Source organism: Phoenix dactylifera, chromosome 12, assembly GCF_051530095.1.
Source record: "Phoenix dactylifera cultivar Ajwa chromosome 12, Ajwa_hap1_PhDact_Kaust_v1.1, whole genome shotgun sequence".
Classification (NCBI taxonomy): Eukaryota; Viridiplantae; Streptophyta; class Magnoliopsida; order Arecales; family Arecaceae; genus Phoenix; species Phoenix dactylifera.
The window spans coordinates 5,302,574-5,355,136 of NC_143201.1; the positions used below are offsets into that span (position 1 = coordinate 5,302,574).

Sequence of the window (52,563 nt, forward strand, 5' to 3'; positions counted from 1 at the left end):
CATTTCATCGGAAGAGCGTTCAGCTTAGCAGTTATATTAGTCATTTCATGGATATGCTCATTCATCCCACGAGTACCATCAAATTTAATGGAGAAAAGCTTAGCTATTAATGTCCCTGCCAGAGACTTATCATCGGATCGAAAATAGACTTCCACAATTTTCAATAATGCTTGAGCACTGTCACATTCAGGAAGCGTTGACTTAATATTGTTCGCTATGCTCATCCGCATAAACATAATGCTCAGTCTGTTCGATGTTTTTCAAGACTTATAGAAAGTCTTTTCTTTCGCACTGCTTGTATTAGTAATATCAGCTGGTTTCTCAGTTCAGAGAGCTAAATCAAGATCCAGAACACTAAGGTAAAACTGGACTTATTCATTCCACTTTGAGAAATTGGTTTCATTAAAGATTGAAAAAGAAGAACCTTACGAATGAAACGAAACAGAAATAGATACTGCAATAAGAAAACCGGCAATAAGAAAATGCTTCCAACATTAATACTTGTAATAAGAAAATGCTCACAACATTAATATTTTGAGTTAGCAATGATAATAATGAATAACATAAACAGTGTTACCATAGTACACTTTTAGATAGTAATTATGAAACACTAAATTACTATTATGGTGATTCCCAATTTACCTAGGAATAATTAATGATATAGATCCAAAATTCAAATAGGCTTGTCACCTTTGAACACCCAATACCTATTAAATCAAGGATACTCACTAATCATTCTAACTTAGTAAATCAATCATTCGAAAGTGGTGCACCTTTGGGCCAATCTATAATATCTCATGATTGAAAATTGTAAATCATAATTTGCAAAGTCATTATCTTAATAACTGGGATAAGGGTATTAAGTTTTTTGTTTTTTGACTTGATGTCCATTAAACATTCTAGTTGGGTCACTTTAGCAACTACCAAACTATGTCATAACATAGACATCAAATTAAAATAATGACATTGCATATAATTGACAATTTATAATATGACAATTAAAATGAGATTTATATTTCATATATATATAACATGATATGTAGTTGACATGCTCAATCAATAGTAATTGGTAATGACTTCATCAAAATAATTCTTTACCAATCTATATGATCACAATGTATGTCATATCAAACTATCAAGTATACTAATTTGTACCACATGTCTACGAAATCACAACTCTTTACATGGAAGGCTAAGCCACTGAAGTTTCCAGCTAAAACATTTAATTTGCATGGATACAAATAAGAAAGGTAACTAGAACCTTAATAGAAATAGATTAAGGTCCCAACTGAGCTGATCAAACCACTATTCATGATGCTCATGTGTTTAAGTATGAGGCTTCAAAAAGAGGTGGAGGGGCCAGTTGCTTTGTTCTCGCAGAAGCTACCCCCTTCTACTCCTCTCCCTTGCTGATGATTCTTAATCCTCCCCATTCGCTCTCTCTCTGTCTCTCCTTCTTGCTGTGTGTATATGTGTGTGTTTTGAAGAGGAGAAACAGAGATCTTAGGGTGATTTGGTGTAGTGTTCGTTCTTTGTGATGGTCGGATCTTTCTAGGCAACCCAGCTCTTTGGGTGATTTGCCTAGAAGAGTGTAGAGATGAGGAAGAAAGTGGGATCTCCCTCTCCCTCTATGCCATAATGACGGATCAAGGGTGGAAATAAAAGATATTAAAAAAAGTTTTTCCTCTAGCACCAAAAGGTTTTTCTTGGTTCTGGTATCTTATGTGATGGCTTATTCAAAATAAACCTTGATAACCATTTTGCTGAAACTCTTTTGACCTTGCATCGTAATGTTGGAATTAAATGAAACCTGATGAGTGAAAGATTTTCTAACTTGTGGCATAGATGATTGGGTCATATATCTAAAGAAAGGTTAGAGAGATTAGTGAAGGATAAGATTTTGCCGAACCTAGACTTTACCGATCTCGGTATGTAAGTGGATTGCATTAAGAAAAAGCAAACCAAGCATACAAAGAAAAATACCACAAGAAGTGAAGAACTTCTTGAAATTATCCATACATACATTTGTGGGCCTTTTGACTTTTCCATCGTTTGGTAGAGAGACGTATTTTATCACTTTTATTGATGATTTCTCATGTTATAGTTATGTGTATTTGTTGCATGAAAAATCTTAGGCAGTGGATGCCCTAGAGGTGTACATTATTAAGATTAAAAGGCAATTAGATAGAAAAGTAAAAATTGTTAGGTCTGATAGAGGTGGTGAATATTATGGTAGGCATGATGAAATAGGACAACATCCTGGCCCATTTGCTAAACTCTTAGAAAAGCATGGCATATGGGCTCAATACAGTATGTCGAAAACACCACAGCAAAATGGTGTAGCTGAAAGGCGTAATCGTACACTTATGGATATTGATTAGGAGTATGTTGAGTAATTTTCAGTTACCCATATCGTTTTGGATGGAAGCCCTTAAGACCGTTGTATACATATTAAACTAAATTCCTGGTAAGGCAGTTCCAAACACTCCTTTTTGAGTTGTGAATAGGAAGAAAACTGAGTTTAATATGTATACAGCGATCTTAAGGGCTTCCATCCACAACGATATGGATAACGAAAAATTACTCAACATACTCCTAACCACATCCATAAGTGTACGATTGCGCTTTTCAGCTACACTATTCTGCTGTGGCATTTTCGGCATAGTGTATTGAGCATGTATACTATGTTTTTCTAAGAGTTTAGCAAATGTTCCAGGATGTTGTCCTGTTTCATCATACCTACCATAATATTCACCACCTCTATCAGACCTGACAATTTTTACCTTTCTATCTAATGGACTTTCAACCTCAGTAATGTACATCTCTAGGGCATCTACTACCTGAGATTTTTCGTTAAAAGACAAATTAACAGGCTATGGAAAGCCGCAGAATGCCACGCAAACGGCTCTGTTTCAAAATTCAAAATCCAAAAAAAAATGAAAAAAGAGAGTGTTTGAAAACAACAAAATTCCTTAAATACGGCAAGAAACAAATCACCCCATTGTAACACGAAAACAATGGGGAATGAAATAACGAAGGCATTTATCTCATTCTAGATCCACAATAATGTCATATTAAAAATTCATAAACCTACTTTGATACCACATGTAAACATAATCCACAGGATCTGAATAATCATAAGTGTCTGAATTTATTTACTTGTCGTAAGTAATTGCATACCTGGATCCATTACTATGATCTGAAAAGATAAGGGAGTTACAATTTCTCTAGGAGTCAGTTACTATAACCATCCAGTAACCAACCATAATGGGTCATGTGGATCAAAAATCTAACATATGGAACTCCAAATCTTCTCACAGTTGTCATGATCACGAGCAAGATTCATAAGAATTGTTCCCAATATGATAAATCTGGATCAGTTGCTAGATTACTAAAATATTGATTTTATTTTTAATAATTAAAAATCAGTGAGTTGGTGAACTCTAACAATTTGCAACCTTTTTTGAAGATTTATGGTGGATTCCAAGCATCAATATTTTCAGTAGTAAACTGCAACCACCAGTTAATTCTTGCAATCTTCTAATTCTACTCTAGTTATCTTATTTGTTTCTAGGTAGTTTCTAGTTTAAGTTTTTGTTTTACTTCTATTATCTCACTCTAAAGCTCATGCTGCCACCTTCTAATTTGCATCAGCTATCGGATAGGGGGTGACCCTCCTGTATTAGCTCTAACCTTCCTAACCCTGATGAAGACGAGATTTATATCTCGATCTTTAATACAACTACCAAAAGACTCAGTTTCAACTCAAACTTAACCCTATTTATAGTTTTGATCTAAATTATAGCATGCCTCATCTAGGTTATTCCTAAACTAGGTTAAACTTTTAGGCTTGGTACCTGCTAAATAACTCAACTAATTTTTATCTTGCAAACTGATTATCCTCCTCCTGCAATCCAATTGCATTGCTCATCTTACATTATGTTCATCATCAATCATTAGCAGCCACCAATAGTCATTGGCAACCATGATGGTTGAATCACACTTTTTTTTCTCTATCTAGCCACTCACTCTCCACCCTCATCTTACTTCCGGAGTCCCATCCCTCACCTTCTTCACCTTGCACTGGCCACACCCTTCACCCATATCTCAATCCCCACCAGCTCAACCATTCCCAAACTCCCACGGGTGGCAATCTGCGGATCTAGTTTGGCTCAGGTTGACTTGAGATGGTATATCAAAGCCCATAGGGTCTGACCTGAATCCAAATGGGTTATGTCTGACCCAAATCCAAGTAGGTTAAGAATACCTAACCTGAACCTAGTCTGCAGTCAAGCTGCTGACCCACAACCAACTAGCTACCATATTTCACTTGGTACAAGCCCATCTAGTTCTGGGCTTCTTATCCTTTAAATAAGTTATTTTTTCCATAATTTTTAAGCTTAATCACATGATATAACAAGGCAAATAAAGTAACACTATAAATCACAAATCTCTAAACAAATATTACGTATCAATCCAAGTTTAAAACAAGCTAACATGATAATATAAGCCAGAAATCCATAACTAAATAGTACATCCAATCCAAATTTCAGAGCAGCAACAGTAGTCTCTATTTTGTTCTGAGTCATTGATCTTGTGGCTCACCCAATAAATCCACCACTTAAAAACATATATGTAAAAATTATATAGTATGCACATCACCAACTTGACGAGTCTAGGGACCTTGACCCGAACCTAACCCGACTCGCTGGTGGCTTGCCGGGTTAAGCGAGTCGGGCCTAGGATGGGTCAGTTGAGTAAATGAGTCAGGTCAAAAAATGCCACCCAGCCAACTTCCCCATCCTTAACTCTGCTACTTTGCTTGCACCCACCATGTTTGTGACCCCATGCTTATCCAACACAAATCCCATCTTATATCCTTCCTTAGACCCTAACCCAAACCTAAGCCCAAATGCCAGTATTGTCCTAAATTCAAAACAAAGCCTGACCTTGACTCTTAGTTGGCCCAAGTTGAGATGGGTTATCAAATTAGTTGCTGTCATATTTGGGACAAATTTTCAATGACGCAGTGGATTGTCAGGTTGCTCAACTAAATTTTCAGGTAAAACTTGGGTTAACCCTAATTCAACCTAAATTGGACTCATTTATTCGTATATTTGCCGAATGGGCATGAGCTAGTGATCATCACCGATAATAATGTATGCCAATATTTAGGTAATGTTTTATAATTTTGCAACCTATAAATTCAGAGGGTGGATGTGTAGCCAATAAAGCATTTTTGCCCAACACAAGTGTAGTTCAATTGGATGGGAGAGGGGATAATGCATGATGCTGCTACTTGGATTGCATATAAACTTCACTCAACAAAAAAAGGGCCCATACAATACATATGCTAAGAAGGAACATGATGATAAAATTGAAAAGTAACTAACTATAAGGATGATGGTGGGATTGAAAGTTCTAAATTGGAGAGGAGGAAGAAGCATAAATTGAGTATATTTCTTCTTGTTAATATCAAAAAGAAGCATAAATGATTTCGCCTTAGAATATTTATTAAAATTAAAATTTTTGAAATACAAAAAACACAAAAAATTATATTTATAGATTTTGTTATTTTCTGAATTAAAAATATTTCTCATTTTCAAACTATTAAATATAATTAGTTGTTGGATTATTATTATTATATTTGGCACATGAAATGCATGACGTTGCAATGGCATGCATCTCTTGCTATATAACGACATATTTGACCAGTGTATACCACTATTGAGCGTAACTGAAACTAGTTTTTTTCGTGAAAATATACTTGCGCTCCCCATTAAAAATAAAGGAATTTCTTAGACTTTATATGTCTTGATGAATCTTTACCATATCTTTCAAAAAATCATTATAAAAATTCCATGCACCACCCAACAAAATCTATTGATATTTATAAATTCCAAATTTGTATAAAATATATAAAAAACTTTAATTATAAAAAGCAGGCATAAACATCCATTTATTCTCAAATACACATTGTAACACCACCGATGGTAGCACGGTTGAAACGGAGCTAAGATTCCATCAGAGTGGCCCAGATTCAAAATGCGCAAGTGCCGATTAAATACGGAGACTGGATGCCTCCCGCCTGGTTTGCCTGGTGGAGTCGCTATCTGGTCCGCCGGTACTTATGTGATGTTGGTGTGACGTACTCACACGCGGAAGAGGTTGCTACGTTGATGGGATTTCTTCGTAGGTGGAGAGCATATGAGTAAAACTTGTCTACCCGTATCGAACATTCTCCAGCGGAAAGGGACCCAATGAGGGTTGCTATGCGGGTGAGATCCTCCTTACCCTCCTCTTTTTTTTTCGAAAGCTAAAAAAAAAAAAATACACATTGCAACTATATGTATCATCCATTCTTTTAGCTGAATTGTAACATTTATATTTTTTCATGGTGAACTTTTGCTGAGCTTCTTCACCTGCAAGGATGACTCCATAAATCATGATGGTTACAATACTGATTAACCTCAATCGGCTATTGGAGTAAAAATCTGATAGCAATCTATATCAAACACATCAAAATCTCCAAATTGTACTATTTTTTTATCCGAACTAGGTTCGAGGTAAGCTGTTCTCATCCCAACGGTCTTTTTACCAAAAAGTAAAAGAAAACAAGAATTCAACGGCTCAGATCAACTAGCTCACAGAACGTAGATATAGAAACCACGTGCCTAGCACGTGAAGAATTTAAGTCCTTTTAGATTTAAAAACAGCAGAAGCATCCAAATCCGTTTCTTTTTCTAAAAATCCGTCTTTCCTGACCAATTTAAACCCCAAACCACACCATCTTCACCGTCTTCTTTCTTCTTCGCTTCCTACATCTCTCTCGATTTCATCTCTCCTCGCCATAATAGCCCCGAAGCAAACCCTAGCCCTCACCCTCCCCTCTCCAAATCCCCCAATTCGCATCCAAAACCCTCTGAGAGAATCCAGTCAAGATCTCTCAAACCCTAGAAATCCCCCAACCCACCGAGAACCCTAACACTCAGATCATCATCATCATCACTTTCCATCCCGAAATTCCCCAATTTTTCCCCAAAAATCAATTCTTGCGGGCGATCCTTCCACCAATTTCACCCAAATCCGATCCAATTTTGCCGTTTCCGCTTTCCGATGGGCGCCGGTAGGGTTTGCAAGGGCGGCGCCTCCGCGAGGCCCTCCTCGTCGTCGTCTTCCTTCTCTTTGGCCCCTCAGCCGCCGTCCGAGACTGCCTCCACCTCCGTGACGGAGACGGTGAACGGGTCGCACCAGTTCAAGATCACGGGTTATTCGCTGTCCAAGGGCATGGGGATCGGCAAGTACATCGCGTCGGACACCTTTGCGGTGGGGGGATACGAGTGGGCCATCTACTTCTATCCGGACGGAAAGAGCGTGGAGGACGCGGCGGCGTACGTGTCGCTGTTCATCGCCCTGGCGAGCGAGGGGACCGACGTGCGGGCGCTCTTCGAGCTGACGTTGTTGGACCAGAGCGGGAAGGAGCAGCACAAGGTCCACAGCCACTTTGGGAGGACCCTCGAGGGCGGGCCCTACACCCTCAAGTACCGTGGTAGCATGTGGTGAGTTGAATTGTGGGGGGGTTTCCTTGTGTTTTCTTGATGTCCCTTGTATACATTTGGTTTGATGGATATGGTGCACACTGAATTGTGAATTGGATGTTTTCTTCTTTACGTTAGGATTATTGTGGGAGTTCTTTAAGATTTTATGTGACTTCATTGTTTTTTTTTGGTTATTGGGAAGAGGCTAGATGATTGCGATTTAATTGTGATTGGTTTGTCTCGGGGAGCTCTGCTTCACACAGTGAATGATTATTGTCTAGCTTCTTGTGTTCATTTCTTTGCTATGCATTCAGAGTAACGATTGACTTTTATGGGAGGTAGAGAATATATTTTTGAACCTAAGCATTGGAATGAAAGGTTGAGCTTCCCTTCTCGACGTTTTTAAATGTGTGGCACCCCCCCCCCCCCCCCTCTTCCGCCGCCGCCGCCGCCGCCGCCCGACGGCCCTTTTCTTTCTTTTTTTTAAAAAACTGAATGAGTTTAAGGGACTCTCTGCCTTATAGTTTGCTTTTTATTTCATCATTATGTGGCGTACCCCTCAACTAATCAACATCATTTTTGAGTATGTTATTTTGATGTTCCTTTTTCTAAATTAGGAGTTTCATTCCTGTTGGTTAAGGTTTCGATGGATGAAAGGTTATAAAAATCAGTGTCATTTAGTAGTTCCAAATTAAGACTTGAAGTTTAGGAATTTTTTCAATGATCTTCATTCTTCCATTGTGAATTAAATGAAAGTATCAATTGATGATGTTCTACTAATTAGAGTTTGATTATATCATATTATTTCTCTGCTATATAGTGATTATATTCATAACCGATGTTTAATAAGGCAAGACTATAAGTCAGGCAGAAATGATGGCATGGGTTATTAGGTGCTTTAAAGCATGATGTGCTGTAAGATGATTTTAGCAAAATCAGTTGAGAATCAGTGCCTTGGAGTGCATGCTGAAGACCAAATGCTGAGATGATTCCTGAAAGCTTGAGTAAGGCGATTATAGCATGATGTATGTGCTTTTGGAGTAAGCACTCTAAATATCTAAGCTGAATGTTTTTAAGGAGCTTTAGGTTAGGGCAGTTGATATGTATGATGCTTAGTGCTAAGATTGGATTCCTAGGTAAGATATTAGCGATCAGTTGTAAGATAGAGTTTTGTTGTGGAATTAAGGTTTCATGTTTGACAAACCTGATAATTAAACACAAATATTTGTTTAATATGTATGAAGCTATGTTATTAGGTCCATCTGATTTTGTGCCATCACCTAGAATGTTTGGTTCACATAGCAAAAATAATAAGACAGAAAAGAAAGTATTCAAATACTCATGTCCTTGTTTCAAATTTTAATCTGGTCTAAACTGGTACTATGGGTGTATTGGAAATAATAGAAATTTCTTTTTGTTCTTTTGTTTTCTTTTGCTCATCTGGTGAACTGTAAAAATGGGTTAAAGTGCAATACTCCAATTTTGAAGACGTCATTATCTAAATAATGTACATTACTGAGATTATTTAACATGTTTTTTTAAATTATAGCTCTCTCTATTTTATGGGAGATGAAAATTGTCTGAAAGTTTTTGAAAAATCATACTTGGTATGATGGTGTGTGAATTCTTTAGGATTTTGGCTAATACGTAGATTTTGAGTAAGGTAAGCGGTAAAGTTGTTAAATTAAATATATTTATATTATGGATAATTGCATTCTGAAACAAATAATTAATATGACACTATTTTGAATAGATATTCATATTATCCACAATGTTTCGCTTCCAAACAAAACTTTATAGCTTATCCAAATTCTACTGGAATGAGGGAATCTTGTGTGAAGATTCAGAAAACCAGTATGCCAGAATAAATGGGGCTCTTTCCTTACAAATCAAACATTGTTGGACATTTAGGGGATTGATAGCAATGAAACCTATATTTCTGATTGTAATCTGCTTGGTGTTACTGGACTTTATTGCATTTCTCATGGAATGCAAGTAAATGATTTTGGTTTCATATTTTTTAGTTGTCTAGGGCATTTGTTAGTAATTCTTGGGTTGTATTGGGTATGGGAACTTAAAAAGTTATTTCATTTTAAGCAACCTTAGGGGGCGTTTGGTAACCCCAACAGGATCACCATGGTGATCTAAGATCCTCGGTGATCTGAATACTGGGGTGATTTGATCCCCAATGATTTAAGATCAATGTGTTTGGTAGGCAATGGTCCAGTAATTAAAAGTCTTCGAGTATTCATGAGTAATTTGTTTGGTATGATATGGGGATCCAAGATCACCGACCACATAATACTACAAATACCCCTGATATATTTTAGATGGATTTTTTGTGTGTTTTTAACTCTCATGAATAAAAAATGCAAGTCAATATGCTAATTTCTATAATAGCACCATAATTTTGTCACATATTCTACTTTTAGTAGCTCTTATCATATATTTATTAATCATATAAAATATATTATAATAAAATATTAATATATCTATCAATATATTAATTGTTAATATTATTCTATAAAAATATATTTATTACTCCTATAAATTATTAATCTTAAAAAATATCTTATTTTTATTATAGAATTAATATTTTTATTTATAATTATAATAGATTTTTAATACTAATAATTATTTTGATTAGAAAAATAAGGTAAATAGAAATAATATATTAAATATTTTCATTATATAAATGTAAAATATAATAATATATTACTACTATAATTTAAAATTATCCTTCAATAATAATAGGATAATAATATGATTAGTAATATATTATAATATAATATATCATTAATATAATATATAATATCAATATAATGTTATATATATATAGTATTGACATAATATATTGATGGTATATTGAGGGGTATTTTTGTCTTTAATTTTCAATTCAGGATCACTGCTCTGGGGTGATCTTGGATTTCCGACCTCAAGGACGGGTATCCCATCACCGAGTTGGGCGGTGATGGGAGGAGTGGAGGTGATTTAGGATCACCGCCATGTAGGATCACCGTGGTGCAACCAAACGCGGTGATCTCATCACCTCCACTCACATCATCCTTGATCCTGGGACGATCATCCCATACCAAATGCTCCCTTATAGTACTCCATCATCAACCACTTGGAATTGGTAGTATGAGATTCTAGTTCCATATTTTCCAGTGATATTAGGATCTTAGGAATAATGCTTGGACTGAATTGGCTATTAGAACTTCAAAAATTCCATCTAAAGAAGCTCATATGATATTGCTGTTAACCGTGATTTTTTTTGAACAAATTTTTATTTCAGTTTAATTATCACTAACATATGAGAGGAGAAAGCCATAAGTAGAAATATATTTGGTTCAGTCTGTGATTTGACATTTGAATGAAGAGAAAGATGTAAACAGAAATAGATATTTTTCTATGATCTATAATGCGGCATTCCGATGCTTGCATCATTCAACATATTATCACTCTTCGATTGTTTAATTTATTTCTTAGCATGCATGTGGTTTTTCAACTTTTGTAATCCTTCAAAAATAAAGTATTGAATTGATTCAAATACCACGAATGTACTGTCCTTCTTGATGACAAAAATCAACCTCTGATATGTTAGATGTCATCTATTTGAATTTTTTTTTCAGTAGTACTGTGATATGACAAGGTTGTATCTAATTCTGACCTTGCTGAGATATATTACTAGTATTGAGGGTCACATATTTTAATTTTCAAGCTATAATGTTTCTATTCTGTTTTGTATCTTAGATAGGTGACATGATGATCAACACGTCTTTTGATATTGTCTTTGTGCTAAGTAATTTCTCTAATAGTTTAGGTTCTTCTATTGTCCTTGTTGTTTCTGTGATTTCTATTCTATGTTTTTCTTTCTTCGCACGCATGTTTGCATCTAACATATTGACAAAGCTTATTACATTTTTTATTGAATCATGCAGGGGTTATAAGCGGTTTTTCAAAAGAACTAGCTTGGAGGCATCTGATTATCTTAAAGATGATTGCCTATCAGTTAGTTGTAGTGTTGGTGTTGTTAGGTCACGTACGGAAGGACCAAAGATCTACACCATTCCAGTACCACCCTCTAACATAGCTCAGCATTTTGGTCAGCTTCTGGAAAGTGGAAAGGGAACTGATGTAGCTTTTGAAGTTGATGGGGAGATCTTTTCTGCTCACAAATTGGTGCTTGCAGCTAGGTCACCTGTGTTCAGGGCACAACTTTTTGGTCCAATGAAGGACCGTAACATGCAGTGCATAAAGGTTGAGGATATGGAGGCCCCCATTTTTAAGGTTGGTCAATAGTCAATCCCTCTAAATTTGTGTAATAATTCAAGTTATTATCATGGTTTTATTGCATTGTTCTTTTGTTGCTATGTGGGGTTGCACTAATTTAGCTCATTTGCTATATAACTTATGCCTCATATAAATTCTATTTTGTTCATCTAGTTAATTTTGTCTTCCACTAGGTTCTTTCCTATTAACTATGGAGTGTTTCTTTCTGGTTGCATGACCTTTAATTGAGAATTGAATTAAACAATTAGTAGATTTGCTTCATGCTAGTTAGCTTGCAGGTTTTATGGCACGCCTCTCTCTTCTAGAAGTTGCCTTGATTGAGAATTGAATAGCAGCAGGGGGTTGATGCCAGGCGGAGATATGGATTTAGAAAGTTCTCAAACTTTGATAAAGCTGACCTTGTGCTGATGGGATAAGATTTCCAGTTAAGGTTCAGTTTGTTATGTTATTAATGTTGCCTGGAGATTGCATTAGTTATTTCTGTGAATCTTGACTTACAGAGGCCAGCTTAGGGATGCATAAATAATTACATGTGTTTGTCTGTGTAACAGGCAAGAAAAAGGAAGAAGAAAATTTCACCCGGTAGTGGTTTGTGAAAATTTTAGTTAGACCATTTATTGGTTCAACAATTAAACAATATGGTTTGAATAGCTAGGGTGATTTAAGGTGATTTACGGTTTGAATGGATGCTGTAATTGCAGATGATTGTTATTGTCATGACTGTGGTCACGTCAAATGGAGAATTTAATTGCAACCCTATTTATTGCTTTTCTTGCAGGCTTTACTTCATTTCATATACTGGGATTCACTTCCTGACATGGAAGAGCTCACTGGCCTGAACACAAAATGGGCATCCACATTAATGGCTCAGCATTTGCTTGCAGCGGCGGACCGTTATGCGTTGGAGAGGCTTAAGTCACTCTGTGAAGTCAAGCTATGTGAGGATGTTGCCATAAATACAGTTGCTACCACTTTAGCATTGGCTGAGCAGCACCATTGTTTTCAGCTTAAAGCTGTTTGTCTCAAATTTATTGCATTACCTGAAAATCTCAGAGGTAAGGTATATCTTTTTCATTTTTTGTGTTTTTTTCTTAATGCATGTGAATGTAGACATGTTTGTGAATATACTATTAAATGGTCCAAATGCTTGAATTAATTTGAAAAACCTGCTTTTGTATTGTTGCACATTTCCAAATTTTGTGATTATGTATTTTGTGATTATAATTCTTGAATTTTTTTTAACAAGAAAAACCTACTTTATATTTTTGGTAATTGGGGACAACATATGTAAAACTGAAGATACATGCAGGGAGTATATGTTTTATGCTTACCATTCCTGCTGCCTGTTTTCTACAGAAAAACTGCTCTTATTTTCGTGGCATTTCAGATGCAGTGAGTATCAACTTGAATTGCACAGACAATGGAAAATAAATTTCATTGTTATTTAATTATTTATGGTGTTGAAGATAGCAGTGTACTTGCAGATGTGCAACTAAATGCTTGCACATGACATCAAGCATGACAGTAACTAAGAGCATGTCAATGTACCTTCTCATTCTTATGATACCTTAACAAATGGCAAATTACTTTGTTTGGTTGGATATGCATATCCCGATTGTAAAGAATTAATTTTCTCTGGTCTTCCACTGGCCGTTGCATCATCTAGTGGCTTTGTTCATCATGTTTGGTCAAAAATTCATCTCCCTCTCTTAGTGTCTCACAACCCTTTAATTTCCTGAAAGGTGCTTGATCTTGTTATCCAATTTTGGTTAATTCTCGTTCAGAGCTTATTGTTGATATTCGTGATTCATCACTGGTAGTGATTTTCATTAAAAGCAATGATTTCTTCATTAGCTTATAGTATGTTACTTCATATGTGGTGGCTTTACTGTAGTTGAAAATTTCTAATAAATTGTTGAAGTAGTCTCTATTAAATAGCATGACATTGGCAACCTTGGCTGTGTTATCTAACAATTAATAGCTTCTATCAATCCTATCAAGTACCTTAAAAGGTATCTCGTTAGAAATACATGCTCTTGAAGCAAGGAATCTCTCTCTTTTTTTTAATTAATTTGAAACACTCTTGATATTGTATTCTGGATATGCCTTTTATCTTGTCACAAACGGTATGCTCCTGATTTTTCCTCGTAGCTCTTAAGCTAGAAGAATGGGCCATTGGTTATGCTTTTTTCTCTTTTTTTTTTCTTTTAGCGGGAAGGGGGGGAGGGCGCTGTACCTGTAATCTCTCAATAGTATGGGAATACCGTGCAGACATTCTGTTTCATAATTTGATGTCTAATTCATGTTTTGTCAAGTAATTGATCCTTGAAAATAATTTGATATCTAATTATGACCATGCATTTAGATAGGAAGATGTACACAAATTGCATGCTTCTAAATAATTCGTTTTTTTATGATATCAAATTAATATCATTGTGAATAAGCAAAATTCTATGTGAAAAACTCATGCTTTATACTACAAAATATTTATAAATTATGTAATATGTGTATGGTTCATCTCTCATGTATGTAAAAAAAACAAATTTCCATTTTATATTTAAAAGTATACTTGTGTATGTGGAATGACTGTGGTTTGGCGGCAGCCATAAAATACAACAGGAAAGTTTAGTTTGGCCTATTCATTAACCATTTATTTGAATAGATACTTGATCATTAATACCGAAAGAGTAAGCCAAGTCCCTATTCTTGGTCTCTCTTCTTGCATTTTGTCCACCTCATGTACCTCTCGCCCATCATGTTCATCCTTGCCATTCTGTAGCATGGAGTTAATGAGTCAATATGGATCTAGGTATATCTTGACCAATAGATGAAATCTTGGTTAGTTTCAAGTGTAGAGTCTGAACCTATATCGGTTCGATTTGCTCAATTGGCGTCAAATCTATGTAAATCAAAGCTTGATTTGAGAAGTTGGACTGCTCTCTACCCCCCCCCCCCAAAAAACAACAACAACCATCCAACAAGGACTTTGGACCTCCCTTCTTGGAATCCTTGAACCTTCCTTCTTCCCTCATGGCGATGATCCTTTTATTGCCACAACTCCCTAATCTACTCCGCCACGGCCAACCAACTCCTCTCCAACTCCCCTCCGGACCTTCCCCTCCTCTCCCACATGGCCCTTGACTCCTACATCATCTCCACCCCCCCTCTTTGCCCATATCATCTCCTCTCCCTCTCGCTCTCCCGCCTCCTTCCCCTCTCCAATTACCCTTTCTATCCTCTGTCATGCCTCGAACCCAGAGCGTAACAAATGCCGCATACCTATATAGTGGACCATATAAGCATGCAAGGCTACAGATTATATCAAAGCAATAATAATTTCTAAAATATATTTATTCAAGAACTTATCCAAATAGTTCTTACAATAGTTCCAAAGTGACACAAGTCAATATTTGCTAACTATTAACATAAATCAAATAAAATATTCTAACTGGTCTAACTAAAACTCTACTAATTGAAAGTATCTTCAAAGGAACTAGCACACTCCCCAAGTCTCGAGCAATTATGCATTCGGATTTGAAAAATAGAGAAAACATAATAATGAGCTATACTAGCCCGATAAGCAATGTAACACCCCAAAGTTGGTCAAAACATGCCAAAAAATTAGTTAAAAGCACAAAATATTGACTGAAAAATAAATCATTTCTCGATTAATGCATATTTCTTTTTTGAAGTATACTATTGTTTTCACAAAGAAATATCAGAAACTAGATATTAGGCTATGACCGTGTAACCTAGTGGCATTGGTCAGAATGCACAAGGTGCCAAATACCACTATTATTAACCACCGGTGATACAGTGTCCCAAATATCACTATTCTAGTAACTAGTGGTGCAGTGTCGAAACCAATTTCTCACAGATTACAAGTCGACAGGGCCAACAAATAATCTCTATTGGTGGGCCAGATCATAGCCATGCTAAGAATGCACATATATATATATATATACAAAACAAATTTTGCCCAGTCACATTTTTCAAATTTCAAAGCATAACACAACATATTTTAAAATAATTACTATCATAATATCAACATGCCTGACCCATTTAACCAAGTATAAAATAAATATCATAATCAATATTTAATCAAACAATTATCATTTTGCCAAAACTTCAAAAAATACGCTTTGAAACATTTTGTTACTTACCTCTTATTACTTCAGAATCTCACTCCAATTAGATGGGTTAGGTTCGCCTGCTTTAATATCATTAAAATATAATTAATTTTTATTAATATCTTAAAAACCAAGCAAAATCAAAATTAAAATACTAATGGAGATACAGCCTCATGCCCAAATCAGATCGGTCAGGTGATAGTACACGACTGCCCAGGTGGGTCCAAGTAAGGAGAATTCAACTAGTCAAGTAAAAGTCAATAGTGGCCAAATTTCGAAAGATCTAGCTGGGGCTGAAGTATTGGGCTGCTCTACTATCCGGATATTGGAGTAGTTTAGGGTCTCCAAACTGGGTCAACTTGGATCCGAGCAAGAAAGAGAGCAAAGCTTACACTAGGATCCTTAAGTCTATCTAGGGAGAAAAAGTTCTGTAAAGAGAGAAAAAAGAGCAGAAGATAAGAGAGAGACAAACGAGGTAGAGAGACTGAGAAACAAGAGAGAATATAGATTGAGGAGAGAGGAAGATAGAAGAGAAGAGGGAAGAGGGAAGAGAGAAAAACTCTCTCCTCTCTTCACGAACAGCTGCTCCTTCCTCTTTTATCCACGACAGTCGTAGCCCCGACCAACCGATGGTCGGCGGCGGCGAAAAAGAAGACAAGGAAGACCGGAATAGCGCACTCCTGTTTTGACGATTTTCAGGTGATTCATCGGCTCCAATCACGGCGTGCAAGGCCAGAAACAACAGAGAAGAAAGAGGAAGAGACTTACCTCGGTCCGGCGAGGCGCTCCGGCGACTAATCGAGGAAGAAGGATCCGAAAGAGAGCTCGAAATTGATGGCTTAATCTTGAGTGAATTCGAAGGAGAAGGAAGAGGATTTTAAATAACTGATCCCAGGCCTTATTCGGTTGATCTCCGGATTGCAATGAACTCCCGACTCATCGTGATCGGGGAGGAAGAAGACTCCAGCCAAAGTCTTCTTCTCGGTGCCCTCACGTGTGGCCCAAGTTAGGTGGCTAGGATGGTCAAGTGGACCGAGCCCAATCCAGGGTCTCACATCCCCTCTCGTTCCTCGCCCTCCTCCGCCTCCTCTCCCTACCACTACGAACGGCCTCCCCCCGCCCTCCACCTTCTTGCTGCCTTCACTGGCTGCTGCGATGCCCCCCTTGAAGCCCTTGCCCTCAACCTCCTTGTCACTTCCGTCTATCACACTCGCCACCATGACCTTGCCCTCCATGTCTTCGCTGACTTTGGCGCCATGCATGGCCTCTTGGATGCTGGCCACCTCAATGTTGCTGTCCACCTCTTCTACTCCGTGCTCTGCCGCATCTCCTAGAAAGGCTGCAATGCCGACATCGTCGTCTACCCCACCCTCCTCGAGGCTCTCTGCCTTCCGGCTGAATCACTGAGGTCGAGCACCTCCTCTTCAAGGTCCTCTTGAAAGGGCTCTGGTATCCCCAGTGATGCTGCATGTTCTGGTCGCCGAAAGCTCCAAGGGCAGAGCTTGGAGAAGAGGACTATCGGCAAGGTTGGTAAGGGCGGTGGCAGCAATCTTGGTGTCAAGGGAGGCAGCTCCTCCTATTTTTTTTAAAAAAAGAGTAAGCTAAATATGCTTTCTGTTGTCAGAAATTTGAAAAAACAGAAAATGAATGCATGTTTCCATTTTCTTCTTAGAAAAAGTGACAAAGATGCTAAACACAGCTTTAATTTAACAATTTATTTTGTTATGCTTGGGACCCAAAATAAATTCTCACATCCAGATTTCTGGCTAGTCACATCTAAAACATTAAAGTTTGGACAACATGCTAACTAAAAGATACTAGAATATTAAGTTGGTTTTCTATGTTTTTATGGAAATTTATGTCCAATAATCTCTGCTAACTATCCCATTGTGTTTATCAGTGATTGGAGACTTTGCTATATTTTCTTATTTATTTATTTTGGAATAATAGGATGCTTGGCCTTTCTAGACATTGTAGAATACGTTGGTACATGCCATAGCCCATATGTCCACCCTTGCCATCAAAATTGGCACACAAGTTATGTAACACAAAAGATCTATGGATGTTACAAGTAATTTACTCTGCATCATTTTCATGTGTCCTTATGCTGGTTGCATCCTGTCATTTTCATTCCTTTTTTATAGTTTCTTTTATTATTCTTAGTGATCGCTAAGGTGCAAAGATTTTTTTGTAATGCAGTGAGAGTGAAACTTGTTATCTCTTTGAGCATGCTATGGAAGACAGTTATAGGATAATATTCCAATGGGCTATTCTAGGTTCATTATTGTTCCAAGTGTCGAGAAGTTTGACATCAAATAACTTCTAGTTAAACTTCTCTGTGTTGCCATAGACTTTGCTATATAACTTGTTATAAGAACTGATCCGATTTTATGACCTGGACAAATTCTAAATTTTGATTTTTTTGTTGTTTCTGCAAAACAATATTAATCCTTCAATGCCATGGAGACTGTTAACACATGATGCATAAGAATCGCTTAAACTCAAGGCTAAAATCCTCGTGTTCTTACTTTGTTTGTATCAGAAATGCTGGGGCACTCTTAATAGGTGTTATGTATTGGAGGACATGAGTCTAGAAAAAATTTTGGTTATTGCAGGAGGCACTACTCAGCATTCTGATTCCGTATTTTTTTTATTGACTAATTATGTGGAAGATCTTATGCAAGACTCTACTGTGGCGATGAATTAATTTCATTGGCAGTGTGGCTCGTGACAAATTCATTTACCGGTATATTCTATTATTTTTTGGTTCCATGGATGTCTTACCTGTAACTGTATGCCAGCATGATTATCCAGTTGTGCTGGCCAAGGTCAAGTTTTGGCCGGAACTGTTCCATTTCAGCTGAGACCTGATCTGAACTGACCCAAATTTTTGATTCTGGTCAGTCTAAACTGGTTTTGGCCTGTTTTTTCTAGTTTTTGGCCAAAACTAACCTGAAATTGGCCACATCGCTTTTTTTTTTGGTTTAATAAGAAAGTATGTTTAATGCCTTCTTTCATTCTCTTTTTCTTTGAATTTCTTTACTAATTAGAAGACATTATGTGTTGGCCTTTTTCTTTTTACTTTACTCAGATGGGTGATTAAAATGAACTTAAAATGAATTAAAGTGAAATATGTTTAGGTGATTTATTTACAATAGCATTCTTAGATTTATTTACAATAGCATTCTTGGATTGGATTCTTGTTGGTTTGGTGGCTAGTTATATGAAATGGAATAATGTCTTTCGATTAGTTTTTCATGGCATAGTTGGGTTATTTGTTTTATATTCTTGTGGTATTGAATGGGTATATGTAATTAATTCCATACTATTGTGTATTTTCTAATTTATGTTTGATAGAGTGATATATGATAGTATACCAAATAAATCAATGCATTATTATGATCTATTTGATGCATTTAACATCTGATATATACCTGAATGTATAGTACAACATACATATTTACACTCAAATTAAATAGCTCATTGGCTGGCGAATTTTGTGTGACATCACTGGACTAATCAAGACTGAAATATTTTAGATCTAATCTAAAACTATCCAGATGACATAAATTGCGATCTTGCTTAACTCAAAAACCAAAAAACTGATTTGAAATAGCTTGCTTTGATCTTTTTTTATGTTTTCTTTAAAATTTTTGCTGATTTATTGGGCGAAAATCTGAAACTCAGAGTGAAACTGCCAAAACGGAAACTCTACCCAGGGTGCCAAAACAGAAACAGAAACCTAGTTTTAAATCCTTGGTGTTGGCTTTGACTCATAAGAAATCCATTGCTCACTACCTATCTCTATCTGGGCCTTTATTGTGTCTAAAGTTTGTGTTGTCCACATGTTAATTATTATTTGAATCAGGGGAATAATATTTTCTTACCTATGAAAGGAACATCCTTGGGTAGGTCTGTTGGGGTGTCTAATATAGTAAGATATATATCATTCACCTATCATCTACAAAAGGAATTTGAATGTCCTGATTTGAATTCCATGTATTTGATATGAGATTCATGTAGAATGCTGGAATTAACATTTAGGATCAAATCACATCTGTATTGTAAAATCCATATATGCTTAAGAGGTGATTTGCTGGCGATAACTGCAGTTTTGGCCCTTGGGTACCCTTTGTCACAATACGCATCCTATTAGTGATCTCCATGACAGATTAGCCGTGTTAATGGGCCATCCGTTTCTTGCTTATGAGTGGGCTTAGTAATTATGGTGTGACCATTGCTAAGTTACAAGTTTTTTGTCCTATACTTGTCACAAGTAAAATCACATTTTATTCTTAATGTGCTAGATGCCTGAAAATCATCTCAAGCCACATAGTATTTCGGGACCATTGAGGTTAATCATTTGCTTTGATCTGCATCAACAAAGATGGAAAATATCATGAAAATCTTCATCTGGAGTTGGTACTCATGCTGAGAAAACAAGATTCTGCAGGTCATTGTCTGACCATGCTTTTAGAGATAACTTGTTTTGGACGAGTCTGATTTTGTTCCTTACATATGCCAAGAAAGATTAGTAATTGGTCATTTTACAGAGTGAATCTTTTATATTTCCACATAATCTTACTCTTGGTCCCCTGTATGCCTGCACTCTATACAGATTGCATGAACCTCAATATGATTATGGTGTTTGCACCTTGTTTCAGTAAATGTCATGAATTTCTCTATATGTTTGCATAAATACTGCTTTGCTAATGAGGTGGGATGAGCACTCTCTCTATCCGACGCCTATCCAAATGACACTGCACTCCACCTAATGGGTTATTATAGACCTTCAAATTGGGATAACTACATCAAGCAACTTGTTTCCAATGTGGAGTTCCTTACATGTGCACCTTTATATGGGTGCATGTTTTTTAATTTGTTTGAGTAAACATTTCATGCTAGATCACCATGTCGCTTGTAGTGATTGCACTAGTTTTCTGATTTTAGAAAACCCTTTATGGATCAGGCTTTCATTTCATATATAAAACTATCCTCCTCTGAAGAGCCAACTTTTTTCTTGCTTAGCAATCTACATGATTATATTCCCTTTTTTAACGCCGTGGTCTTTTTTTTTTTTTTTATTTCCACGTATGCAGCAGGACATCATCGAGGATTTTCCTTTTTTCTTTTTTTCCTTTTCTGGCTGTTAGAAAGCAACTATTGTTTGAAGCTCTATAACCAAGTGCAATATAATACCAGAAAACAGTGAATACTAATTCCACTTTATCAAAAATTTTATCCAATCCAATTAATATCTGCCAGCAGAGTATGAGTTCGCACACACACAGCATACTACTTGTGCATCGAGAACCATTGTTTGAGTGAAACAACTCAATATCTTAGTTTCTTGCAAACAGTTCCTGTTGATGACAAGTTCAAGTGCTGATTATTGATGAGGTTATTGGTTTTGCAGCTGTGATGCAGACTGATGGGTTCGAGTATTTGAGAGTCAGTTGCCCCTCTATCTTGACAGAGCTCCTGGAATATGTGGCCAGAGTGGGAGAGCATTCTGTCATTCCTTGCACATTTGCAAATGACGCGCTTGATGGCAGTGATGCCAACGGAAGGCGTGTCAAGCCCCGGATATAACATAGTAATAGCGTTCTTCCCGTGCCAGAAGCGGTTTATTGGAAACTCTCTACTTTTAATATGCCTTTCTTTATGTAAAGAGTTTTTGGGTGGTGGTCTTTCTAGTGTCATGATATCTTCATTGTAGTCCTCAACTCTGTACCTTCATTAATTGCCTGTGTCAGTGAAAACATGCTAATGATGTATTTCATTAACAAGTTTACTCAATGTTCTGCAGCATGACATCATGCTCTGGTTTGGTATACTTTTGTTCTGCAAAGTGCCCTAAATAGATGGGATTGCATGTGCTTCTTCCATGCAATGTATCTGAGTACCCTGTCAATCTAATGTGGAGTTGGTTTCAAATATAACCATTCTGAGATTTCTATGGTTATTGGCAATAGGGTTTTATTTTGAGGGCTTGTTAATTGATCGGGAGCTGTCTTGTTAGCCTGTATAACGTAGAGAGGCTCTTGCTAGTTGCTTATGATAATAATATTATTAGTATATTTTTTTTTATTTTGCATGATAAGTAAAATTTTTCATATTTATTTTATTTTATTATTATATATATATATATATATATATATATATCTAAAATGAAGGCTCTAAATTTTTTCCGTATTTCACATTATCATCAATGATCATTAGTGGTAAAAACTAAACACTCAAGACTAGAGAAAACCATAGGCTATATGGTTTCTACAATGAGGGTGTAGAGCTTTCTAGTTGTCATAGTAGTCTATATTAATAAAGTTAATATTATTGTACTTGATAATTATTAAAGTTCATTGTTTAATATGTAATAGATATAAGTATTAATATGTTAGGTTATTATTAAAGTTTATTGCTCAATATGTAATAGAATTTTAACTGTTGAAACTTTCTATTTATTAGAATTTATTATATCATATACTATATTTAAAAATTAATTAAAAAAAGTTACTGTACTTTACATATTGTGCATGGTTGATATTCATGACATAAGTATTAATGATTGGTGTTTTTGCACAAAAGTTCAAACTTATCTACAATTTTTCGTTTGTCATGTGGATGTGGATACTAATGATGAGATTTTGCTGGATAATTATTAAAGTTTATTATTTAATATTTAATAAAAATTTCACTAGCCCTCCTATAATTTATAAGTAATTGAAATATTTTTCAAAATAGCATGACAATGTGTTAGATGTCATTTTAAGTTGATATCATGATGTATTAAATTAAAGATATTAGTTATATAATCAATCTCTATTTAGATAGCATGACTATATTTAGTTATATATCATGATGTTATTAAGTTAAGGATATGTGTTAGATGCACTAACTGGGAAGAGGCATCAAGTCTCTATAAATAGAGAGCCTTGTCCCAGATTTTGGTATGCAATTTTCATTTCTTTTCCCACTTTAAGCAATTCTGTCAGGACGCGTATTTTTTTTTAGTTTCTAAAATAGTTTTCTGGAGAGTTCTTGGAATCTCTTTAGAATTGCTATCTACAGAAATTTCCTAAGGCTTTGTTGTATTCTGGGGGTGATTTGCTAGGAATATGTTAGCAAAGTCTTTGGAGTAGGGGCAAATATCATCTTAAAGAAAGCGATTTTACGCACTTCAAAGCCTTGAATTGTTCTACAATTTTTTTTTTTATTTTCTTGTTTGAACCCACTTTCCTCAACATTTTTAAGATGATATTTGCAATGGCTTTTGAATCAGATACTACCTTCAAAGTCATGAATCAAGATTTCATCAAGTTAGATTGATTTGATGGAATCAATTTCACTCACTGGAAAGACAGGATGATATTTCTTCTTACTGCACTGAAAATCGCTTTATTAGATCCAAGTCTATAGCCAATTCCTCCTGAAACTCCACAAGATTCTGATCAAGTTAAAAAAAAGAACAAAAGAAGTGAGAGGATGATGAATTTGTTTATCGAGGCCACATTTTGAACGCATTGTCTATTCGTCTCTAGGATCTCCGTCTCTCTAAAATCTCTGCAAAAAATTTGGAAAGCATTGGAGAAGTATACAACTAACAAGCAGGGTACTGACAAATTTCTGATTATGAAATATTTTGAATTTAAGATGGCTAATAACATACCAATCATGGATCAAGTGCATGAATTGCATGTTTTGGTTTGTAGGCTCTGTGATCTTAAAATTATTATTCCTGAGTCACTTCAAATGGGGGCAATTATTGTAAAACTTCCTCCCACTTGGAATGATTATAGGAAGAAATTTCTGCATATGACAGAAGATTTCAATATAGAGCAAATACAAAAGCATCTTAAGAATTGAAGAAGAAACTAGAAAACATGATGTTGTGTATCTGAATTCTAACGTGACTTGCGTTAGTGAAAATGGGTCTAACAAAAACCAAAGAAGTCAGAAAATGTTCAAAGTGCAAAAGAAAGGTTCTGGCTTCAATAAGAATAGCAATCCCAACAAAAGGAATAAAATTTGTTATCATTGTGGAAAGAAAGGGCACTATATTCGTAAGTGTAGGCATTGTCACAATGAAAAAAAAGTCAGTCCAGGTTCAGCCAACAATGAAAGCAATGCAAACATGGTGAAAGAAGAGATCAAAGATCTTGTTGCTATGGTTTTTGTAATACAAATTAGTATGATTGCAGAAATACGTATGACAACGGCCAACAAGTCGTCTGAGTGGTGGCTTAACTCTGGCGCTACAATTCATGTTTGCAACAACAGAACTCAATTCAAGAGTTATGAAGGTGTTGTTGTTGGCCAAGAAGTACTAATGAGAAATTACAACCTTGCAAAAGTCCTTGGAAAAGGAACTGTTAAACTTCAAATTACTTCTGAAAAGAAACTGACTTTGTTAAAAGTCTTGCATGTTCCAGAAATTAGGAAAAATCTTGTATCTACTAGTCTGTTACGTAAGAAAGGCTTTAAAGTTGTTCTAAAGTCTGATAAGGTGGTCCTTTCTAAGAATGGGATTTTTGTTGGGAAGGGTTATTCTTGTAAGGTGTGTTTAAACTCAGTCTTAATAATATTAATAAAGTATCGCCACATTCCGCTTATATTGTATATTCTGGTTCTTTATGGCATGCTAGACAAGCACATTTAAATTTTAAGTCATTACATTTTATGCATAAGCATAGATATATTTCCTATATGAATAAAGACAATAATAAGTGCGAAATATGCATTCAAGCAAAAATCACTAAGAAGCATTTTCCCAAGTTGGAAAGAAACACTCAAATATTGGAATTGATACATTCTGATATTTGTGAATTGAATGGAATTCTAACAAGAGGTGGCAAATAGTACTTTATAACATTTATAGATGATTGCTCGAGATTCTTTAAATGTTATATAGCAGAAGTAGAAAATCAGAAGGAAAAAAAAATTAAAATTCTTTGCAATGATAGAGGTGGAGAATACTTTCCTAATGAATTTTCTGTTTATTTTGAAGAGCATGTATAAACACCAAAAATCAGCACCATATATACTCAACAAAACAGTTTGGCTGAAAGAAAAAATAAAACTTTAATTGATATGGTTAATGCAATGATTTTAAATGCTAAGTTATCTTTCTATCTTTGATTTTGTTTGAGGCAACCAATCTCAATGGGGAAAAACATACGAGTTTCTAGATTTCTGATATTCTGGTGTAGACCCAAGATGAGAGCATAGAAAGCCACCTGCTATGCACAAAGACCCATTTTTTAAAAGCCTTGGTTAATGATACATGCATGAAGGGCTCATTTGATTTGCGGGAAATATTTTTCCTCATAGAAATATGATTCCTGGGAAGCGGATTTCTGAGAAGAGGGTACCTGAAAAAGTACTTTTGGCATGTTTGGCTGACCATGAAAAAGTGATAGATTTTTAGAGTGCTTATGTTTGGTTGACCATCCACTTTTCTGAAAAAGTTATATGTAATTCCTATTATATCCTTAATAAAAATTAAGTCTTTAATACTTTGGATCAAATAAGGATCCTTGATTTGATGCTTAGATTCACAAACCCGTCCCTCCTATATAAGATCAAGAAGGCTCACGGTGATAGCTGAAGGGCTTTTTTGGGAAAAAAATAAAAATATTTCGATTTCCGGCTCACGGAAAAGTAACTTTTCCATCTTTCTCATGGAAAAGACTTTTCCATGAAACATGAAAATCATATTCTCATGGAACTACAACTTTTCTGTCTCTCTCCTTTGAAAACTCCAACTAAACAAGAGGCATCTCTTTACTTCTCGTTGACCACACTTTCCCTCTTTTCCCGCGAACCAAACGAGCTCGAAATGAAACTTTGTATTCTTCTGAGGCTGGGTCAATCTAGATGACTGGGTGGCTTTCCATGTAAAAAAGCGCTCGGAGTTTGGAGGATGCCAGGTGCGACCGAGGACCCTAGCTGCATCAATTTGCATGCAGCAGATTGGAACTTCCCCTGAACACTTGGCATGCTGAACTGATGGCAACTTAGAGCACCAACATGTTGAAGGGAGTGGCAGCTAAGGAGGCGAATCTTTAATCAATCTGTCGTCGGTGCCAAGCTCAGAGCGCATAGAAAGGTATTACCTATGCGATGCGTATTTTGGGTGCAGATCGTGTTCTCCTCGAGGAGGACTCAACCATGGTGATCGAGTAGATTTAGGATCGGGGGCACGACACCGGTGGGATGCAACTATTCCACGACATCTGCAGTCTTTTGGAAGAGTATGCCTTCTTTCGGATTACTCATGTCTATAGAGAGGCGAACAATGCTGCAGACTGAGTGGCATCCCTTGCAGCTCATTACTCTGAAAGTTTTATTTCAACGAATCATGCGTCAGTTCCTTCTCCTTTGCACTATTTTCTTTCTTCTGATTTTATAGGCTGCACCTAGACTCGTTGGATGTGAGCCGCGATATACCAAAAAAAAAAAAAGCGCTCCCAAACACATGTTACAGAAATACTGAGGACTCGTTTGGTTCACTGAAAGGAAAGAAAAGAAAGTGATCAACAAAAAAACAAAAAAAAACCTCTTATTTGGTTAGAATTTTCAAAGAAGAGATGAAAAAGTAGCATTTCCATAGAAATTAGATTTCTATATTTTATGAAAAAAAAATCATGAGAAACGTAAAAAAGCTATTTTTCCACTTGTTGGAAATTGATTTTTTTTTTCCAAAACTACACTTAAGCCATCAAAATCCATAGATAAAGTATATCTCTTTATTCAAAATATAATAGATATTTACACATCTTGTCTAAAAAAGTAAATGCTCAACCAAGCATAAGCCACTATGAAATGACCACTCTTCCATAGTCTACCAAACATGCCCAAATTATTTTTTCATGTATTATATTTTCAAAAATTAGATTTCTAGAAAAAATATTCCAATAAAAAAAAATTTCCCTAAATCAAATGAGTCCCAAAAGAAATTTCAACAAAAGATTTAACCCCCTACAGTTAACCATATGGGTTTTATGATAAAAGACATGGAAGCGTTTGTCTTGCTCCTTGTTTTTACTTGTATCATGCAGCCAAAAATCCAACTTGTCAGAAATCCTTCATCAGCCCAGCGTACGCCTTCAGGCTGCTTAGATCTGCTTAGATGGAAGCCTTTGCATCCCTGCACCTCAAATTATGAAGTAAGACTAAACCAGTCGTTTATGCACCTCTTCAATACAACCATTCATGTGATTACAATTCCCCAATTTTCTGAACCATCCCATTCTTGCTGATATATATAACTGCATTCTGATAATAGTAAACAAAGCTGGAGATGTTAATCTCTTTGATGGCTCAAGGGGCATATCAGTTTTGAACCCTTGGCATGACCTTTACAAATCAAAGTTGGTGCCACCAGGACAGATTGAAACTTATGCCAGAGATGCTACAATAACCCTGAACCGAAAACCATATCAGGATTTGTATCAATAAAATTTTGGTTTTTGGAATAAGAGCCATTAAAACACACACCATAATATTAATTTATGCAATCAGCAGTTGGAATGGTAAATGGGAAAAGCTTTGAGCCTTTGTCATGAATGTTGAAACCAGTTTTGTATGCTTAAGCAACACCGGAAAAATCCATGAGTATATTTCAATTCATACTAGTCCAACAAGGTCTACTGAAGTGCAGGACAAAGCACTGTTTTGAAGATGTTACTTGACATGCTTAGCAAACCAGTCAAGCATGTCTTGATGAGCCTCTTCAGCACTTTTAACAGCAGATGCATCATCCACCTTGTATCTGACAGACCATCCGTGAGCCACGCCTGGAAATATCTTTACAAAGTAACTAACCTGCAGGAAAAAAAAAAAAAAAAAAAAACTCTTAAGAGTGACAATTTGAGCGATCAGATATATAATTGGTCAAAAGAAAGGTTGCAAAATCTATTCCAAAGTTGTCATAGAAAAACTAAGAATTTCACCAGGGAGAAAGATAAAATATTTGGGTAACATTTCCACATGGTCCAAGATCAAGGTTCGCCGTACCGGTACCGAACCCTGTACCGGTGCCGCACTAGTATAGGCGTACCGAGTGTCGGTACGGTACGGTACGCTCGGTACTGACCGTACCGATATTGGTGTACCGATACCGGTGCCCATCGGTACGAGTACGGTACGCTCGGTACCGACCGGTACCGACCGGTACAGCGAACCTTGTCCAAGATAATGTCACCCTCAAGTGAGGAAGTAGAACTACTTTAAAATCATCGTGTAGACTAGATTAACAACATGTTTGTATGCATATAAACACAACTATAAAGGTACAGAAGAGAATGGAAAATTGCTAATAAAGGTACAGAATGAGAATGGAAAATTGCTTTTAGAGGTCTACATAACTTGAAAGGTACAAAAAATTTCGACTTTTTCTGTGTTCTGTGCCCTGACAGTTGCACCCTGCACCAAATAGTTCTGAATGCGTCCGTAACTGCACTTATCCACCACAGCACCTCATGCCAACTATTACTCCCTGCAGACCAATTTAACAACTTTCACACCTACTATTGTCCAAGAGTCTTATCAATGCATGTACCTTGTGCTGATTCCAACTTGGGCTATACCATTAGTGACATGACAACAAGAATCTAATATGTAATCTTGGAAAAGAAGCCATATACCCAAGGATATACATAGGAGATCTGAGAGGAGTCCTTCATTAGAGCCTTTCCTTGGATCACATACAACAAAGAGATGTGATGAGACTAATATCCTTCTTAGAACCAACAAACATTAAATATTATAATATCCACCTTATCTTTTTATTCTGGTCTGGTATCTCTTGGATGTAATTACCAAGGCATTTTCTAAATGAATTTGTTATAAATGATTCAGTTCAAGCAAATTGCAAATAATTAAATGCCATAAATTCCTTCTGTAAAAGCAGCTTTCTTTAACAAGAACAAACACCTGCACGGCTGCACCTGATTATTTTGCACTCACAAGAAAGCAAGTCAAAATCCAGAATTATTGTGCAAGAGATTTCTCCTCTTTCACTGTCCCACTTAGTAGCCAAAATATTCTATCTAGAATCATCCACCTGCTTTGAATCTTCCTAAAATTCAGAACCCGCAACCGCCTCCTAAGCGCGTTCTTAGTGAAGTAAAAATGTATTTAAAATATCTGCTTCCCCCACTACTCCTGTATCCACTCCCAGTTCTGGCAGCAAAGCTTTCCCATCATCTAATTGAATTTACACAGACAAAAAATACTTAGATTTCCACTTCATGCTGAAAAATAATGTAAGCATGCTTTCTTGTTTAACATACAAAGGGCAAGTTAGTTTTTCTCATGCATCTTCACCAGATTTCCAAGTACAAGACTCTTCTTTTATTCAAATTAATATAAGCCCCCTCTTAACTAAGGTTCACAAAACCGGTACCAAGAATTATATCGTTAAATTCCCGGTTCAGTACAATATGGTTGGTATGGTACAGTATGCAACCTATACCAAGAAAAACTTCCAATACTTTTCTTCTCACTCCCAACCATAGTACCAATCAAAATTAATGATACAGGTCAGTACCAGGAAGTGCAAGACAGTTTTGCTTTTAGTTCAAACCAGCATGGACCAGTTCGGCAAATATACCAAACCAAACATTGATACCGTACCAGTGTGGTGCCGTATGATTATAGGGCGATAAGGGTCAGTATGACAGACCTTGCTCTCCATCCTGAAACACAAGTTTAGCCTCTTGTTATATACCATGTTTGTCTCTTGGATGATCATAACTTGCCATAGCCTATCCACCCATTCCACTATCATTAAACTTCACTCAAATGGGCGTTTCTAAAATTATTTTAATCACATATCTTGGAATCTATCCAATATTCCATCATCTAGAAGTAGCTTGAATGTCTTTCATAGTTTGGTGGCGGGTTCCCAGTTCAACTGTGTAGACTACGAAGGAACCAAGCCAAGCAATTATTCTTCTCAAAAGCCCTTTCTAAATCTCATCTCCAAAGTTCCAATTTCCAGGTCTAGTACATTTCAAAAGGAGAAGAGGAGACAAGAAGAACAAGAGGATTTGGCTGTGAGATGGTCTCCTCTCGTCCTCTTCTCACTTGTTCACCTTCAATTCCAAGCCATACGGTCCTTGTTCCCCTCTCATTCCCACATTGGATGTGGTGCCCTAGCTCCTCTCCCACAATGTAGTGAACTGGTTTCTCTCCCATGATGCAGCAGCAGCAGCCCAACCCCTTTTACATGGCACAACTATGGCAAAAAGTGTCAAAGAGATGGTGGCTTTTTCAATAGCATTAGGCAGAGATCAAATGAGGCTCCAAGAAGGTCACTATTTCATATCTAAGATTAAGCCCCTAATAAAGAAAAAATCCCTCATTCTTAAAATTTTATATCCTCTTCAAGAGTTTTTGATCCACATAAATGAAACAATACAACTTAGATGGTTCGAGTGGTTGAACCACCCAATTAATTAGCTGAATAGTTCTTTTTGCTAATTACAATTTCTTAATCGACCCAGCCTGGAGATAGTCATGGTTGATGGGTCAAGCAGGTCAATAGGATTTCAAAACATTGCATAGAAGGATAAATAAACCAGAATAAATAAATGGATAAATAGTAAGTAATCAGAAGGATATACATAATTTACCTTACGTATGACCATGACTGGGTAAAGGCAACCCAAGAGATTGCATTGAAAGGAGAAAAAGGCTCAACAAGCAAATCATCATTTTTTTCCCCTAACATAATGTCTTCCTAATTAAGCATTAGAAGTTTTCAAAATTACCTCTCTTAAAATGAAAAGTTTAACATGCTATTTCTCAGCCTACACCTTAACTTCCAAGCAATGTTCTGAAGCTTGTGTCTATGTTATATCCAAGTGTCCATGCTATACACCACAAGCCCAAAAAGTGATACGTCCATGTATTGCTTGCCCATGCCTCTAGTGATACTAACACTCATCATGCACCATTTTGAGACCCACTTGCCACCTTCTCACATCCATACAATGCACAAAAGCTTCAAGGCCCGTATATTACATGCCCAATTGATATTGAGCATACCATGGGATTCCCCATTGAATCATGAATTTCAGTGTGACACTTCATCTTATCCCAGACTCTAGTTTTTTAGCATTAAAGGAGAGCATCTAGTAAGGCACATGTGGAATAATTGGAGAAAATGAACTAAGGAAACAGCATCAAAGCATCTTTCACTTGTACTAACTTTATTGCTTGCGGCTTATGATAAAAGATCACTAATCACTGACACATAGAAGCAAGATGTTTTTCTAGCCACAGATTACATGTCCTGTTTCTATGTCAAAATCCAATCAGATCTTACCTTCATATTCTGGAATACAATTCATATATTTCAAAAGTCAAAACCAGCTAACTTTAATTTCCTTAGGGTCTCTTTAGGGTGGCAATTGGTTAGGTTGGGTAGGGTCAAGAATCCCTCAACCCATACTTAACCCATTTATAATTGGGTTGAAAAGAATAAACCCATAACCTAACCATTTATTTTATATGAACCCATACCCAACTTGCCAAACCAATTTGCAGCTCAATTGTCAATTACTCAATTATATTTTGAGAAAGAAAAGGCAAAAAAAATGAGATCTAGGTTTAGGCATCCAAAAGTGAAAAGTGAGGAGAAGAAAGTAAAGTAGGTAAGGGGATGTGATAAATCCTAAATGCACATTCCCCTCTACTTTTCTCTTCATTATATTTTATTCATTCCCTTGACTATTAATTGCACAGCTTTCCTAATCATGTCAATCCTTGATTAAGCCATGGCCCATCGGACAATAAAAACTACCCCAAGAATTTTGAGGATGGATTTAAAGGTCTCTTCAACCCATGGTGACTTGTCACATGGAACTGTCAGACCCATACCAAACCGCTTATGAGTAGGTGAATCTAGGACTATGTTAACAAGGTTTTGATTTAGCTGGCATGGATTCAGTTCATAATTCAAAACTGTTGCTTACAAATTATCCAATTAAATAAGAGTAAGAATGAAAATAGCTCCATGAATATTATAAATATTTATTCTAACTTTGATGAGGATAGGTAGCTACTGCAATCCACTCCATTACAAAAATAAAAAAAATCTAGGATCCTTCGACTAATTATAAAAGTAAAATAATTCCTATGATGTGAATTAGAGTCTGTACCAAAGTCTACCGAACCGTCCGATTCGGGCAGTACCGAGTCGACCTGGTGCAAAACTGGGTTGGTTTGCCAATAATTTTTGGTTCCAGCTCCGAACTGATCGGATCCGATACCGTACCGGCCGGGACCGGTCCCGAACCGACCGAAACCAGCCAATAAGGGTCCGTACTAGTCGGAACTAGTGCGAACCGACCTGGAATCGGCGGGTTCCATTCAAACTCGGTGCGAACCAACCCCCTCAAATGTATTTTCTGAGGTAAGATAAAAAAAAAATTTGTCGTAACATAATTTTGCTATTTTTAAATAATTAATAAACTGACATACATGATAAACCTGCAGGAATGAAGCTATCAAGAAAAAGGAGCCAGAGCATGACATTAGCTGAGATCATGGATAAATACTCTCGGATTGGCACCATTCGAAGTGCAACTGGTGTAACATAGAGTTCAAGAGAGGAGTAACTAGGTTGAAGCAGCACTTAGTTGGTGGTTACCCCGACGTAGTTATGTACCGAAAATACTCACAGGAGGTTCAGCAGCTGATGAAGAAGCACTTCGCTGATTTCAAAGCAGCGAAGGAGAGGATTTCCAAGAAGAAGGTGGAGGTAGACCGCCGAGTGGCAAAGCCACCTTTTTATCACTCTAGAAAGTCAAAGTAGGTGTCTGCTCCAGACGAGTCACAGATCCAGGCTACCATGCAGGCGAGCCTGGATGAGCAGTGGCAGCAAAATGAGGTGGCCAGGCATAGGGCTCGATTTGGGCCCTCGTACTACGAGTCGGGCTCCGATTTTGCAAGCAGCAGCATAGTCAGTGTCCAGAAGGAACTCCTTAGGAAGGCGGTTGTCAGAGGTGGTGGCCGGATTGCATCTATACTGGGGCTTTTAGTAGTAAAAAAAAAGTCATCTAGAATAATTTTACAAGGAGCAGCAATTCATGATTTAGATTCACATGCCTTCCCCAGCAAAGATTTGAAGCAGCAGAGGGTTGACTCAATACTGAAGAAAAATAAGAAGGATATGTGGCAAGCTATTGAATCCTGGTTCCACTTCAACCACATCCCAGCAATGTGGCAAACAAAACATACTACAAGTCTACCTTTCCGCCATACAGGTTGCCGATCCCAGTATAGATCTTTCAAGCCTGAAAAACATCTATGGTGAGCCTCTTGACAGTATTAAAGAGGAGCTAGAGAAATGGATTGCCTCCTACAAGAGCAAATGGCCCACGTATGGACTGATAGTGATGTGTGATGATTGAACAGGTCTTATTAGGTGGAGCATCATCAACTTTCTAACATATTGTGATACGAAGACTTTCTTTCACTAGTCGGTTGATGCTTCTGATCAGGTGCACGATGTCGCGTACATCCTCAAACTGAGAGAGGAGGTGATTGATTAGATAGGATAGGAGAATATCGTGCAGGTCATCATTGATAATGGGCCATAATATAAGGCCACTGGAAAGATCTTGATAGAGCGGGGGCCATATTTTCTAGACCCTATGTGCTACATATTGTATCGACCTCATTACTGATGCATTAAAAGTGGACAGCATAAATAATGCAACTTCAGACACAAATAAAATCAGTGCATCGACTGGATGTGAATTTTTTTGCAAATTTTATTTATTAACACAATTAATATCACAACATAAAACAATCTTCATAGAACATATTTTTTTAAAAATAGTCTCTAAGTCATATGCCCTTCTTCTTACCATATTGGAGACTCTAAGGCATCATGAAAATGTTTCTTGAGGGATATATTGAAGATGAATCATTCTAACTTCCTGTACTAGATCTTTGGTGGTTGGCACAACTTTGTGCCTTTCTATGTGGTAGCTCTATAGTTGTTGAGCTTCAAAATGGCTGAATATGTTGTCTCATATGTGCAATTTGCTTTCTTCAAATGCATACAGGCCATAGGACAAAAGGGGATATTGTGCATCTTCAAGGTCAGTTGGGAAATCAAAGCAAGAAAGAATTTTTATTCCAGTAGCTACTCAGGATGTACTCAAGAAATTAAGCAAAATATGTCCAAGCCAGTGTACTATGCTATTCTCAATATCTTTTCCAGAAAGAGATATATCACATTTGGAAGCATTCATCATATAAGCTGGCAAGAATACATTATAATTTGGTAAGTAAATTTGTATTCTACACAAGGCAAATCCTATGCCAGTCAAGTTAAAAATAAAACAGAATGTAGCCAGGATACAAATGTAAAAGATCACTTACCCCAGTTTTTGCAGATAAAATCTGCTCAAACTGCTTCACTAATTCAGGTGGAGAAAGATGGTCGAACTCAGCTCCAAGTATAGCAATGGGGCATTTAACCTCTGAGGAAAAAAAGTATGAAAACATCTTTCATACAACAGAAACAAAAACTAAGTGCCCATTGTCTACCAAAAATTCACTCTCTTAAACAGTATATTCTCTGTGAGGATGGGAATCTCAATTGAAAGCATGAGTAGGAACTGTTAAGTATACATACCCTTGATATCATCAACAGACACAAATGAAGGATGTAAGAACACCGCAGCTTGGATCTCAGCAGCTTTCGCCAATTCCACAACAACTTTAGCTAAAGAGATTATGAAGTTGAAAACAACGTACACATGATTATACATCACAGAAATAGTTTGATCCACAAAATCTTTTACTATCGAATTCTCATAATCTTGTGTGAGATCCTTAATATTGAGAATTCATATGGATTCAAAAATGATGTGGCTAAAACTCACCACCCCAGCAAAAACCTGCAGCCCCGACTGCAGAAATGCCCTTACTTTTTAAAGCTGCAATAACTGGTTTTGCATCTTCAAAACCTTTAGCCTACAAAGACAGCATGAGGTATCAGTGGCTAATTTTCAACATTCTGGTAGAACAGCTTAAAAAAAAATAAAAAAAAATGTCAAATGTAACTAAATTTTATAATTTATATATTATCTAAACTAGATGAAATCACTAACTAATTACCCTCCCAGGAATTGCAGGTCAACTGCATAAAAAGGTAGATAAGAGCTAGATTACGTCTACTGGATATGGCTAGTTATATTGTTTCAGCTGGAGTAAATAAAAGCTTATTGCACAAAAGGGCATGCTAGCCTTCTAGAAGTGCATTATTATGTAGATATCTTTTCACCAATGGCACATAAATGCAGGTACTTTCAGCATGCTCCTATAGCATCAAGTCTTTCAACAATGTGTACGGTTACACTCAAGAAGGAAGTCTTACTTTCAAGGAGGGTACCCCAAGCAGTTCAACAATACCAAAGGAAAAGAACAAAGAAAACCTACAAAGTGCCACCTCATTTGCATCATGCCAGACCTAAATGAAGCAGGAATGACTTCATGACAAGCTGCTCAACCATCCTGTAGGCAATTTCAGAACTACCCAAGGCATGACTCTATATAGCCTGTGCATAACACTTCTTTAACTTCTTAAGGAAAACAAATTAGATTACAACTTCCCACAATTTTTTAAGTTTCTTAATCTTGTCCTCGACGACTTCATTGTTAAGCTAGTCCATAGCGTTCAAACAGTTCTCTAACATTTAATCGTTTCTTTGTAGAGCTTTCCATTTCCAAGAGAGCATCAGCAGAGCATATTAAGGATTAGAAATGCCTGATTGCCCCACTCAAAAATGTCATTGCTTGCTCAAATCTCACCTACACCACATAAAATAATGTTATTTGTTTCAAATAATTTTAGTATTACAACATAATCTTATTAGAGAGCAGGAAACTAGGAAAAGTTTGGAAGTAAGGAATGATGAAGGGAGATGCGAAATTTACAAGAGAGCAGAATCAAAGGGGGAGTGAAAGAAAAGGAGTTGGAGGGAGGTGTACTGGTTAAAATGACGCCTCTCAAGTAGTCCTACTCCAAACAGGGTTCTGTTTCTTTTGCTGGTTGTCTAGAGGAAGGTCAGACATTACAAACCAGTTGCACTCGTCAGATCCAGCAAAATTGACTTGATGAAAATACCCCTCATGGATAGTCCATGTGAACGAAGTTCATCACAAATGACATTTGTCTTGGTATCCTACTCATGTTAGATATGCAATATTTCAAATAACTATTGTTATGTTAATAAGAAAGATTAATGCTCATTTTATATCTATCACTGCCGAGGTCCGCCGTACCGGTACCGGTCGGCGTACCGGTGGCCGGCCGAACCGGTACGGTACCAGTCCGGTCCGGTACGTATCGGCCGGTACCAGTACCATACCGACCGGTACGCGGTGGTTTCAAAAACCACAGCGCGAGGTGTGTGGTTTAAAAAAAAAAAAAAAACGTAACGGTGCGAACCGGCCGGTTCGCACCGGTACGAGGCCGGTACCAAGCGGTACGGGCTCCGTACCGGCCGGTTCGGCTAAAAAACCGAAAAATACCGGTTTTCTTGTGGTTCCGGTACCGGTTTAGGACCGGACCGGTACGGCATTCCATGATCACTGCCATTATAACAACCTTGTAAACATCCAAGTGATTCATTCAAGAGAAAGGGTTGTTCAATGGATGGATGCGATTCATCATACGATGAAGAATTTTTTTTTTCTTTTTAGCATAATTCAACTCTTGATTAATACTCTCTTCCTCTCATAATCATATTGGCCTCTAATAAAGCAGGATTTATAAAGCACTCCAGCAACAAAAGGAAGAAAATGGTCATAACAAGCTTTACCATTTAGTAGTAGACATATAGATATATTAACAAGTTAAAAATCATTATTTGACCTTTATTTCATTATAATGATTATTGTATAAAGACAAGAATGGTTATTCTTGAACGCCTAATTGATCCATATTGTCTTGATTTCAAGTTAACAAATTGATTTATTTGATATTTCTTATTGTGTATTATCACTGCTACGATCAATATATTTATTATAATCATTTAGATAATACTCCATGGTTTGAAAGAAAGGAACAATTAAGGGGGATGCCAAATTTATAGAGCAGAATGAAAGGGAGAGTGAATTAAAAGGAGTTAAGGGTGGAGTAGCAGTTAAAATGATGGAATTGCCTCTTAGGTAGTCCTGCTCTAAATGGGGTTCTGTCTCTTTTATTGCTTTGTTGTCTGGCAGGATTTTACACATTACAAACCAGTTGTACTTGTTAGAATCCAGGAAAGTTGAGTTGATGAAAATGCCCTTCATAGATAGTCCATGTGAACTACATCCATTATGAATGACATTTGCCTTTGGGATCCTTCTCTTGTTAGGTATGTAATGTTTCAAAGAATGATCGTTATGCTAATTAGAAATAGTAATGCCCATTCTATTTCCTTCATTGCCACTATAACAACCTTGTGAACCTCCCAGTGCTTGATGCAAGAGAGAGTTGCACAATGGATGGATGTGATAGCAATGAAGACTTTTTTTCTTTTTCGCACCTCTTTTATACTCTCTTCCTGTCATAATTGTATTGGCTTCTAATAGAAATGGTACTCATAAAAACTTTGGCAATAAAAGGAAGAAAATAGTTATAAAAAGCTTTGCTATTTAACAGTAGATATATAGATATAATAACAAGTTAAAAATCATTACCTGACCATTATTTTCATTATAATGATTATTGTATAAAGACCATAACTGTTATTATAGAATATTTTTTAATTGATGTTGCCTTGATTTCTAGTTGACTAAGTTATTTGTTTGAATTTTTTTTATTGTGTTCCAATAGCTATGGTCAGGATATTTATCATAATCATGGATAAAGCTCCACAGTCTGAAAAGAAAGGATCAAGGAAGGGGGATGCCCAAATTATTAGCAAGCAAGATGAAAGGGGAAATGACACAAAATTGGAGGGTGGGGTAGCTGTTAGAGTGACAGAATTGCCTTGTGAGGTAGTTCTCCTCTAAATGGGGCTCTTATTCTTTTGCTACTTTGTTGTCCAATGGGAGATTAGATGCCTGCTATACTTCTCAGTTGAATGGATGAAAATGCCCCTCATAATAGTTCATGTGAACTACATCCATTATAGATGACATTTCTCTTTGGTATGTATGTGATTTACTAATCAGAAAGAGTAATGCCCATTATATTTTTGTCATTGCCATTACAACAACCTTGTAAAACCTCTAAAGTGATTCATTGAAGAGAGAGTTGTTCAATGGATGGATGTGATTTCATCATACAACAGAGATTTTTTTTGCCTTTTTAGCATGATTGCTCACCTCTTTTATACTCTCTTCCTCTCATAAGTTTATTGATTTCTAATATAAACTTGAATTAACAAAAACTCTGGCAACAAAAGGATAAAAACAGTTATAAAAAAGATTTGCCATCTAATAGTAGATATGCAGATATATTAACAACAAAAATTTAAAAAATCATTATTCGACCTTTATTCTGTAATAATGATTATTTATATAGACATTAATGGTTCTTATTCAGTACCTATTTGATTGATATTGTTGTTATTTCTAATTAACTAAGTGATTTATTTGATTCTCATCATGTGTTCTAATTGCTAGATCAAGATATTTATTTATATAACACTCTGCATGATTGAAATGTCAAAAAAGTAGATTAAGTTTTATTTCTTATATGTAGGGGGTTATTTTTCTCAATAATATGAGGGTTATCTAATTTATAGCATGCTATTATTCTGGAGTTTATTAGTATAAGGTTATATATAAGGATTGGAAAATTCAATATCAAAAAATGTTGTTGATCTACAATCTTGCAAGACGACAAGATTAATACTGAACATGCAGAAAGGCAAGTATAATTGAGGAGTGACCGAAGCTTATGACATAATCACCTAAAAATAGCAAACCGATTTTACCGAACAAAGATCACAAAACGAAAATTCAACAGGTAATAACAAGTTATTTTAGGGGTGAATGGAGACGCACTAAATAATTTGAAGTGTATTATTTGTCATTCCCACCTTAGTGCAAGTGTTTTTATGCAACGACAAAAGGAAAGGTGATTTTTTCAATTTATTCATAGCCAAATTAAGATGGGTATTTCTATGTTGCACGATACGGCCTATATGAGTGTGGTTATAAGGCTGCAACCTAAGAGATTGGCTATCTTTGGAGAACCCATGAATCGAAGATGCTAACGTAAGACAATAATGTGCTAATCTGAATGGATCTGACAAAGCTTATACTATGTGTATCATCTGAGATCTACGCCAATGAGCTTAGTTCAAGACTTTGTCAACTACAGACTTTGCCAATGGAGCATGATATTACTAAGCAAATGTTCAAACCTTGCAAGGCACCTTTACATATTCCATAGTTTTCATAACCCAAATGTATACTTCAAGTATTTTACATGATTTTTAAAATATTAAATCCTGAAAGGATTGTTGGAAAATTTGAAATTATAATTTATAATTTATGATTAACATTTGTAGTGATTCAAAATTTTAGACTATTTGAAGGTAATCCAACAGATTCATAGTTGCCAAACTACCAGATCTCATGATCTGCCACCTGGACCTTTAACTTCCTTACTAATTCTTGAATGTCCTTAGGAAAATCTAAGCATGGACTTTGTAATAACCGACTCCATATATGTAGTGATGGACAGATTGTCCAAGATGGCTTACTTTATCGCTTCTAAGAAGGCTACCGATGCTTCGCATAATGCCAAACTCTTTTACAAAGTAATTCGTCTACATGGGATCTTGAAGACCATTGTGCTTGATCAAGATGTCAAGTTTAAAGGTCAATTTTGGAAGACACTTTGCAAAATTAGGCATGAAACTTCATTTTTCAAGAGCCTTTTACCCTTAGACTAATGGTCAAACAAAAGACCTCAACTGCAATCTAAAGAATCTGCTGGGAGTCTTGTTGCTGAACACCCAACCACTTGGGATGCAATTTTGTCTCAAGCCAAATTTGCACATAATAGCACCATCGATCCCTCAACAAGGCCATTGCTGCTCAGGATAGTGGCATGACTAACATCACAGTAACATTAGACCTAGTACCCTCACTGGTATCGATTAGAACTTCCATCCAAGAAGAAAATTCTCCCAACACCTCAAATTTTTTCTTCATCGAAGACCAAGTCAAAAATAGCATCGAAAGCAACAAGGTTTACCAATACCATGCAAATCAGAAGTCACAAAAGCATTCAATTGAAGCTTGGAAATAAAAGTTCTTGTCCACAATCAACCAAAGCGATACCCAGCCAGGTCTTTTAGGAAATTTACTATGTGCTCGACCTTCAAGAGGATGTTCACCTCCACCCTGTTTTTAACATCATTAATCTCACTTCATGCTTTGATGATCAAGATGTAGACTGTGAGGACTTATGCGAGCATGTGTTTAGTCCCATATCGACTATATATTGGGTAAATCTTGGACACTTATAGAGGCCAAGGAACCCAAAAAACATCTTCCGGCTAGCATTTTTGGGTGACATCTTAGGTTTTTACGAATAGTATCAAAGCAAATCCGGCCCATGGTCCATGTGGACTAGAGTCCATTTGGATTGACCACGGGATGATCGTAGTATTTGTGATTAGATTTGAATGGATTTAAACCTATAGCCTGGCGAGGACACCAAGGCTTAAACGGGAGGAGTATGTGAGGACCTGTGTAGGCATATGTTTAGTCCCACTTGGTACTTATACAGGGACAAAATCCAAATAACACTGTCTGGCTAGCTTGTTGGGTAAGGTCCTAGGTTGTTACATAGATAGAGTCCAACATTTAGTTGTTACCTCTCCCAAATAAGAAGCTATAAGAAGTCATAGCCATCCTTGATTAGTAGATAGTGCTTACTTGAAACCAAGCCTATCAAAATTTATAGTTGAGTAGAAAGATAGGCCAAGTCTGGGAAATCATAGGCATCATATAAAAATTTGCAGCACCTAAATTTAGATTTTATACAACAAAGACCAAGTGCATAGTTTGTTAAAGCTGAACTTCTCCAAATTGAGGGAGCTGATGCAAGTCGGGTCCTGATCCTCTGCTGTCATAAGGCTCCCATGCAGCCTCCAAACCATCACTAGTCCAATTAAAGGAAGCATATGAGGTGATGCTCGACTTACAAGTATCCAGTGGACTTAAATTTTGTAAATTAGATAATTAGTAGGTAAGTTGAAGTGTTAGAAGCAGTCCGTGCAGTCCCAAAGATGACTTCATTATGGTTAGATAGATAGAGTTTGAAACACAAACCTCTTCCAATATGTCCGGCGTTAAGTTAGCTTTAAACTTTCAATACACTCGAATCACCTGAATTAAACTTCAGATGAAGAGATGGTCCGATTACTGAAGCTGTGTCTAGGTAGTCCAGTCTGTAATTTGCTGGCCATAATCCTACCATCAAATCAAATTAGATAGCCAGAACCCTACCATTAGAACACTACTGGTAAAAACCATGCCACAACATATATCTTGAGTCCTATTCAACCACGGAGTCAATTAACAGCATCCAGGTGCTATCAGTTTATCTCAGACAGCAAAATAACTTTAGTTAAATTAGTTTTTGTGTCTAGAACACAGCTAAGGTGTGAAAATTAGTTCTAGAAGTCTATCTTTTGATGTAATTTGAGTCCTAGTTTGATTCTAAGGGAACCCACGAGTTCTTATCAATGTATGGGGACCAAGAACCTAAATAAATACCTCATTTATGTATTCAAAATTCAATCAACAAAAATCTTTTCCTAAAGTGCACATTTGGTGTTTCACTCTTGTGTGGTATATTCTCACGAGCTTTATTAGATTTTGGAAATTGTCAACAGCAAGCCAGTAGATTCTAGCAAGTCATGGCATCCTTCAAACATCCTTGGAGTCTTGTTCTAATTAGTTTTCTAATTCATTTCTGCTTTACCTTATAGCTTCTAGCTCCTCTTTAATTAGTTTTCAGTTTAATTCTTGGTTTAAGCTTGCTTATACTTTGGCTATCTCGCCCTAAAGATTGTGCTGGCACCTTCCCTCCAGCATCAACCATCTTCACTTCTTTTAGTTGTTCTCTTTTATCTTAAAAATATGTTCAAGGTAATCAAATGAAACTTTCTTTATCTCTCTTGCTCTCTCTATCATCATCAACATGTTAGCATTAAAAATATTTTTCTTAGGGTGTCACACTCAGTGAAATCTCCTTGGAAACTCATACCCATGATTGCTTCCTATTAAGCATTTATGAGACCCACTTCCTTGCACCTGCACCCAAATCTTCTCCCACACCGGCACCCGCTTTTAGTAACTAAGATTACCATAACCTTTTCCTTTTGTTTATCTACACTCATAGATATTTTTCCTCTCTCATTTTCTTGTAGTTGATAGTAATTTTGCGCCCCATAATGATTAAAGTATTGCCTTCAATTATTCAAACTATCATGTTCCACAAAATACGATGGCTAATTGGTAAAGTGAATATACACCGCTCTGACCATTTAGTGATTCAGCAATCTGTTTAAATGCATAAAACTATTCAATGATTTACAGATCAAAAAACTATATACCATCAATTAATTGTATTGATAATAATAAATGCATGCAAGTGGAAATGAAATTGTCATTTTACTTATTAAGTAGATATTCCAATTAATTTAAAACCCTATAAAGAATATTTGTTCAAAATTCTAATGAGAGAAAACTTCCAAGTTGAGTAAATGGTTAGCTATCAATTGCAATCTTACATTTAGTTATAACCATCAACTTCATGTTCAAATTTCACTTGACCTTCAGTATAGGTTTTTTCCATGACAGGTATGTAGTTTGTACTCTCTCTCCTTCAGTGTATCAGCAAAAAAAAGTTTCTTTCATACTAGCAATAGATGCACATAGCTTCACACATAAAATTCGTTATTAAAGCCATAAATGTTCCTCTCAAAAATTATTAAAATCAAATAGTAAATTCGTGAATGGTGTAAGAAACAAACTGTAGTATGAGATTGTATCCAGATAGGCAATGGCCTCTCAGCATTGTTAGGTGAGTAAGGGTCCCCATATAAGAAATCTGGCACCACCACAAAGAATCCTGAAGCTGCAGCTTTGTCTGCAATTTTCCTGTGTGGTAACATATTACTGGATTTAGCATGCACCAATCTACAGAAAGACAAACAAAAGGAAAAGAAGCAACAGACTATGATGGAAACCCTGCAGTCAAACTATGTGAACAGTCCTGGCAGGTGCACATTTACCAAATCAAAATCTTTTTTTTTCTAAATAAAACACTTCCTACATATTTACAACAAGAAGTTTTAAATAAAAAATTATCCATTTATGGATAATAATAGACTTAAATTTTAAAAAAATCCAATAGGGCATAGAAATCTCTATGCTGCCACTGAAACTGAAGCTTCATGGGCAACTACTCTTTATCAGACCTAACAAAATAACTGCTGCTTTCCATAGCCCCACAACACTAAGAAGCTTTTCATTGTCCTAGAAGTCAAGTTACTGGTAATCTTAATCGCAAATTGCACTACTGTGCAGTTCATTAAGGCCCTCAAAATTGTTGTTCTTTAAGAGAACTTTTTGCATTTAAAATGAGATAGATTATGGTTAGTTGAAACTCTTATCCATCAAAATGTTGTCATCTCTTCCACCAAGCCTCTCTTCAGCATCACTCAATCTCAGGTAAATAATATAACCTAGAAACTTTCTCACTCCACAATCATCACTATCATTATAATATTAAAAATTCCTCATCAGAATTTTACTTAAGAGCTCTATTAAATACAAAAATCAAACTGAATTTGCTTTCTAATGCTTCCAAATCAATGAAAATTTTTTTACTGCCTACTGCTTCCTTCAATACCAATTTTTCTTTAGTTAATGTAATACAAATTAATTTATCACTTATAGAATTGTATAGATAATCTGAGTTCTAAGCAATATAACCATATAATTCAATTTAATATAAAAGACAAGCTCCTATTATTGCTGATGCCAAAATTTTGCAATATGCACAGCAACTTTATATACAGATGCTTGATAGGCCCTCTTGCATTCCAAATTATTTGGAATCATCATTGGTTGACTCCTTAAATAACTCCATGCCAAACCTACTACGGCCCAAGAAACATAACCCACCTTTCATTACCCCTAAAAGCCTAAGCATATGACTGAGTCAATGGCTGTTAAAAAGGAAAAAATCTGAAAAAAAGGGTGAATTTTTATGTATGTTGAAATACTCATGTGAAATGTATTCCTCATGAATTATTTGTAGAACTCATGTTCGAAAACCCTTATGTGATGGCCACATTCCTACTATGATATTTATGGTCCATTGGAATGTACCCTACAAGTTCTGAGGATGAGTCAAATATTAAGGAATCAATCTTTGCTCAAATAGTAGTAAGTGCAAGGGACTTCATTTTGATTCCAAATTGACCTAGATGCCTTACTAGCAAGTGCTAAAGAAGATTCCATAATTAATAACAACTGAAAAGTTCTCTCATCGATGCAATTAGGTTATTTTTGGATTCTCATTGATAACCTATGTTGTTAATGGTGGTAGCCGGCAAGAGAAAAGATTCACATTTAGTACATCATGGAAGCATGGGCATAACTTGCTTTGTTGTTGATCAAGAAGTAATTGAGGAAAAACATTTCACTAATTAATTGAAGTTGATGAAGCAATGCATCTGTATATATACAATCTCCAAAACATTAGTCGTTGATACCATTGTACTTGATAGGGTTTTTGTCAGAAATTTTGGATGAAAAGTGTGGCAACATGATCTCAATATTCCATCATTTACATTATTTCTTGTTTTTCAGTAATCTTCTGGGCAAATTTAATGTTTAGAAATAGAATATTACAATTTGGCCTAAGTAAATATGTGATAGCTTTCTCAAAGCTATTAATGCGAACAAAGAAATATAGTAATGTAAATTTTAGTTCAATGAGATATCTGACCTTCCTATTTTCTAACTTGGAAGCAGCTTGAGTTGGAAGGAATTTCTTTAAAACTGCTGAGAGGGACTGATAGCCATGCCAGTTATGGCCACTTAAGCAAAGGACCAATACCCCTGAGTCCTGACTGTTACATGAATTGATAATGCAAATGCATTATGAAGCATGAATTTGTACTCTTTTAATTAAATAGAAGCTCATGCCAAATAGTTGGTTATTATTTCATCCACAGGAGCAAAGTCCAAGCCAAGTTTTTGTTGCTTTTACAGTGATTAATAGCTACAATGGAATCTCCTTCACTGTGTCAATTCTTCTGCATGATTTACATCAATAATCTAGAAGGATCTCATGTCCATTGGTCTTTTGACATGTCTTCTGACATTAAAAAAAAAAAAAAGTGAAACAAAACTTCATTATTTCAGAAAGAGTTCACTCACATATATGACCTTTAACAGGCTATGGGTTACCCTACTGAACTTTTAATAAACTGCATGTCTAAATATTGTATTTTTGATTATTGATGATTTCAACACACGATGCGGTAATGTAACATAAAAAAGACTTAAAGAACAAAAAAAACAAAAAAAAAAAAAGCCATCCTGTCAGTTGGAAACAAGTATGTGATTTCAGAAGAAAACAATCTTGATATGTCCACCAAATACAAGATACCAAATATAACATCTACCATTTTTGATAAACCTCTTGCCAAAACTTTTATCTACCAACCACTGGCATGAAAACTCAGAGTCTCATAAGATTAATGCTCATCTGACCAGCACAGGATTCTGATGATAGAATAGATAGTATAGTCCATACCTCAAATTCGGAGCTTCAAACCCTGGAAACAGGACAGATCAAAGTGATGAGAATGAGGTTAAAGATCAGCGAAAAAAAAAAAAATCATCTAAACAAAATGATCGATCCCGTCTCATTTTAAAGGATGAGCGAGTACCATAGACGTCGGAGACGAGAATGATGGCCAGCTTGGAATCGGGGGAGCCGGCGGTGTAGGCCTTGAGGCCCCCGAGATCGTCCACCACGCAGCCTTGGCCGCTGCCGGGGCTCAGCGTCGGTGGGTTCGCACAGCACTGAGAGCTCGCCATCTTCCTTTCCACACGGAGCGCAAGAGAGGGTTTGTCTCGGGCGTCGGAGGACCGGAGATGGAAATGCAAGCGAGAGCCCGGGAGCAGGCTTTCCGAAGCCTTATACAGACGGAGGGGAAATGACAAGAACTGGAGGCGATCACTGGTGAGATGTAGATTGCACGAATCTTAAAGTTAATCGTAAGAAACTTTGAACGGCATATGATGCGCACGGCCGCAGTGCTTGCTCTCAGCAAGAATCCAGCGGTATCGGAAAGGATAAAAGAAGTCTACCGTATCAAATTTTTGGAGGGGAAATTTTCTTCCTATCAATCTAATTTTATTATCTTCTGTGGTCAGATTGAGATAAATATGTATTTCTGAAATTTTTGAAATTTTCTTATTTATAAATTAGACATCTCCTAAAAGATTCTTAAAATAAAAAAAAAAAAAAATTAATCAGTTTCTCCAGAGCTACAATATTTAAGTAGTTTATATTGCAGTGCACAAAGTCTTTGAGAATGCAACTTTGCATTATATAGATGATCACTTTTGAACGTCCTACTAAGACAAGCAGCAGCATTAGCAACAATCAAATGAGCATCTCTGGATTGGCAAATATCGTTGTTTTTATATTCAATTTCCCGATGCTATTAGAGTTTACATTTAAAGTTGCTGCTTACACTTAACTACATAATAGATAAGATTTTTTCATTGTAGTGCATATAAGCCTTGATATCTGCATTCTATAGATATGATCCATTCCAAAAGAAGTAGGAACAATCAGATAGACCACCTTAAACCAAAAGGTTAGCAAACCCTTGTTACAACTTGCATCATCTGCAAAACATGAATCTCCAAGTCCACAGTATATTGCATCTAACTACAGCAAATATTCTTTATTCCATTGTATATGCACCTAACATGTACTCAAATCCATTCCATTCTTGGCACTCTAGAGAGGTTCCATAAGCCAAACAAATGGAACATCACAATATAGTGACACAGAAGCTGTAAGAGATGTGGAGCTGTTGATGTCAGAGATTTTATTGGTAAAGTTTGTAGCTTTTGTGGACCAAAAAACCACAAATATGGGCCAGGTTTTTCTGATGACAAGAATGCTTTACCTGCACACACATGAATTGAAAAAGGTAATTGGGAGTGATGTCTTCACATTTATGCAAGGGACAAACACCTCCAACTGTCATGGACCACACGACATTGTAACCTGAATCAAGTCCGCAAACAAAATATCAGGTCAGGACCATGCAAATATAGAGAATATCTAACATGGAAGGGATAGCATATCTTTGTTTAATTTTTCTAAATTCATCAGAATTTACTTAACCTTCCTCAATCATTTCGAATCTATCACATCTTAATAATCTTACAAAATTGTCTATATCATGCTACCATAGCCACCCATAGTTACATGTGGAATGTTAATTAATTAGGTGAATCCAAAAATTAAGCTAATAGGAAAGGGATCGAACATGTATATCAGGATATTTTTTTTATTAATAACAAATGCTTGGGACAACCACTACTTCAGAAATATCTCTATACACAGAAATTGTAAACAAACAAAAGGGACAGAAAGAATCCAATGTATACTGCCTTCTTCCATTGTTCAGAGAGAAGGGTCAAAGGTAAGACAAGCAGCGGTATTAGCAGCAATCAAATGGTTATACCTAAAGTTAGCAAGCACTATAGTTTTGTATTCAATTTTCCTACAACTATGAGAGTTTAAATCTAAATGTTGTGGCTTAAACTTGCTACATAATAGACAAAAAAATGAAAAAATGGTTTTGCATTCAATTTCCTACAACTATGAGAGTTTAAATCTAATTGTTGTGGCTTAAACTTGCTACATTGTAGACAAAAAAGAAAAAATCGGTAGAGAGGACATAAGCCTGGATATTTGCATTCTATAGATGATCACTTTCAAGCAATCTACTAGTATTTTTTCTCTTTTTTTTATGGTGAGCAAGGAGCAGTCTAGACTCTAGAGTAAGAACAAGCAGCAACATTAGCAACAATCCGATAGACCCCCTCAACCAAAATGTTAATAAACACCTACTACAACTTGCATAATCTACATACCATGAATCTCCAAGTCAGCAACACTATTGCATCTAGCTAGAGCAAGAACTCTTTATTTCCACCGCATACAACTTAACACTTGAATCAATTCAATTCTTGGCATTCTAGAGAGGTTGCATGTCATAAGCCAAAAAAAACATGAAGATTCTAGCTTTTGTGAACCAAAATTTCATAAATACGGAGCATTTTCTTTTCGAGTTCAGTGGGGTTAGGTTTCTTTTATAATAAGAATGTTTTACCTGCAACATATGATAAAAAAAGATAATTGAGAAGGATCCTTCAACCACTATGGACTACGTAACATCGTAACCATAATGTGATCTACAAACAAGTTAAATATTGACTCAAAAAAGATAATTGAGAGGGATCCTTCAACCACCATGGACCACGTAACATTGTAACCATAATGTGATCCACAAACAAGTTAAATATTGACTCAGGACCATATAAATGTAGACGTGTTACACATGACATGACATGTATAATTTCTTTTTTTTCTTTTCCTTTTCATGGAATATCTTTTTTTAAATTTTTTCCAAATTTATAGAAAATTAACAAATCTTCTGAAATCATTCAAATATATCCCATATTAACTAACTCTTACAAAATCGCATGTATCATGCTGCCATAGCCACCTATAATTTCGTGTGGAATGTCAATTAACTAGGTGAATCCAAAATCTAAACTAAGAGGAAAGGGATGGACAATGTAGATAAGGGAAAACAATCTTTCTTTTTTTTTCTAATAACAATCAATTAGTACAACCATTACTTCATGCACTTACTCAAACATGTTGAAGTTTGTACATAATCAAAACGGATAGAAAGAGAGTCCAATTTACATTAACAGCCAGTATTAGCCAACTAATTGACCACGATATCTGCTTCCTGAGGGTATAAACTATTTTGAAACCTTCAGCATTTTGTAACACAGCAAATATATCCAAATTGATTGGTCATTCAAGGGACTTTGCTCGCCCTTTCTCAAAACTGAGACAAGCGTGGGAGAGTCATAAGCTTTTGTATATCAATATTGATGGCCATCTATAGCACTTCTCTTACATCACATGCAACCACACTTCAGCATTAAGGGATTAATTGCTGGTAAACAACAAGCACCTGCAACCAAAACTAAAACACGAATAGTTCTCAAAATAAACTAGCCCCAAAATTGCTTGATTTGGGTAATAGAGCAATTCATAGTAGCGTTGATTCTTTGAAAGAAAAGCTTGATGAGCAAGTGAAGCAGACCTCTCCCGTATTGGCTTGTCTCAAATATTTAATCATCATAAACCAAGAAGAATATATGGGGAAAAAATTATCTTGAATTCATAGGTATTACTATACTTGTTCAAATCTAACAAAAAACATGCATATCATTTTGATCTTCTGCTGTGAACTTTGAATTGCATATCATGTTAATATATATCATTCTCCTAGAAATCACTAATTAGTGAGAAATTGGTTTTCTAACAATTAATCTCTGCAAGAACAAGATGCACCACTGACATGATTGAATCCATTTTGATCCCCCATAACCCCTCTTCGTTTCATATACATGAGATACCAGCTTCATAAAACTATGGCAATCCTCACAAATCCTTAAATTTCTTAAATTCTTCATTATGTATAGTGTCTAACCAGCCATGTGTTGGAAAGAAATGGAGAGTTCGAGTCCAACTTGGAGAAAGCCTTTATATTCAAGTTGGAATCGAAAGTTAAAGATTTAAGCTATTAAGTTTTGGACCCAAACATCTATTTCAATCCATCTACCTCCTACTAATTATTTCATGAGAGACTAAATGTCACATGATCCTTAGCGTCCTCCCTTTGCATATGAGCTAATTTCAACTCCTTAAGTTCAATCCTATCTGATCAAGATTCGTGCCTAATTACTCTTTTGAGCGCACTACATGTTACCATACCAGTCTAAGAGCCTACTCTTTGATAAGAGTTACACTACACTTCATCTAGTGCCTTATCTTTCCATTCTAAGAATCCTGCTCTCCAAGTGCCATATTTCACCTTACCCTTATAAGGGTATACTCTTCTAAGAAGCATGCTTGAGGTTGTGTTCAAATCTAGATATTTGCTCGATTAAATCCACTTGGCATATTAACTCAACATTGCAACCATCATGGCTCGGCTCTATCAGCTCACACATTACTCTTACTTATAAGAGCTACTAATTTGAGCACCTTTCCAACTTCGAGTGCTTATCCAAGATTGTTAGCCATGAGTTTCGATACCACTTGTTGGAGAGAAAGAAGAGTTCAAGTCCAACCAAGAGAAGGCCCTAATATACAAGTCGGAACTCAATTCAACTTAGAAGCTTAAACATTAAATTTTAGTCCCAATCATCTATATTAGTCCATCTACTTCCCACTAATTATTTTACGTGGGACTGTGTTAAAGTTGTATAATCCTAAAAACCATTTACAAGCAATTGTAAATATTTACTAGATTAATACATCAATTTTTTTCTTTTTCGTGATCACATACAGTGTAGAGTATGTGTCACACATCAACCATAGAGTTATAAAAGAGTCCACAATACTTGAAGAGGGCTTATTTAAGTGGACAAAGTCTTGTCTAAAGAAGGATTAGATAGACCTACATATTCAAAATTTGTTCATGACTATAGGCAAGGTTAGGAATCGCATCTATAATACTACTGAGGTAGATAATAATGGTGTAGAATTTCTCCATCATTGAAGTCAAACTTTGCACTGACACCCAGATGTACCATCTCACCAAATACTATTAGTAATAAAGGTACAAAATAGACATACGAGCTTGCAAGTGGTCTCATGACTTCAAGGGTAGGATATCTTGTTGTATTCCAGATATATGTAAATTTGTGGTCAAGCCTGCGCACCGACCATGATATTTTCAACTATGTTCTTAATGAGGAGCATAATGGTCTATTGGATCAAATATGAATGAGGATCAGACCATCAAATATGGAAACTATCATATTGGCAAAAATGAGGTGCTGCTTCCTCGTAGCCGAATGTTGCGGCAATGCGAGGATTCTTATTCTCAGGTTTCGCCATACCATTTAAGAAACCCAAACTTGGGGAATCCACATACAAACATGGACATTACATAGAAAGGCCAAGCATCAGAACTGGGAGGGAAGCCAACCGTAAGCCACCACCCCTGGCCTCCAGCAGCAGTAGCCACAGCCCTCTAGAGCTCCCATCTCTTGCTTAGTGTCCTGGCATGCATTATTACCATTTACCAGAGCAGGATCGAAAGGCAGACTGATGACGCCAAGAATCTACATAAGCTTTCCTTTAAGAAGTGAGAAGATGGATGGAGGATCCAACATGGACAGCAGGAAAGTACAATAAAAGATCAGGAGCACTTGCCAGGGTACTGAAATTTCTATTTTCCTGCATAGTCGAAAAAAAGAAAAGAAAAAGGAAACATCTAGGAATGCTCCAACGAGATTTCTTATTTTCGACTGCTGTGTTGTTGTTTTTTTTGAAGGGGTGGGGAGATAGAAAGATGTTAATATTGATATCATCTGCTGTGTTGTTTTTCTGAATTCTGGAATATTGTAAGGCTTCAATAATGTCATTTATCTTCCAATAAAAAAAAACCCTCCAAGAAGTGAATAGTGAAGAGAAATAGTGCCGACTTTTTTGCACAATACTGGCCTGTCACCCAGCGCTGGAGATCTAGGGAGCAAAATAGTGGCTGTTACAGAGGCCAGTAAATAGTTGCAACACAATTAACAGGCATGAATGGTAAAATAATGCCATTATTTAGTTATATTACTACTGTTCATAAAATAAGGTAAATTATTTTCCTAATATAGAACATTGGACTTAATAATATTTTTTATATTAAATACATTATCAATGTAAGTGAACAGCTATCCCATTGTGTGATGGCTACTAAAGCAGGTTGACAGCTAAACAAAAGCCCTGTAACGAAACACGGTGCATCTGAAACCATCTTAACAGACACCAATAGTAAAATAATGGCATTATTTAGTTGTCTACTTGCATTATTACTGTTCATAAAATAAATATATACATATATTATCATTAGAAAATTGAAGTTGATTACCTAAAATATGGGATATTCCTAAAGCAGGATGACGGACGATAGCTTACTCTGGATTATAACACAGTAACAGGAGGCATCTGAAACCATCACCACAGCTAAAAGACCATTATATCACCACAGCACTATTTTTTTTTTTTTTAATTCATTCTTCTCTGCGAGATAAAAAGGCCACATTCCATCTAAGCATCAGGATCAGTCCACAGAATGCTTGCATCACCTCCTTTTTGGATCAATGTAGATTACCCTCCAATGTTCCTCCTATAGGCCAACCCCGTCTTAATCTTATCTCACAGCCTCAATCCAATTGATGACAAAGCCCCCCGCTACAAAGGAGAC

The 52,563-nt window shown here is 36.3% G+C and overlaps 2 protein-coding genes across 9 annotated transcripts; one reads left to right on the forward strand and one right to left on the reverse strand.

The window, feature by feature from the left end:
* The first annotated feature begins 6,732 nt into the window (after window positions 1–6,732).
* Window positions 6,733–21,860, forward strand: LOC103720364 (BTB/POZ and MATH domain-containing protein 1-like). 7 transcript variants are annotated; one of them, XR_003388129.4, is made up of 5 exons: window positions 6,739–7,559; window positions 11,480–11,828; window positions 12,610–12,891; window positions 20,269–20,414; window positions 21,378–21,513. XR_003388129.4 is itself a non-coding variant. In XM_088708418.2 (5 exons), the coding sequence occupies exons 1-4, from the start codon at window positions 7,117–7,119 to the stop codon at window positions 18,666–18,668; spliced, it is 1,161 nt and encodes a 386-aa protein (XP_088564544.1). In that variant the 5' UTR covers window positions 6,740–7,116; the 3' UTR covers window positions 18,669–18,707; window positions 21,378–21,860. The 7 variants fall into 7 exon arrangements, 4 of the variants coding, with proteins under 4 accessions (XP_008808250.1, XP_088564544.1, XP_008808252.1 ...); XR_015971904.2 differs by lacking the exon at window positions 20,269–20,414 and adding an exon at window positions 18,577–18,707 and having other exon boundaries at window positions 6,740–7,559; window positions 21,378–21,860; XR_015971905.2 differs by lacking the exon at window positions 20,269–20,414 and adding an exon at window positions 18,504–18,707 and having other exon boundaries at window positions 6,740–7,559; window positions 12,610–12,886; window positions 21,378–21,860.
* Window positions 21,861–27,429: 5,569 nt separating this feature from the next.
* Window positions 27,430–46,176, reverse strand: LOC103720363 (endo-1,3;1,4-beta-D-glucanase-like). 2 transcript variants are annotated; one of them, XM_008810026.5, is made up of 7 exons: window positions 45,916–46,172; window positions 45,780–45,801; window positions 42,982–43,108; window positions 34,870–34,960; window positions 34,620–34,709; window positions 34,364–34,464; window positions 27,430–27,787 (listed from the first exon to the last, which is right to left on the reverse strand). In XM_008810026.5, the coding sequence occupies exons 1-7, from the start codon at window positions 46,064–46,066 to the stop codon at window positions 27,647–27,649; spliced, it is 723 nt and encodes a 240-aa protein (XP_008808248.1). In that variant the 5' UTR covers window positions 46,067–46,172; the 3' UTR covers window positions 27,430–27,646. The 2 variants fall into 2 exon arrangements, with proteins under 2 accessions (XP_008808248.1, XP_089782687.1); XM_089926561.1 differs by lacking the exon at window positions 27,430–27,787 and adding an exon at window positions 28,162–28,460 and having other exon boundaries at window positions 45,916–46,176.
* Between the last annotated feature and the right edge of the window lie 6,387 nt (window positions 46,177–52,563).

What these genes read in the sequence shown, in the direction of transcription:
- LOC103720363 (XM_008810026.5), bottom strand. Translation starts at nt 46,066, where the DNA reads ATGGCGAGCTCTCAGTGCTGTGCGAACCCACCGACGCTGAGCCCCGGC. An exon ending in TTTGAAGCTCCGAATTTGAG is followed by an intron (nt 43,109 to 45,779) that starts GTATGGACTATA and finishes GTTACCACACAG; the next exon opens with GAAAATTGCAGACAAAGCTG. An exon ending in GTCTGTTGATGATATCAAGG is followed by an intron (nt 34,465 to 34,619) that starts GTATGTATACTT and finishes TTTTTTCCTCAG; the next exon opens with AGGTTAAATGCCCCATTGCT.
- LOC103720364 (XM_008810028.6), top strand. Translation starts at nt 7,117, where the DNA reads ATGGGCGCCGGTAGGGTTTGCAAGGGCGGCGCCTCCGCGAGGCCCTCC. An exon ending in AAGTACCGTGGTAGCATGTG is followed by an intron (nt 7,560 to 11,479) that starts GTGAGTTGAATT and finishes TGAATCATGCAG; the next exon opens with GGGTTATAAGCGGTTTTTCA. An exon ending in ATTACCTGAAAATCTCAGAG is followed by an intron (nt 12,887 to 21,377) that starts GTAAGGTATATC and finishes TTGGTTTTGCAG; the next exon opens with CTGTGATGCAGACTGATGGG.